At 41.0% G+C, this 57,785-nt stretch overlaps 1 protein-coding gene across 1 annotated transcript; it reads left to right on the top strand.

Moving 5' to 3' along the window:
* The first annotated feature begins 3,086 nt into the window (after positions 1-3,086).
* On the top strand, positions 3,087-14,883 carry H15 (T-box protein H15). The gene is made up of 7 exons (XM_017244442.3): positions 3,087-3,105; positions 3,359-3,737; positions 5,407-5,903; positions 6,002-6,135; positions 11,439-11,724; positions 12,354-12,598; positions 13,729-14,883. Exons 2-7 carry the CDS (start codon positions 3,449-3,451, stop codon positions 14,267-14,269), a joined length of 1,992 nt encoding a protein of 663 aa, XP_017099931.2. The 5' UTR covers positions 3,087-3,105; positions 3,359-3,448; the 3' UTR covers positions 14,270-14,883.
* The last annotated feature ends 42,902 nt before the right edge of the window (positions 14,884-57,785 follow it).

The following is a 57,785-nucleotide window of genomic DNA, read 5'->3' as shown; positions in this document are numbered from 1 at the left end:
AAACTCTTTTACCAACTTCATTAGTGTGAAAATTTCCAATGAAAATGGCCCAAAAACTATTAAAAGAAATGACAATTTGGAAAACACGCCCTCTTAATTTCATTAAATCAAATTCAAATGGCATGAACCAGAAGGAACCAAGCCACACCGAAAACAAAAACAAAGCGATTGCAATTTTTCACTCCCCTAAAAATATAAAACAGGAGCAGGGAGCGGGAAAAGCACCCGACACAGCCGAAAAAAAACCTGGAAAGTTGAAAAAATATGGTGGCATATGCAAATGAGATTTCAGGGCAGGAAACAAATCATTGAAAAATTGTCACCGAGCCGCGACAAAGCAAACAAAGGAAGGAAAAGGGCCCACCCTGTCTGAGTCCCTCCCCTGCCCGCCATGCCTCTGTAGTCCTTCGTTTTTCCAGCGACTCCCTCCACCTCACCGATCAACATCACCATTAGTGGCTCAATTGTGCGCCACATCGGCTGGCAACCACGAATCGCATGCAAATGAAACCGCAGCCACAAGGACCAAGGCAACACCTTAAAAAAAATATTTAAAAAATTGAAAATAGATAATGAAATATAGAAAATATATAAGCAAGGCTAGAAACTATTACTTTATTATAATTTATAGAAGAATAAAATAAATGTATCTTCTCTTTCACTTTTAAAGTTCTTGTTTCCATAATTTTCTCGAGTGTACAAGAAAAAGGACATCATCCTAGAAGGACGAAGGGCGCAGCTGACGAATTGTGAAAAAAGTCTGATGGAGGGAAACAAGATGGTGGCACCACCCCACCCCACATTTTTCTTTGGTTCCCTCTTTTTTTACCCCTCTGGTCTATAATTTTCTGGTGCGTTCACACGCCATCGTCGCATTTTTTTTCGTCCATCTTTTGTTGTTTCTTTTAAGCAAACATTTAAATTAAAAACATTTACATACGCTGGTGGAGGGCGGTGGGAGTGACAGGAAGCCAGATATTCAATTATGATTTAACAATTGGGGGAACGCCCAGGAGACATTTTCTCAGATAAGTTTGGGCGACAGCCATTGTCCTTGGGTTCGTGGAACGGCTTTCTTGATGAAAAAAAAAGTACCAAAGTTAAATATAGTGTTTAAATTATTATAAAGAATTCAAAAAAAATTATGCTATACTGATATACTAATTTTAATATTACTTTCAATTATTATTGAGATACCCTCAAGGATACCCTCATTTGGCTCAAGAAGAAACATTTTAGACTCTTCCACTTGAAAAAATAAGTTAGATGGTCCTTAGATGAACAGACCTTAAGATACAATTTCATTAGGCCAATTCTTTATAAATAAATAAAATGTTTTCCATTTATTTAACAAATTTTAAATTATTAAGCAGCTAAAACCAAAAATTAAGAATATGCAACCAGAAACACTCATTTCCTATACATTTCACTCACTCATCTAACAACACTCCATTCGGTTTGGTGAATATGGGAACAAAGTGGAACTGGAACATCACTCATTCACACACATACATACACTCGCCATGGCAACAACAACAACGAATGCGGGAACTGTCAACAGCCGAAAACAAAATGACGAATTTATGAACTTGTCGGCCGCTGTCTCTCTCGCTCCCACTCTTCTTCTTCTATCACTCAAACGGTGTACAGCTGTTGTCTCGCTCGCGCACATACATCTCTTATGGACTGGCAAGTTTTGAGTGCATGGGAATGTGTTCGAATTGGAAAATGGGAATGGGAAATGCTAATGGAAATGACGCCGACGTAGATGCTGACGTCGCTGCTTGCAGCATGGGAATGCGCTGGTATGTGCATCCTGCTTGCACACCCATCGCTAAACATCATAATTGAAAACCGTTCCTTTTCGCTTGGCGGTTAAGCTTGCGGTGGCTTACGTGACGTATGCGTAATTTCGTTACACATTTTTTTGTTGCTCCTTAAGGGGAGGGTAAGGTCAAATCATGCGAAAAAAGCCATGTTTTTGTGATTTTTTTCCTGACGACACAGTTAAAATTTATTTATTCAACCAACGGTATATTAAAGTATGACATTAGAAGAATGTTTAATAAAATTTTTACAAAAAAATATTTAAAAATATGGCAATGGTAGCAGTTGTCCGGACGTGTCGCCAAAAAAAGTTGAATTGCGGTGCCCCTCATAACTCGGTGCTGGATCGTTTGTAATCAAAAAATGAAAATTCATTCGTTAGATAATAGTTCGCCCCAGGTAACGCTGTAAAGGTTTTTTGAAAATTGCAATTTTTTAATTTTTTCGAAGACTTTGAAGTGAAAAACTCAATTTTTTGGGAAAAAATCGGTTAATTTGTCATTGCAAAATCAAAACTATGAAAAAAAAAAAAAAAAAACTCGACAGCGTTACCTCGTAAAATATGAACAGAAATAGTGTTTAAAATTTCAAAAGGATCGGTGCAGTAGTTTTGAAGTTATGAGGGGCACCGACTTTGAAAACGTGAGTTGTGGGAATAACGCTTTAAAGTTTTAAACAAAACAAAATCCAGTGTAAAACGTTTGCAAGCAACTTCGTCAATAACTAATAACTTCGTCAATTTTGCTTTAATTGACTTGAAATTTTGACACAATATTCTTCAGATATTATGCATTCAATTTAAAAAATAAAAAAAAAATGGAAAAAAAAAAAATTTAATACCTTACCCTCCCCTTAACAAATTGGTCGTACGAGGCGGCTACGTAATGCCTGGCGTTACGTTACGTACTGGGTGTTGAAAACCTTTTGCCGTAAGATACATCAGCTGTTGTTGTTATCCGTTTTGGGGGTCAGCCGCTGCCTCAGCCGGCGTATCTGCCGGCAACGCTGCCGCCGCCACCGCAATAGTTGTTGCTCTTGCTTTTGTTGATTTTTGCGTTGCGTTTTCGGTTTTGGCTTTGGCTTTGGCGCTTTTGGCGTTTACATGGCGAAAAGCGAATTGGGATTCATTCAATGGTCAGCTGCGTGACTGTGAAGCAGCGACGGCGCTTCGGAATTCCTATCCTTTCCGTCTCTTTTCATTCCGGCACGGCCGCACAAAAACACGGGCGTAAACTCGCAAAGTCGTAGTGTTTTGAAAAGCGTAGCAGTCGAAATGCGGTATAATTTCCACCTAACTAAAAACTTGAAAATTTCTTAGATAAAATATAAAGATTTATTTCATTAAAAATATTATATGAAAGTTCTTACAAGCTTTTGTTAAATGAATCATATTGTGTTTTGAATTTTGACTAAAATACTCTGTGAATTATGTTAAAATTTTGGAAATACATAAAAACTACTATAAGCTAAGAATGAAATGAATGAGATCTTTACATTCTAAAAGCTGAATTGAAATTTAATTTGTAATCAGCCTGTCAACAGTATAAGGATAATAAGGAATCAGTATTGAAGAGTGACAAAAATACATTGGACCACAATTCGGACAAAATCAGGCCCTAAAATGCTTTTAAGCAATCAGCCGGCCAACACGAAGCCCCAACAAACGCAGCCGCCGTCGCCACCACAGACGCAGAATTTTAAGTCAAAGCTGCAACAGCAAATCGCCACAGCAGCAGCAAATATCGCCAACGGCGGCAACAGCCATCATCATCCGCTGAACAATCATCATCATCATCATCATCAGCAGCATCAGCACAACATTTCCTTCGCCACGGATTTCTCAATTGCGGCGATTATGGCGCGCGGCGGAAACGCCCCGAGCAGCCGCGAACCTTCCGAGCGGAGTCTGAGTGAGTAAAGTAATTCCCAAGTTCCCCCAACTCCAGAAATAGGAGATGTACTAAATATGAATAGATGGTTGTACCCATTTGATTTTATCGTAGGGAGTTAAAAGGAGTTTCATTGCGATATTGGCATTTTATTTGATAGTTTTGATAGAAACCCTATAGAGACTGATATTCCCCTACCAAAGGTATTTTATTTTTTAAACAAAATAGATTATTAGAAGGAGTTTCACGAGAAGACTTTAACTTTTATTTTTCTTTCTGATAGTATATCTTCTACACTTCTACTAGAATGATTTGATTCTTTGAACAAACTAGCTAATATTAAGTGATTTTGTTCAATAATTTGAATTGGTAAAAAGATGACATGATGATGTTAAAACCTAACAAATTATGTATTCTTTAGTTCAAGACTTACTTTTTTTTACTATCTTATTAAATATTCTTTTCATTGGATATTGTTGTAGACTTGCGTCTGAATCAATAAAACTATCTTTTTCTATCGAAACATGTTGAAATTCATCCAAAGTTATGGGTTTGTCTGAATATCACAGCCTTAGTTATATATTTATATTATTTTGCGAGATGCGAAAAGCTCCATAAAAATTCTATAAATTGTATTTCAATGAAAAAATGTATTTAAGAATGTGAATACCTCAGATTATAATCTTTTTCTGGAACAATTTTATATCCATCCCAGAAACACATCTGCTGCCATAAAAACACAATTAATCGATTGCTTAGTAATACCCTCTTCTGCCGTATTCCTCCTCCAATCTATAATTTTGCTGAACAAAAAAAATCTATTATAAAAAAAGTATCTCAGGTGTATTTTATTTCTATATTTTTCACATTTTTTGCACTCGTTTTTCTGCCATATAAATTATATATTGATGACAATGCAACGTTGATGACTTGATAATTGCGGCAAATGCGCGGCAATAAAATAATCAAAGCCTATTTGAATTCAAGGGGGCATTCGGGGGAATGTGCCTGCCACGAGTACATGACAAGTAAAGCTGAGATATATAATCGCGTATATAACTACATACATATATCTACGTGTTTTCGCCCATTTCGCTCTGTTCCGTACACAACTATTTAGACGCCATAATTGGGTAGAGACAGAAGCGCAAACAGATGCATTCATTAGCCTGCCACCCATCTCTGCCATCCCTGCCACATGCCCCACAGCAACCCCCTTGTGTGTTCACTTTCCAATCGGCAATTGCAATGCCAAAGTGCACACAGTCTCGTATCATATACACGCGAAATTAACATATGAAATAGCATTTTGTGCAAATAATTGAATTTTTGGCGTAATCTGTAAAATGCATCTGGTCGCGAACTGGATTCTCGATGCTGTAGCGCCTCGTCATCGAGCACATGCAACATGTTGCAGCCCAAGCAGCAACTCCCACATTAACGAGCCACTTTGATGTCTCTGTTTTCAATGCACGGAAAATAAATTTTTATATTAAGTGGGATTTGTATGAGAAATAGTGATTAGAAGTTATAATCCTATCCTAACTCTTCTATAGTTTTTTCCTTATGCTTTGATATATGGTATGATAGTTGTACGATAATAATGATCTTAAACACCATACCTTTTTGTACGTAGTTCATACATTTCTTATAAACTCTTTGTAAAAAATGTGAATTTTTCAACGTGTAGGTCCCGCATCTGTGGAACGATATTCGGGCCAGGATGTGGACGATGATGTTGACGTTGATGTTGACGTTGATGTGGTCGACTGCAGTGACTCGGAAACGCCGGCGGCAACTGGAGCAGCAGCAGCCACTGCAGCAACAGCGAACGCAGCAGCGGCGGCGGCAGCAGCAGCATTGCAGGCGCAACAGCAAGCGTGTCAGGCATTGCGTGTTGCACAGCAACATCAGCAGCAGCAGCAGCAACAGCAACAACAACAGCAACAACAGCAAAGGCAACAGACACATCACCACGCAACGGCAAACAAGCAACAACGCCAACATCACAATCATCACAACAGCAACAATAGCAACAGCAATCACAGCAAATCAAGCAGCCATCGAGGGCGTTCTGCTGCTGCATCTGGAGCTGGAGCTGGCGCAGCTGCCACGCCCTCGCCGCCCCCGCCCTCGCAGAGTCCCGAGGAAATCGAGCGCCTGTCGCCGGAGGAGTCACCAGCCCAGGTAAACGCAAAGGAAAACTCTGACTTTACAAGCGCCTTACTCAAGTCCCCTCTTTATTGTCTTCCCCTCTCTGTCTTGGCTTCATGCCACGCCCACAGCTGCCCACGCCCAAGATTCTGGGCTCGTGCAATTGCGACGATCTCACGCCCGTCCAGTGCCACCTGGAGACGAAGGAGCTGTGGGATAAGTTCCATGAATTGGGCACTGAGATGATCATTACCAAGTCGGGCAGGTGAGTGCAATGGCGGCATAATTAAGGGGGTCTTAGCTCCTAAGTGAGCGGGTTGGAAAGGGTAAAGGGGGGGTTCATACATAAATAAATCCCATTTTAGCTTTACCCAATCCTTGTATTACTATTGCGTTACAAATAAAACCTTTTAAAGAGAAAACCCCGAAATTAAATCTTAAATTAGTTTCCTAATTCATTTCATCGGCAGCGGCAAGCCAATTTAGTTAAACACTTTGAAATAATCACTTATCGAGTATATTGAAAGAAACGTACCGATAATCGATCACATTTTGTTTGCAAAAATCCCCATGGGTCCACTTGCATCACCAACATGCATTTTATTTCATTAAACTTTCGTTGGAATTCAATTTGCCAGGGGCCTTATGGGCCGCAAGGAAGAAAACCTGGTGTTTGAGAGGAGGGGGCCTATACAGGGGCACTCTGGGTCATAACCATAATCCCACTCCCAGCAATTGGCCACTCAAAGCTGCCCACGAAAAGTCCTCCAACGAATAATCAATAAAACTTTAATGCGCCTTTCACCCAAAACGAACGAAAAGGCCCAACTTCCAACTCACATCGGGGTATCGGCTATCAGCCACACCCCTGCCACCGCCCCCAGTACCGCCCCTCCATCTAAACTGGAAAATATCAACAACCTTTTGGTTAGTTCCTCATTTACAGCCATGAGCCGACTTGGCCAGCAAATTTGATTGACAAGGCATCGAAATAATTTGCCGTCGATTTTCGATTAGCTACCAAAAACACAAAAAACCAACTCTTTTCGTTAGCTGTTTTTCGTTTCTGGTAGTGGAAATAGTCTGGTAAGACAGACCCACACATGGGTACATAAATATAAACACCGGGCTAAACGACTTTTCATTGGCAACTCAACAAAAGTTGAAGAAATTATTGCTTGGCGATATTTTTGCAGTGGAGTCGGAGTGGGGGCTTCAGAACGGGGTCTCTGAAATGCGAATAAAAACGAAACGTATAAGGAAACATGAAACATAACAGTTTTGGGCCAAAGAACTTTTTGTTTTCCTTTGTTTTTGGCCTTCTTCTCACTCTTGGCCAGATAACATGCGAAATGCGCATTAGTCGCTAGGTGGTAGTTAGGAGCTCCCTTCTGCGTTTGTTGACTTTTTCTGTTTCGGTTATGTTTGCCTCTAAATGGGGTATATAGGGCTTTACGGATAAAATATACATACATAGGTCTGTTTGGTAAAAATGGCTTTAATAGAAATCAAAATATTTATTTTCTTCATTACTATAATATATATTGGAGATTTGTATAGTTTCTTTATAAAAATGTTAAGATATACCAAATAGTTTCTACATAGCACTACACTTTATAATAAAGCTAAAGATTAAATCTGATTGAAATATAGTATATAAATATCTTAAAAATGTATGTTACTATCAGAATTTTAAAGAACAATCTTCCAGTATTTAAATAAAGTCCAGTAACATTTAAATACTAATAGGTATCTAAGTACGACTATTTCATACCCCTAGTTTTTATATTCCGACTTCTATTTTTTTTGGTGCTTGGCAACTTTTGTTTATTTGGCCATAGTATAGCTTAACCCTTTGTTGGCCAGGCCGTCAACAGGCTGCCCCCGAAGATCTCCCTCATGCCCTTTGAATATTAAGTGTCCTCTTCCACCCGTAGCTCGCATTTACGACACATTAACAAATTTACTCCTTTGGCTCCTGGCTTCTGGTCCTAACTTCGGGGCCTTTGCCCCATACCTCAAATCCGCACAAAGTATAAATTGCAATGTAATAGCTGCCGATTGTCGCGCTAACAACACATTTGCATGTCCTTGGCCGTTTGGGCCCAGTTCGTTTCGTGTTTTTGCGTTGACTCCTGGCTCACTTTGGTTCTTTTTCTGTTTGAGTTTCCTTTTTCGGGCCCTGTAATTAGTCAAAGGATACCGATGAACGGCCGACACTTGCTGCGGCTTATTTACATTTGTGCGGGTTTGACGGACGCATGCAACTCGAATGCAAAAAAAATTGGTAAGCGGTGGCAAAAAACAGAGACAGAAGCAGAATAATTCCCATTCCCGATATCCATCTATGTCAGCACGTCGTTTGCTAGCTAAACATGTCCACGAAAGGGGCGGGCCAGCCGGCCAAGTGGGTGTGGCAATGCGGGACTTTTTATGTTAGTGATACATTCTGAATGGCAAAAAAAAAACCTCCACTGGGGGCTTTGAAGTCAGTTTGGTGGCATGTCTTACTGCAGTCTGTCATGGGGTTTCATATTTTTTTGTTGGACAGAAAACGCAATAAAGCAGGAAATTCGTAGTGAGAAAATTACAATAATGTGCAAACATTTGAGGTAAAAAATGTAATTTTATTTTAGGTATGAAATGAAAAAAAAGTTGACTAGAAATTATAAAGTACTAGCGGGCAAAGGAATTTATTAGCACTTCAAGGGGTAACGTAGACTTCAAGGGAAGACTTCAAAGTAAGTCTATATCAATTTCCATAAAAATGAAGGTTTTTATTGAAAACAAAGAAAATAATTTTTATACAAGAGTGGAATGGATAAAATAGAATGCTATTTTATAATATCTTGAAGACCTTTCTAAAATTTTATCAAGATTGGTTGTACTGCGGTTTTTGGCTATATTTCCGGAATTATTGTACGAATCCGGCATACAATTTTGGGAAAATAGTCTAGAAATCTTGTATAGTCAATCTTTTATTTTTTTGCTGTAAGAATTATTTTTATTTTAATGACATGAAACCCCTGTTCCCATTTAAAGTGCATGGAAAATGTGGTCTTCACATGCAAATGCGCATGCGTGGCTCTCATCAAAACGAAACCGTGAAAAGCGCACAGGAACTGCCTCAAATGGTCAACACCTTTTGGCCTGTAAACAGAAAGTGGCTTTAAGGATGATTTACAACCAAAGCCAAAACAAAACAAGAGTTGATTTTTTACCTGTCCTGTGGTCGCTAGGCTAGAATTCCTTTCTTAGAGCATATTTTGCCTCTGCGGTTGTTGAAATAAAATATCACGTGGTTTGCGATTTTGTCACGCTGTCAGCGGTTTTGAGGTTGGCATTCTGGGCATTTTTCTGGAGGCCCAAAACAATGGCCGGAAAGTCAGCAGTTGGATGGGCGGGCTAATTGTTTGTTGACCCCTCGCCCAGCGGGTTAAAATGCACAGAGTTTGTCAATATTTTGCGACAAACGCTTCACGCATATTAGTCGAGGTGCTATTCAATTGCAGGACAGTAGTCCTGCTGCCAAGGATGCGTGGCAATTGGAATTTTCATGGTGCAACTGCAACAGCAACTGCAACCCCTTGCAGGCAGAAATATTTTCCTTTAAAATTCCACAACTTCATTAATATTTCTGAGCAGCTGAGGTGGATCATTTATCAGCCGAAATGGCCAAGACCGGACAGATATCGGAACAAGTTAATCCCCTACTTGGCCGAAAGGTGCAGGCCCCGAATTATGAATTAATCAACTAATAAAAGATAGGGAACTGGGGGAGTGTTGTCAGCTGGCGATAAGATCAAAGTTATAGTTTCTTACGAATGTGGGGAGTGTATTTTTGGGGTTGGTTATGTATCGCTTTGTTCTCCTCATCGCTGGCTAATTTGCATTTTATTAATTTAGACCTTGCGGCTTAATTTGCTGTAACAAAGGTGTTGATAATGAATTGGCCGCTCATTCCGAGCTGTATATCCGAGCATACCACTCTCTGTATGTGGTTCGGCACGGCTAATTGAAAACCAAGCCACCCCAAGAGGGTTTCTGGCCATGGCAAATGGTGTGTAAACTTCATAATTGTAACCTTTGGCACCTAAGCTCTCGCCGCGCTCCAAAAAACTGAGTAAGAGCCATTTCCCTAATTTTCCCATAAACAAATACATAAAATCCACACTTAGAAGCTCGACCAGCGGCAAACTAAACCCGAAGTCGCCAAGAAAAAATAAAACCGAACGGCCAGTGGCTGTGGGGAGTGGCTCACACTGCCCGCGGGCTGTTCTTGGACTCGTAAAATTTGTATGTAAATGCTGGAATATGATTTACGACATTTCCGCCTCGCAGCAAAAGTAACAAATAAAAGCGGGGCGGTATTAGATATGGCCCATCAAAACAGGGCGTGGCTGTGTGGCAGTAGAGCTGCGTTCACACATTTATGCCGGATATTAGCAGGTCGGTCAAGAACGTCGGGAAAGTGTTAACGTTTCCTCAACTGAGAAAAAATTCGGAGAGTTCTGAAAGTAATTCTGTTTATTAATATTATAAGTTCTAAATTCCCTTTTTTCTCTGTACATTTTCTTAGTGATTCTTCTTCGAGTAAAACTCTTTATAACCCACTCTATTTGAGGGTAGAAACAAAATGGAAGCTTCCGGCTTGGCGGCTTCCGCTCTAGGTGGTTAGGTTTGGCGGTCAGGCTCGAGTGCTGCTTGTAAGTCAGTCACTCCGTGCAGATATCGAGATAAGCGGAACACGTTAAATGCCCGCTACAATGGTGCTAATTGTGGCATGCAACTGCAAACTGAAAATACAACTTACAACTGCTTACAGCACTAATCACAATTAAAAGTGTGATTCCAGGGACTCGTTTTGGTCTGTGACTGCGCTAAATACTCGGCCATAACAGTTAGTCACCTGATGTTGGCAATTCTGGCCAAAACCATCATGGTGACACTGAACACGCCCCCTTACAATAATGGCTTGTAAACATACAATAAACAAACAAGACTCGAATTAAGCCAGGATGAAGGAGAACACTCTTAATGAGACTACAAATTGTGTTTGCATGTTGGCCCGAAAGAGTCCTTTTAGGAGCTTGAGTTTAAAGATTAGTAAAACAAATCAATAGCTATTAGTTACTAGAACCTTAGTCTAATTAATTCAAATTAACAAAGCCACACTTTCCTACAAAGTACCTCAGGTTTTTCTGGTCTGAAAGACAAATGACAAAAAACTAGGCTGGGTCATTAGCGTCATTTACACTTGGCCGGGACTGCCAGGACAATTGGTAGTTGGGTGGAAGGTGGCAATAGAGAGGGCGGTACACACCCCTTCCTACCACCTGCTGGGCGATCGTCCTGCACTGAGGACGACGACATCGCTTGCGGAAATGTGTCGAAAACGTGCTAAAAGTCATAAAATTAAATATGCGTCTTATTTACATGCCATGTTGGCCGGCTAACCACCTTTTCTTTGTTTTGGCCGCCGCAACACAATGGCCGGCAATAAAAAAATAGTTCACGATTCTAGCTTTCGAGAGCATTCACTGAAAATGGTATTCCTTGCCTTTGCAGACGCATGTTTCCCACCGTCCGAGTGAGCTTCTCGGGTCCTTTGAGGCAAATTCAACCGCCGGACCGGTATGCGGTGCTCCTGGACATTGTGCCGCTGGATTCGCGAAGATACCGCTACGCCTATCACCGCAGCTCCTGGCTGGTGGCCGGAAAAGCCGACCCGCCGCCCCCCGCCCGCATCTACGCTCATCCGGACAGCCCCATCAGTCCAGAGGCTTTGCGCAAGCAGGTCGTGTCCTTCGAGAAGGTGAAGTTGACAAACAACGAAATGGACAAGAGTGGACAGGTGAGTTGGAGCGTCTGCAAATGGGGGAAAGAAACTAAAGTTGGTAAGACAAATGTCCTGAAAAGAAAAATTAATAAGACGGAGATTCGATAGAAGATTTCGTGTAGAAATCTATGAGGACTAGAAGACAATGCAACTTCCACTCCATATCCTGGCAAGCATCGCCACACTCGCTCATGAATAATTTGGGCCTCGAGAAAAACACATAAACTGGAGACCGTCTTGTCTTGCCCTTCTGGCATTGTCTTCCGCCGCGGGGTCACAAGGGGTCAGCCAGACAGGGCTGCCGCCGCATGCACATATGCAAATGGGATTGCGCGCGCACAAAAATGAATGAAAATTGTTGGCAATTTGGTGGCAAATACAAAGGACGCAGAGCCCTTGAAGCCCCTGGATTTTCGGGCCGAAAGGCGACGCTCTGTTTACGAGGCTGCTACCGTTTTTATCACGGTCATAAAGGATGTGGATGGGAAAGGATGGGGTGCTGGGAGTCGGGAGCCAGAAGGATGGGAAGAACCTGCGAGGACAGTCAAAACAAACGCGACTACTCTTTTATGGGCCTACATTTTTTATAAGGCCGGGCACAACAAACATTCGCATTCCCTGAATTCTTTCGTTTTTTTTTACAGGTCGTGTTGAACTCAATGCACCGATACCAGCCCAGGATCCATTTGGTCCGTCTGAGCCATGGTCAGAGCATACCCGGCAATCCCAAGGAGCTGCAGGATATGGACCATAAAACCTTCGTTTTCCCGGAGACCGTGTTCACGGCCGTGACGGCCTATCAGAATCAATTGATTACGAAACTGAAAATCGATTCGAATCCGTTTGCGAAAGGATTTCGCGATTCGTCTCGTCTCACCGACTTTGATAGGTGAGTGTTCCCCCCATTCAGCAGCTTCCATCAACGTCTGTAGTTGGCCTCGTTTTTTCTGCTTTTTTATGGTATCATGTCTGATTTATGGCCTAATTTACGATGGCCTGTTGAGCCGTAAAGGCGATACAGTAGCCCGACTTGCTGCTGATTAGCGAAAATGTGTGAAAGTGCCGGTCTGGGCAGCGATTCCTGCCGGTTCTTCAATTAGCATGCAACGTGCCACATATGTGGTCAATTGGATCAAACTGATACTTTAATGATTGCAGGTTATAAGAGGAGTGCCTGATTTACAAAGAAAAGTCCCTCTTTTTATGGCACTCGGTAGGAGATTGAAGTTTGTTCTGATTCTTTAGAAAGTTTGAAGACTTAAGAGGTGTTTCCTCATAAAATACTTCAGCAGTTCTTCCAACCAAACTATTAAACGAACACTTCTTTTAACCTAGTTGTCTACCAGCAACATTTTTCCAATAGGCAGCAACATGTTGGCTCTGCTCCCCAAAGGATCAGGCCTGGGGCAACATTTTTTCCACTTTCCGTTGAGCGAAGGGCTGCTGCCCTTTTTTCGACAGCGACTTCAAAGTCTTGCGACTATTAAGACAGCAAAGCAACGCAGCACCAGCAGCAAATGCTCTGCCGCCAGCAACATCAGCAACAGAAACAGCAACAACTACTTGCAGCAGCGGCAGCAACATTGCTTTTGTAGCCGGCACGGCGGCGGCTTAAGTGGCGTAAATTACAGATCGGCGCTTTTAACTTTGAAGCCGATTCGTACATGAAATGAAAACACGAAAATAATGAGTGAATGTGCCTCATGTTGCTGGTGTTGCTTGTGTTGCTGGTGTTGTTGTTCCTGTTGTTTAGTGTCGGCAATTGGCAGTTACTTTCAACGTAATTATGTTATTGCTCTGGCTGAAGTGGCAGCACCAACAAGTTGCTCATCGAGTTCTGATCTTCTGCCTTTGTTGCAACTTCTTTCGAGTCGAAGTGTCTGCAGCTCCGACTAATTTGAGAGCCGATAGCGTTTAGCCACTAATTCCCAACGATTGTCACTTAATTATCCGTCTTTGGCTATCTTTTTGTTTGGCTTTTAATAGATGTTTAAGCCAATAAATGTTTTTACATTCCAGAGATCCCATGGATGCGTTCTTCTTCGACCAGCACATGAGGGCAGCTCCTTTGAGATTCTTTCCGGATCCTCTGATGTCCCAGTTGACGCCGCAGGAGGCGGATGCCGCCTCGCTGGCGCTGCTCGAGAAAGCCCGGCAACACTTACAGATGTTCGGACGATCGCCGTACACGGAGATGCTGCTGCCCCACCTCTACCAGAGATCGGCGGCCCCACCGCCACCTCCACCGGCCCCGCCACTGAGCGCCTTTCAACTGGGCATGTGGCAACAGCAGTGGCCTCAGCTCACGGCCGGATTCTTGGCCAGCGCTAACCAGCAGGCGGCCTTAGCCTTGGCAGCAGCGGGCGCCAACCGGACACCACCGCCGCCGGCAGCCGTGGCCCCACCCGCCCCCGCCACGCCGACCTCATCGTGTGGCTCGGCGTCGCCGGATCTGAGGGCACGCCCGCAACTGAGTCACTATCCGCAGCGGTTTAGTCCTTACCAGGTGCCTCAGCATCAGGCCTCGCCACCAGCCTCGAATCGGGCCGAAAGTCCTTAGGACTGGAATAGCAAAAATACTATTAATAAATCACCCAAAACTCCAACTACTCACCTTGCAACCCCACCCAATAAATAAGTTCTGATGTGATCTTTAAAATGTAGGAACTGAAGTGAAATAAAGGCTTACTCATTCTTCTTTTGAATTATAAGTGCTTTACTAAGATTCAAAATATATTAAAAACTTAAAGCTTGCATCTTAAAAACCACATCAGAATATCAGCGAAATGTATGTGCAATGTTGTTGAACGAAATAGAATGTCCTTTGTAAATAACCCCGATCATGTTGCTGCAACATCCAAAAATGCATTCGATGTTGCATGTGATGCTAAGCTAGAGAACCGTTTTTATCGGTTTCAATGTATTGTAATTTTTGTAGCATTATAACAGTATTAGTTAATTTAATTAGGCCTAGAGACATGCGTCTACCCCTTTAGACCCTCTACTGCTGTGTTTTTTGTTGTCGTCCCATGTGTTCCTAAAACCCGCAAATTATTGTGAAAGTTTCACGCCGAACTAAGCCTCCTAGACACTCTGAAGCCCCCTAAACAAATGCAAAATCAATTACTCTAAACACTTATTTAAATTATGTGCAAAAAGAGAAAAGAAGCGAAACTGAATAAACAATTTATAACACAAAACGAAAGGCATTTATTTATTGTACATTTTTTATTATTTTTCGAACGCTTTTCGAGGTCTATTTGGATGCAAACATGCGATTGCCATTGTCGGACAATAAATGTTTTTCGAAATATGGCCGACGATTAATAACTCGCTATATGATATGATACCGCTGATGGGTGGAGTTGCCCGAAGCCCGTTGCAGGTTGCTGCTTGCTGGTTGCAAGTTGGGGCTACCTGCAGCACGTGATGCGCAGTCGCGCATGGCGGGCAGCGACATTTATGCCAAGCAATGAAATATAATTTATAGAATTTTGTGCTCTTTATGAACGTCTAATTAATTACTAGTCCGTGTTTTAGTCCGTTTCCAATGGCAGGGGAGCAGTCGTCTGCAGTTGCCGCTAAACTAAAGGGTTGCATGCCATCAACAATGGATGCAGTTGCACGCGACATGCGTCATCAATTTCTAATGATGTATGTCTATTCTATGGACGTTTGTTATTAATTCCCAGTTCTGGCCGCTCTTACATGGCCATTAACATTTTAAAGTGTTGTTTCTTAAAAAGGGTTCCGCACTGACTAGGTAGGGGGTTAGCGAACATTGATTATCATATTGCAATGTGAAAGTTTCTTCTACAAATTCTACGTAAGTTCTTATTGATTGATTTTCTCACATTTGACATTTTGGTCTTGAGCCAAAACCACTTACCAAGCCCGCGTTGAGCCCAAACGAACCATCAAAGTTAATAACTTAATTTTCTTAGCCATAGGCCATATGGCAAAGGGGCCTGAAAAGAGGGTCAAAAAGGGGCTGGGCTAGCATTTAAATATGGCTTATATAAGCTCTCAGTAGAGGCTCTTTGCCTAACCGATACCTAACCAATAATTATACCTATTGAAGCTTACAATTAAAAAATCGTTTTTGACCAACAAGCCAAACTTATTTCTTCTCTGCGGTTAGCCACTTTCTAAATGGCTTAATTAACAGAGTCAGAGACTACCATAGCTGGTTGGGATTGTGAGAAAGTGTCATATTGTTATGAAAAATAAATGCCTGTTACCTATAGTAATTACAAGTTCTAGAGGAAAGCTAATGAGTCTGACTTTAAACCACAAAAAACAAGAACCATTTTTAGGCTTTCTGATAGCTTGAATTTTCTCACTCACTGCGACAAAGTCGTACACAAATTATCTCGGCACTAAAAATTTGCCTAATTTCCAACATAAATATGAAGCAACTTATCTCCGGCGACCGATCTCGCAGGCGGCCCAACCTTATCACTCTTTCCTACTAATTTTTTAGGAAAAGGAACTGAAACCTGAAACAGGAGCCAAAATAAAAAACACACCCCCCAGAGGATGAGTTTCGGGATCTTGACCAGGCAGGCGCTAACAAATTTATGTCTTCTTCGGGTTTAGAGAACATGAAAGGTGCTACCAAGTGCGAGGGAGAACAAAAAAAAAGAAAAAAAGGTGAAAGGTTAGGGTAAGGGTGAGGCCAAAGGTAGACCCAAAGGTGGACTCTGTTTAGCTCATTACACACAATTTGCAGTTAGGTGCGAGCATATAAATTTCTGTGGCTTCCTTATCAAAATTATGTTAACCTTTATCTAAATTATTTTTTTGGGTATTTCTCATGCTCAAGGGGATGGTTTTTATTTTGAATAAATTTGAGGATCTCCGCTCCATCTCAGGGTGAGATTTATTTAAAAAACACATTATATTTTTCTTATGGGGAATAAATTTTAAAGAAGAATACAGTTTTGCGTCAGTTCTGTGATAATAATGCCGTGATCCACTTAACTGTTTCCCTGTGTTAACCATACATTTAATTACAGAGTGGGCTATCATTCACATTAGCCATGAACATGAGTTAATTATACCATCAAATATATTCAATTTATCAAAGAGCTAACATGGCCCGAACATGAAAAACAACAAACGTCAGCTTGTCAAAAGAAGATACTTTTAGCCAAAGGCAGCTCATTTCTCAACGAATCGGTCGACAACATGATTTGGCATCTTTTTATAAGGCTTTTTGTAACGAACTATATGTAAGAAAAATGTTCTATAAGATGATAAATGATGGCAATAGATCCTACATTTGTAATGATTTTAATAGAATATTAAATAAATACGCAAAAAAATATAACTTTTAGTTTAATTGTAATAATTTAATTACTGTTATTAAGCTTTGGTTAAGCATTTTTTAAGCCCCAAAAATGGGCTTTAGAACGACTTCAATGGCTGGGTAAAACATGCTAAAATTATGGCTCAGAGCCTGTTTAATTATGGTAATTTTATGGCCAAAACACACACACATCATACATTTTAAATGGCAGTCGGTTCCGAGTGGAGAGTGCAGTTTTTAACAAGAGCGGAGTGGAGAAATTAATTTCACGACACAGAAATGTGCCAAAGGCCTCTTGGCCTGGCCAACAAGCGAAGCCTACATCACACTTCAACACAATCGGGCAATTTCATCGAATGCCTGACCGGGCAGAGCGGCAGGGAGGTGGTTGGGACTGAGATGCCCCCAATTGCATTTCACGTTCCGCCAGTGAAAATATCCACCCATCCAGGCCCCCTGGCCACCGATTCTGGGCAGGCATGCATGTTGTGCTTGTGTCTGTTTCTGTTTTGTCTGCATATTGAAAATTTGCATGTTTAAGCATATCCTTGCCAACACTTTCCAGGCTGGACAGCCAAGTACATGGACAATATATGTATACATTGTATGCACACTCTCTATATGGGCTATACGTGTATATATTTTTATCCAAGGAGTCCGGGCAACGTGCCGGAAGTGCTAGCAGTTTAAAGCTTATCGCTGCAATTTAAGTTGGTTCTGCAAGGATATGCTTTCTGGTAACAGGGCATAAAATTGGACTACAGATGGAGGGAGTTTATAAAGGTGTAAAGTTTTTTTTTATCTAAGCATAACCATTCTTAAAACCTTACAGTTTCTAAAAACTTTATATAGTATAATCCCTTCATCATTTAAAATCTATTTAAAGGGTAACAAGGACTCTTCACTTTCTAGCCGCTATCCACTTAAATAAAACTAATACCATTGTAAATTAGTTTTGCAATTTCGTGCACGCTTCCCCAATCGTTCAATGAACTTGCCTCAAAAGGAGGTTGGGCTTTGAAAGGTTCATTAGCAGCTGTCAACCGGCTAATGAAGTGCCCAAGACGAGATCCTTCCGATAAACGGAAAGTGTTCAGTACAAGTCAGTACTGAGTATGTGGGCTAACTGTTGCCAGCAAATGAACTGCCTGCTGATTGATCTTCCGAAGTCTTCATCAATATCATCAGCGGCAGTGGCAGCATCCGCATGGAAAACTTGACTATTAATAATTGACAACTCGGTATTAACAAATGCAATAAGGCCATGAAAAATGTTCATTTCATTTAAGACCAGATGCGAAAATATACATACTTTCCAAGCACACACTCACTGGCTACGAAAGTATCTGTCAGTATAGAAGACTGAGAGTGTGTGTCTGACTGAGAGTTTGGTGTTGACATTTGAGAAATTTGTAGCTCATCTTTTGCTGGCATATCTGGATGGCAGAGGCACAGGCCAAGCCGAGAACGGAGACAAAAACTGCAGACGGCGACAGCAGCTTTGCCACTAATTACAACCACACAGACACACACATGCCACAGACGGAGGCTGGCGAAACTTGAGTGGCACTTTTGCACATGCGACCGCACAGAATGAAATGTATCTTATGGATACCAGGCATCTGCTACAGCTACTGCTGCTGCTTCTTTGCCAAAAGTGTGGATACTGTGGGGGCGTCAGCTGCAGTCGACTTAATTGCCTTGCTTATTTCAATATTGACTATAATCAGATGTCTATTTGTATACAGTTTATAAAATCTATGCCAAAGAGGTAATACATCATATGATTTAATTTTTGTATATGGTTTATGGGTTTAGGAAGGATATAAATCATATTATATATCTGTATTCGAAATTTTAGATGTTATGGCATTTTAAAAATGTATGTATGATAGTATATGTATGTATTTTTTAAAAACTTATAAAATAAGTAAACAAGTTTCATTATTATATAAAAATTTGACTTTTTAATAAGAATTTTATTTTTGTTCTATAACTTTTCCATATATTACCCCTGACTGAAATCTGTTTCAATAATTTTCCGCATTTATATTTTTCACATTTTCCACGAGCACACGCTTCAATGGGCCACGAACTGATTTTAATGACCAGGCCCAGAGCAGCGGGTTAAAAAACTACATTCGCCATCATAAATTTCCTAGATTTTTTATAGTGGCCTCCATGTTTTTCATCGCCTTCACACTTTCTTTATGGCCTGTGAATTATGTGCGACGGAGCAGGGCGAAATAATAATCAAAATAATCAGCGAGTGAAAAATTCGAATAAAATTTAATTTTAATCAGGTGCGAAATTTTCGTCAGTCAGATCAAAGAGAATCTTTATAAAGAAATCACTATATAGAACACGGAATGGAGAGAAAGCAAGCGAATTTCCATGTGAACGGCAGCTGCGACGAAAGAGAAATGAAAGCGAAGGAGCAAAATGAGAACCGGAAAGGAGAAAAACCGGCGACGGGTTTTTGAGTGAGCGAAAAATTTTGCAGGCGGCCATTTTGGCGGGGGGGTTAAGCTCCAATTGGCGAGAGCGAGATGGCGGCGGCCGGGAGGACAGAGAGAGAGACCCAGCACTTCCAGTGAGGGGAAACTGAGCGCCAATTTGAGTGCTAAGCAGGCGGATGATTGAGGGCGTTGCTTGGCAAAAATGGCAGCAGGAATGTTGAAAGCTTTAACTACAGCGCACGCACTCAAAAAGGGAGCGACAGAGAGAGCGACATGCTTGTGGCCCAGCAAGGGAGAAAGGACGATGGAGGGGTCGAAGGAGAGGAGGACAAAACAAGATGGTAGTGCAGCAGACAAGTTGCAAGTTGTCCGTAGCTTGTTAACAATTGCAGCACTCAAATAAATGAGCCACAAGGAGCCAGGATTGAGTGTGTCGGTGTGTATTTGTGTCGGTGCTTATACACTTGAAAAAAAGACTTAATAATTAAATAACGGGATTTAGTAAGACAATTTATTGTTACATTTTTCAAAAGACCTCACTAACACTCGTAGTTTATAATTCTCTAAAATAGTTCATTTATCAACAATGGAAAGTATTACCAACAAACATGAAAACAGTCAAAATATAAATACATTTTTTGTAGCATACTTATTATTGATAATGCCTCTATTAAAGCATTTTATTACTTATTGTTTTTATAAAAATTCATATCAAAATCTGTTTTCTGTGTAAAAAGAAATTAGTTTTGGCCCAAGAAGAAGCAGCAGATGTTGCTTTTTCCCGGCTGCAGGCAATATACTTAATTAAAAGTCGCACGAGACAAAACCAAGCAAAAACCGATTAAAAAGAGCAAGATTTCTGCACAACCGACCCTGCATGCCACCTTCCCATGCTGGCCCCCTGCCTTTCACCCTTTTTGGTATTGGTATCACCCCTGGGGAACTCTCCGCCCCGCCTCTACCCGCCTTTCACTTGCAATTGTTTGTCACTCAACAACGTTGTTTCTCTTTTATTTTCCTATCACTTCCCTTGGCTTCTTTTTATTCCACTGCACATGTCAGGGACATTTTACTTTGCACATCAAAGTACACTCCCAATTGTTATTGTCGCCGCCAATTCTGATTATTCACATCGATTGGAATTTGTGAAATTTTCACGAATTGACACTCGCAGCCACTTGGGTGGTTCTTGTTCTAAATTTACGCACCTTGTGATTTCTCAGCAGATGCAAGCTGTAGTCTATTTGGCTTTGCCATCGACACGTTCCCCGATGCAGTGACAAACCAATTGATTCGCTCGAAATGCCAACAATTTATTTTACTTTCGCGAACTTTGTGTGGTCTAAACAGTGCCGGCAAAACAAAAATAAATAAAATATAAAAAATAAAATAAATAACTTAAAATTTGACTAAAAAAGTAAACAATGAAAAGCAATTAATTACTCCACACCCAATGCGTTATCCACTTTTCGGTTAATTTTTATTTAGACCGCTCGTGTTAGCCAGAGGCACCTGTCCCTGCAGTTCTTTGGGCCTCAGACCCCATGCGGTTCTTCCAGCTAAACCCACTACTAGAGATCGATTCGAGAGGCTAATAGAATTTTATGGGGCGCGTGTTCTTTTAAGCCGGACAACGGTAGGCATTAAATTATTATAGTTTACATTCAGGCTTAATTAATTACAAATATTCGTTACAGAAAGCGCGCTACTCCGCTGCACTTCGGCCAAAGACAAATTGATAAATGAACGCTGAAGGAAATTAATGTGCATTTTCAGTGCCAAACGGGGGGGAAAATTCACCTGTTCCTCCAAAAAGGGGCAAACACTGGAGGGAAGGAGGAAAAAACACATGTCAGCCCATGATGATGACGATGAGCTATAAATAGGGGCCACGACTCGTAAAAATCATGCTTGATTAATGTCGCCCAGTTAGTGCAAAATTAGATGAGAAATTGTCAAATGAAACATTTATGGCCACTAACCAAATAAATTATTATTTATGTCGCAGTCAATGTGAAAAGTGACAGCCAACACAGATCCAACGGGAGGATATTGAATTTCAAACAGGGCCATTAAATTATTATGAAAATGTTTCGTTTCTTGTGGTTTTCTGTTTTATTTTCAACGTCACATTTTGCGCACGAGTTTTGGAAAATAGTTGGATGGCCCACACAAGTGGCAGCTGCAACATGAATACATTTATGAAAAGGCCATGAAGCTCGAGCTTAAAATAATATTATTTCCCATTTCTGAATATTTTATCCAAAAATGACTTTATATAGCTACTATAGTGCTTGCCGCGAGTATAAATAACCGGCGAACCGCAAACGCTAATGAGCGCGTCGAAATTGATGACATTCCACCCAAAGATCCAGAGCCACTCGTTCATGTATGCAATGCATAATTCTCACACTTCGACAAGACACCCAAAAAACAAATAAAAAAAAAAAGAAAAGGAATTTCCCGAGACACCACAAACAAATTCAAATTGAATGCCTTGTCCCCAATCGTTCAGCCACCGCCCCGCCTGATTGCCAACACATTGGAAATGTCAAATTTAGTTGACAATTAATAAATTATGGCAACGGGGCGCTTAAATGGCGCCAGATCGGGGACCAGGACGTCACATTTTCATATTGTCATTAATTTAAAATAATTATGAGAGAGACAGCCGGAGGAGAGCCTTGTTGCCGTACAGCCGGAGCAATCAAAACATTCCCCATTGGGTGGGCCATGTGTACATACGACGAGTTCTCTTAATTAACTGAGTGCCACCGAGGAGATCCTGGCCACCAATTGTTCACACTTCAGCGTTTTCTTTTTTGTTCTACATTTGGGACTACAGTTCCTGTCAGAGTGCCTGTCTACCTTGCTCCCCCTGTTATTTAGCGGGAAAAAATCTCCCCCCACACCCGGTGGCAGCTCCAAGTTTTTGGGGCATCTAATTGACATGTTAGTGACACATGTTGCCGCAACATTTTCAGCCCGAAAATGCGACTCCTGGGCGAGGACCTCACACGAGCTGGCAGCAGAAAGTGTCAGCGTAATACGAGTCGATGATATATGCTTAGGGAGCCTCGGTTCGTTAGTTGGGAATTATTTATTCGGAAATCTTCTGACATTGACAGAGAGCCGGGAACACGGCGAAGAGCTTTGGGTTTCGCATATCAAGAGTTTCGGGTGGAGTGGCAATGAACTTGGAAAATAAATTCAAAGAAATTCCATGACAAGGTTTTAGACATATTAATATTTCTATTCTGAAAGCTCTATGAGGTACTTTTGATTTTTGAAACAAAAATAATTGAATAGAAAACAATATCACTCTATTAGATAATCCTATAAGTAGAGCTTAACAACCCCTAGCGGATATCATTTCAATTACCCAACTTTGTCATTCGATTCTAGGTACACTCACCCCTTATCCCTCAACCTGATCAACGTCCGCTCATCTGCGGTAATCCCAATAATCCCCGCTTTTCATAGACCATTAAAATTAACAATTATGTTGTTTCCGACTTGAGACACATTCTGCGCAATTTCGAATCCGTTTCTAATTTTTAAAATCAGCGGCAAAATCTGTGGGGCGGGGGTGGTATGGTGGCACATTGGGCGATAATCGCCAATGGACCGTCGGGCGGCTGTTGGCTAACTAAGCCACTGACACCCGCCCACTCACTTACACACTCACACACGTGTCATGTCTGTTGGGCTGTCTGTCCCTGTCTTTTTGGCCTTCTGTCCCACTGACAGCTACAAATTGTGCTACAAGCTGGAGTTGACACTGAGAGAAATAAGTTTAAAATACATAAATAAAATCAACAACAAATTATGGGTTTATCAAAATATAAATTATAGGTTTTAATTATGTTTTTTTTTTTGTTTGTATTTAAACTTTCTAATTAGTTTATTTTTTTATATTTTAAAAATATTATTTTCTTCACTGCAAACAATTTCATGGTGGGTGGGGCAGGGTTGGACACCTCCCCGGTTGTTGCGTAGAAATTGCTGCCTTGCCTCAAACCGGGCTCCGAAATGTAAAAACAAAAAAGCAAACGTCAACGCCGACGCCACGTTCGTGTAACTTTCAGCATAATGACCCAGACACGTGGCTGTCTAATGTGGCCAGGAGAGTGAGAATGTGGCCAAGAGATAAGCCCTGGCCCGGAAGGGGACTCTTCTTCCAGAGGGAGGTGTCTCCTCATAGCGACGCCATTGTTTTTCAACATTTTTATGGTAAAATGTTAAATGAGCTGGGCGGCGGCAAGGCGGTTAGGGGGTTTTTATTGTCTGGCCCAAGCCTCTCGTTTTTAATACATTTTATTGCAATTTGGGATTTTGTTGGTGCTGTCAAGGATTTGCTCGGGCTGCGCTGCAATTAAATGCGTGCCAAATTGTTGGACTAATTGAAATTGGCCCTGATATCCAATTAAACTAAGTGCAGCTCGTGATTTTTAGTGTTTGGTTTGGAGTTGGTGCGAAATGCTCAATCCAATAAGGACTAGTAATTGCTTTTAAGGGCATACATCTGCCTTAATGATTAGTTTTATTTAATTTATGGGTGAAACAAACCATGTCTTACACGAATCTAAAAGAGGTTATTTGAAACTTATACCTAAAATTACTAAAGTAGAAGGCTAGGGTGAAAATGTGACACATAATCCCTTACTATACTGAAGCAAGATCCTTTGACTTCCCTTGTTTAATAAAAACAAATGGTTTGCCCTGGCTTGGCTATGACTTCATTAGCTTACTGCCTCCTGCCCCGCCAGCCAGATGAGTTGTCATTGATATGGCCAATCCATCAATCATACATCGAGCTCGGGTGGTACCCTAGATTCTAATCTTCATACTTGGGCCAAAAAGTTAATTTACTTATAATTGCCGAGTCCGAGTCGGAGTTCGAGTCCGAGACCGAGTTGCTTGGTCAGTTCGTCGGGTAATGACTTGTAATTCTGCTAATGAGACCCGGGGACTGAGTGCCAGAGAACCGGCCCCGGTATCCGTCCGTGTAACATGTGTATGGTAAGTGTGACGCCGCCGATAAGAGATAGATTCTTTGAAGCGTACCTCAAGTCGGGCATTTCAATTAGAGTGGACTCTAATCGGACAAGAGAACCGGTGTGGGGTTCGGGGGGTCTGGGGCTGTTCTGGATCTCTTCCTGTCGATATTAACGCGCAATAAATTAGCAAAAGCATCGCGGCGGCGAGGTGAGAGAATGTATCATCTCCAGAGTCTTCGCCCTTTCTCCCCAACGATTCTTCGGGCCCTTCAATTCGCAAAACGCGTCTAGCATGCGATACGCTGCCCCTTTCTGCATATATGATGCACTGCAAAAAAATTTTACTGACAATTGAGAGTTACATAAAAATGCAGAAAATATTCATTAATGCTTGATAATCATATTTGAACATTCGAAATGGTTATAAAAAACTATTTAGGAAGTTAAAAATATTAAGTTGTAATATTACGATAATTTACAAAAAGAATAATTTACTTAATAATGAATGTAAAAAGAATTCCATTTTCCAGTCAGTAAACACACACTTTTTAAATTTGATACAGGATTTTATCAATTTAATATTAGAAACTAATATTAAAATAGTCGGAAACTAAAACATTCCCTTAATATACTTTTAATTAGTTTTTATCAATTATAGTTGGTATTTTTATTGGGGTAGAAACAGCGTGGTATCAATCAGTCATTCCCAGTTCACCAAAACTTCCATATGTTTTCAAAGTTAATTTTCTGCATTTTTTGTATTATTACAATGAATTTGGTAACACAGGTAATACACACATTTTTGGCACTAAATAATATTTTTTTTTCAAAAATAATATTTAAAAAATTACAGATTCAATCAAAGTGGGAGTTCACAAACTTTGTTTGCGAATCCCTGGATAAAGACTTTGGTGAATTCGAATATTGTTTCATAAAGTCGGTTAACCGCAGCTACAAATACATCTCTGGAAAGTTCAAGTTATATCAACGACCTTTAACGAAGCTTAAGATCAACATGGCTCTTCTAAAACGTTTTAATGGCTATAAACCATTTCTATACAACATTTCCTTTGATCTTTGTAAATTTTACAAAAATCCAAAGTCAAATATGGTTGTTAAATTTTTTTATGAATCGTATTCTTCGTTTGCCAAACACAATCGCTCATGTCCGCTGAATGTAAGGTTTATTTATATTTAACTTAAAACGAAAATAATTTCTTTGCTATTTATTATTTCAGAATGATATTATTCTCGATAAGTTTCCAGCCAGCGCAATGAACCACCGATTTACAAATGTTCTACCTTTCCCTGAGGGGGATTACTTATTCGAAATAAAATGGGTGCTTGATGGAACTTTGAGAGTTACTATAAAGGCTTATGGAACTCTGTCCTAATAAAATTAAAAATATTTAATACAATAACTTTTGAATTTTGTATGCACATGTCATACACGACTGAGAAAAATGGTTTTTTGGGTTGCACAATCATTGGGCAATCAGAAATAAATTATTAAGTTCGGAGTATTTGATTGATTTTGTTGTTTAAATGCAATGTTATTCTAAGCTGTTTTAAATTGATATAAAGTAAATCTATAAAATGTTGGCTGTCAATGGCAAAGCTTGGCAATAGAATTAATATCGACTTGTACACCGGAGGCTCAAAATGTTTTCAAAATCGGTTTCGGCTGTATTTCTTGTACTATTTATGGATTTGGGTTCACAGGTAACTTTTATATAATATTATTTGAATACATGTTATTCACTTCTTGGAATATCATTTCCTTTCTCCAGATTCATTCTAGCTGGGAATACACAAATGTTATTAGTGAATCACTGGACAGGAAGTTTGGCGAATTCGATTATTTTTTCATTAAATCGGTTAATCGCAGCTATAAATACATATCCGGAAAGTTTAATTTATACCAACAGCCATTAACAAGACTTAAGGTAGGACCAAGATTTGAAAAATGCTACTCTTTATACTATATAATAATAGATTAATTTGGCTCTTTTCAAACGATTAAATGGTTACAAGCCATTTCTCTACAACGTCACAGTGGATCTCTGTGCGTTTTTCAAGAAACCAAATTCGAATCAAGTTATGAAATTCTTTTATGATTCATTGGATGCATACCTGATAATGAATCGAACATGCCCTATCAGAGTAAGTTTTTCACAATTTTGTGTCCTTTGGGATGTAGTACATGAGCAATTCTTACTTCAGGGTGACATTATTCTCGAAAAGCTTCCTTCCCATTTTATCAATCATCGTGCAACCGCCATTCTTCCCTTTCCTGAGGGAAATTACCTGATTGAATTGCATTGGCTGCTTGATGGGACTCAAAAGGCACTCATAAAGTTGTTCGGGACTCTATCCTAAATTTGGGAACATATTTTTTTTGGTTCTGGATAAGCTTACATCCAGAATTAAAAATCTCCAATTTATAGATATTTTAATTTTTCCTAAAGGGGATATACTTGTGACAATTTACAATCTTATGGGACCCTAAAATAATCTAAAATATTGAAAACAATGCTTTGATTTTAATACTTTTTTGATTTAAATCAAAATTACAGAAAAATTGTTGGTGTGTGTTGTCAGTGGGTAATGAAAAAATAATGTTGATTACCTCTCCATTCGATTGATTTTAAGCTTTAATATTGGAACCTAATTGTTAAAATACAATAAATACAATACAATGAACTTTTAACCTATTTTAAATTGTTTTATTAATCAATTTACGTAATTTTGATAGTAATATCATGCCAAAAATATTTTCTAGACAATGAAATTAGTATCCATTTGAACTCCGATGGTTCAATATGTTTTCAAATTCGGTTATAGCTGTATTCTTTATAATATTTTTAAATTTTTCTACACAGGTAACTTTAATATAAAGTTTCTTAAATTACTTATTGTAATCCAATCTAAAGATTTATTCCAGCTGGGAGTACACAAATATAATCTGCGAATCACTAGACAAAGAGTTTGGAGAATTTGAATATTGTTTCATTAAATCGATCAACCGCAGCTATAAATACATCTCTGGAAAGTTTAATTTTTACCGACAGCCATTAAAAAAACTGAATGTAGGACCGAAACAACAGATTTCTTAAAATTATAATCCGATATATCATTCATAACAGGTTAACTTAGCCCTTTTTAAAAGATTTAATGGATACAAGCCGTTTCTTTACAATGTCACTGTTGATCTCTGTACGTTCTTCAAAAAACCTAAATCGAATCACGTTATGAAGTTCTTTTTTGATTCATTCAATTCATACTTAAAAATGAATCGATCATGTCCCTTCGGAGTAAGTAATTTACTTTTTTTTACGGCAAAGATTTAATAAGTATTACTTGTTTCAGGGTGACATTATTCTCGATAAACTTCCCTCCGACTTTATCAACCATCGTGCAACAGCAGTTCTTCCCTTTCCTGAGGGAAATTACTTGATAGAAATTCATTGGCTGATTAATGGGACTCAAAAGGCTGTGATAAAGTTGTTTGGAACTTTGTCCTAAAGTTAAATATTATTTTATGTATTTTATTAAATTCATAATCTCATGGATTATATTTTTTTCGGTGCACTTGCCCAGCTCCCAATCTCGATGCGCTGCACATAATCTTCCCGACTCTTTCGACGGTTAATTTCAGTTTGAGATAATTATAGAGCGGCTGCCACCAAAGGCAGTTCCCCTTCCCAGGTCCCACCTTGGGCCCAAAGTGGTGGCAACGGCGGTGCGGTGGCAACCTCGCCGGTTGCAAGGTGCCGGTGGTTGAGGTTCTGCCACAAGGGGCCAAGGTGGCATGCGCTTGCACGCGCTCGAATTTATTATTAGCCCTCTCCGGCAATCTTGCCGCCGATTCAGATTCTGATTCTGATTCCGATGCGAAGGCCCCCTCGATCGGATCGGGGCGTTGAGCGCAGTAGGTGATAGTAGTGGGCAGCAGTTCCAGGGCGAAAACCCAAAGCATTTGTCCGGTGCATATTTATCCACGAAGATCGACAGAGTACATGCAAATGGATGTAACAACTAGAATATGGCGTGATTACAGGACATTCAGATGGGGCTGGCGTAGGAAATGGGAAGACAGGGGAGATATTCCATAAAGGTATTCTAAATCTTATTTTATGAAATTGTTAGCAAAACTAGAATGCTACTAAATATTTTGTTTAGGAATAAGGGTATTCATAAATTCGTATGTTTTTCACCTATATTATTTTCAGCATCTCTGAACGATGCGTTCCGTTCATGGCCAGTCCAAAGCGAAAATGCCGACAGAAATCAAAGTCATATACGACCACGCCCACCGCTGGCATGTTGATCTTCATCAAGATCGCCCGAAAACGGGACTGAATAAATGTCCAGGGGGGACAGAGGACGGAGGGGTGGCTGTAACTTCTGCCTCCATAGAAGCTAATCAACAATTTTCTCACCTCTTTCCCGGACGATGAAATAAGAAGAAATTCTCGAAAAAAAGGTGTACGAAAAAGACTCTGCGGTAGGCGTTTGCCCCGCTGAATGGTCTGCCTCTGGTGGAGTCCAGAGATTCCCGATTCGAGACTCCCGATTCTGGGCAGCGATCTCATCGCTATCCCAGGCAATTTGCAGCCTTTGTTTTTAGCCGCGCTTTTTCGATAATAAGACCCAAATTGAAGGCTGAACCTGTTGCATGTCGGCAAATCGGGTTAATCGATTTTAAATCGCTTTTATGTTTTCATTTTGATTCATCTCTGGACCAGTTGTCGGCAAGATTAATCTCTTGCTCCGACTATTAGAAGTTCGTTAGTTAAATTACCTTTTCTATATCAGAAGTAAATAAAAAACAAACAATTCCAATCCGATGAAATGAAAAGGGGCATTACGCGTCGCGTGAAATATGGAGCTCGGCTTGATTTCTATTGCAGCTATTTAAATCAATTGGACTCTTTAATGAAAATTTATTCTTGCAGTCACTGGACCACACATCGATGTCTCTCCACCCGGCTGTGCCAAATAAAACTTGCTGAATATTTGCACAGCAAGTTGCAAATTGATGGACAGCCGGCAGACTACGTAGCAGACTTCTGCCCCCATTTCCTTCTGCCAGCAGGTAGGCTTTGTATGGTCGAGTATTTATAGCTGTCCGGTACTGTGCTGATTTCTCAAATGCACAGGCATTCGTACGAGCACTGAGAAAAATAGGGCATTTGAAAATAAAAATCCAGAAAATCTTAGTCAGTTTTGTCGCAATTTATGGTAGATAATTAGCCCTAAATAAATATCGTTTTTCTCAGTGAAGAATGATACTAAAATCAGACTGTAAGTCATTGGCCAAATCTTTGCTGCCTTCATACATGTAAGGCTTAAAAAATTACATTTTCCCAATAAGTTTTGATAAAAATCAACATCATTTGTGGCAGCACAGTTGGGGGGAATTCCAATATGTGGTAGCTGCTTTGCTGTTTACCAAAAATGATCACGATTAAGTAAAGGTTCGAATGGTAAGTTTTGTGGAATGGGATATTTTTTAAAAATTGAAATCAATGTAACACTTTTTACAGACAGACACATGCAGGGAAATAATTATTTTATTATTATTTTAATTCTTAAATATTTCATCTAAATACCCCCAAAAACCCTGAAGGGTAACCCATATTTTGTACCAGAAACCACATACCTCATTAGCTTACGCATTCGAGTTGAGATGAAACCAGTTAAAAGAGCAAACAGCTCAAACAGATCCGCGGAGGCTTTCTCCCGCTCCTCGGGATGTTGTTGTCAGCTTAAGTCGGTAACTGCTGAGCCACCAAAACCACTGTGAGCCACACAGTAAACCACCGACTGACGACCAGACATGAGACCACATCTCGTGTCTTACGCTCGTCATTTGCGCGATTTTTAAGCTGATGATCAGCGACAAACGATCTTTCACTGGCAACATGATGGATTCGTACCACCAACAAATTTGCCACTGATGAATGGATTTCTGTTCGTCTCCGCCTCTGGCTGGCTGTGGGCTACTTGGGAGCTTGGGCCGAACGAAGCTCCCCAGGCCGAATCAATCCAATGTGATGTGATCCGATCCGGTCCGATCCGATCCGCAGGGGCTTACCCACATGGAGCAGGGGCAACATGGTGCAGATACCTTGTTCAGCTCCTGGAATGCGTAGCAAGTTGGAGCCAAACAGAATCAGACATCAGTCGGATGGAAGCATAGTCGGTGTAATGCGTTGTAACAAATTGGACTGGCGTTTGTAGCGACAGCCAGACAGGATACTACAGACAGAGGAGGTTCAGGAGGAGAATGAGTCTGGCAGTTGATGGCCAAAAGCTAACTATCCACTTTACGTTTCTTCCAGTGCTCCATGTGTTCGAGCTGTGTTACCAGTGCGAGGTGATTGATTTACTTAGGTCCTACTCTAAATGGTGACCCCGTTTACGGCAGTACGGCCACCCAACTAGCCCGGTTTTAATGACACTCTTGCCAAGACTGTTCTCCCTTTGATATGCTAATAAGGAAAATCCCCACAAAGGGCACCGACAATTGTCAATTGATATTCGAAGAACTGTGCGCTGGCTGTCACAATGAGTGATATGGAAATGGGAATTACCAGATCGAAGGCGCACACATAATCGCCACTTTTGTCAAACGTGTCAGTCAATATTTGTGGGCTGGAGCTGCCCCCACAAGCAGATGATGGGTTGTCCCCAAAAATTCCACTCGTAGAATTAGTAACGTTTCCAATTACAACCTGGAAGGGATTTCGAAACCGCCGCGCGTTGACGTGTCAGAATTTTCATATGCATGTCAAGTGTCCAAAAATGGAAATTGCCCTTTAGCCACTAGTCCCCTAGTCCCCTTCTCACAAAAACAAAAAAACACGCCCCTACAAAAGCGCTGATTATTGCCGCTGCTCGTTGATGTTCCTTTGATTCGTTCGCCTTGTCATGTCAGTTTTGACAGCTTTCGTGGCCAGAACAACAAAAAATGCTGGTTCTGCTTAACTTCAATTAGACGAATTGAGGGTTTCCTTCACACCAGCATCACCAACAGCATCAGCATCTGAATGTGAATCTGGGTCTGGACTCTGGATCGACCGTTATGGCATTATAATTGCCATTGGATTAGCTGTCAGCTTTTTTGTTCGCCAGAGATTTTTCCAGCCGGAGGCTCGTTTTTGGTTGGCTGCTGCTACAATTTGATGTGACATTGATGTGTCAGCCCGTTAAATGAGCAAATATGACAGGACATCGGGCTTGTTTGCGGTTGCCTTTTCAGAGGCCATAGCCGGAGGGTTGCTCCTTAGGGGATGATCGGATCACATCACCCTGCTGACGATGATGAGTTGCATTGTTTGGCGGGGCAACTTTCTCAGGATTTGTCACTGGCTCGTTTCAGATTTGATTGTTGTTACAGGAAAAAAATTAAACCAATTTCTTGACTAACCTTGACATCGACTTGCTGACTTTCTGAAGGCAAAAGTTAATTGGAGTTCAAGAAATAAGAATAACAACATTAGTTGATTTCGTTGAACCATAAGGATCTCTAGTTCCGACTACAATGCTTGGTAATTAAAGGTTGGATAATTCTTTGATACACAATTTCATTTTAGGCCCTACCTATAAGAAATATCTTGGAAGTATCTTGTTTTTCCCCAAAAGGTCAAACCTAACCAAAAATCAAACCTAAATCAATAATTCAGCTATTCGTTTAAGCCACTGCACCCGCACCCACACCCTCTTTCCTTTCCGTTTTTCCCATTTAAAAGCACATTAGATAACTTGTTCCGAGGCATGAAAAATAAAGCAGAAAATTTCGATTTCATGGCGATAATCATGAATCGTGATTTATTTAGCGGAACAATTTGTCAGTGCGGTGGCGTGGCCCGAGGGCCGAAAGTCCATTTCAGTTGAGCTGAAAACAGCGAAAAAGGGGTGGCACTGCCGCAGTGACTGCTGTTGTTGACTTGTGAGTGCTTTGCACCCGGAACCGGGTATACAGAACCCCAGAGCCCCGGACACGGCTACGGATATAAGCTGGGTTGGGAAAAGGAGGGAAAATTCGCGCAACTATTTGTGAAATTCGGGTAGAACATAAAATTGCGTTATCTATGGTCTCATTATCATCAACAGAGGACGCGGGCTACGACGAGGGTGAAGGCGAAATCCCTCGGCCGTACCCAATCCGAGTCCCAGTCTCAGTCCCAATCCAAATCCCGTCCGGATGCAGTCAAGTTGAAAATTAATTTTGTCACAGTTGCGCTTCGGCGGAAAGTGTCATTATGATACCGCGCCTCCCACTCCTCCGACTGTGATTCAGGTCCTGTTTCCGATTCCGATGATGATGAGCCTGTCGTTGTCTGTCTGGTTGTTGTTTTGCTTTGTGTGGCAACTGTGTGTGGGGTGAAGGTCGCTTGTGGTGTTACCAATTGCTAAGCACACGTCCTCCTCCCACCCCTCCGGTTTCTTCCCATCCGGCAAATTGAAATGATTCGTTTGGCATACGGCGGGGAGCGTGAATCCATTTTTATATCACTTGATTTTTAAGCGATTCGATTTGCCTGCAATTTGTTTGGTATTAGGAAGTTGAAAGTTTTTTACTTTGTTTGGGGTAGGACTGCTTAAGGTGGTTTTTTATTGGTAGCCAGGCCTACGTGGGAATTTGGAAATTAATTTAAATGAAAATTGCATTTTATTAGCTGTGACAATTGCTTCACGGCTCAAATTATAAGTTCCGATAGGCACATACGTGGGAAAAAATACTTTTTTGGTAAGAGTCTATTAGGCCACTGGACCCAAGACTTATTTTACCACCCACACCTTGTTGATTTCCAACATTTCAATCCGATTTTGACTTTGACTTTAAGAATCAAGAACCAAAGAGTTCTCCAACTATTTTGATGGCCATCAACAACTCGGCCAAATAGGAAAATCCGCTCACCAGCGACGGCCGTTGATGTCGGCTCGTGTGAGGCGAGGGCTCAGCGAACTGGCAACTACTTTTCACTTTGCACTAATCGCATCTAATTTGACAGATTTACATAAGGATTAGGCAGAGACGCAGACAAATGCCAAGACCCCGAGAGGTCGATGTCTGGGTCTCCGTAGCCTCGAGAGCTAAGAGGTAACAGAGTGATAGAATGGCCGGGCGTAAGTACATATTGATGACTTGACACTGACTGACTGTCAAATGTCACTCAAGGGGCCAAAAGGAGAAGGATTAGATAGCGACTGGGTGAAAAGGGGATGTGGGGATAAATCAGGGAATGAAAGTAGAATCTGGGCGACGACAGTGCGGGTCGCATGAAAAGAATCACAATTTCCGGCTGGGACTCAAGTGGAAATCTAGTGCTAGCCCGGCGTAATTCACACTTTTGTCACGGGCAGTTGACCAGAAAAACCTGCCCAGAACGGAGCCAATACGAACGGATATTGATGACACAATGCTGCACATTAAGTCATTCAATTCGGTACGTTGCGCAGCTGTGACGATTTTTAGCACCAGTCTCTGGAAGCAGTGGCAAATCAACGACACATCAAGCGCGAAAAAAGGGGTTGGGTCCGACTGGGTTGTGCTGAGTTCCGTAGAGTTTGGTTGGGTTTACACTGGGAGAAATAGAATCGAAACATCAATTTTGCTAAATAGACTCGTAACTACCTAAAATACCTATAAATAATATTCCAGCAACACCTTTATTGTGGTAGACCTTAAGAGGTTCGAAGGAAATGGTCTGCACACTCTTTATAGCTTCTTGTCTTTCACTTACTAACTTATAAGTTAATATCTATGTTATAATCTTATTTATAATTAAACATTTTTTTGCTCTGTATCTTCTTTTGAGGGGTAGGGGTTGACCAAGACAGAGTCTGCTTTTGGGGCGCGGCTGCGACTTCATTACTCTGCGTCATTAGGCACTCAAATTGTTGCCATACGGCTTAACTCTTTCACAGACTACAGGGTATGTGGATAGAACTATGTCATACTAAGTATGGTAAAAGTAGATTAAATAACACTTTCGAATTAGAAAGAAAAAATTCTGAAGATCATAGGTGAGAGAAAGGGTTTTCAAACGAATTAATATTAACAGAACTACAAAGTATTTCAACATTTTCTTCTATTATTATAAGATAACTTTAATGTAAAATCTTAAAAATTAATAAATAAATAAATAGGTAAAATTAGGTACTACCAAGTCCTACCCTAACTCAACTCTTTCGTACTTGTTTTGCTCTTCTGATGAAACTGAAACGGTTGCGCTTCAATGCCAAACGGAAGTCGGCGTCAGCGTCTAAGGTGCGTCCATCACCCCATCCTACTATCGTCCCCCTCGTCATAACCCCTTCCCCACCCTAGACTATGAAGTGACAAAAGGTCGCGCTTGGTCAGCGCCAGGTTCGGTGTCATTCAGTCAATCGATTGATCGACATTATCGACCCGCTGCGAACTGTGCTAATATTGTCGAGTTAACTGCTGTGCAGTTGTTCGTAATTTGCTTTTAATTTTTATGACCGTTGCACCCTTTCCGCCAGTTGTGGAAATGAAACTGGTATCAGATACACTGAGAAAAATGATAGTTGAGTTTGTATTTCGTAGTTGTTAAGCAAAAAGTAATAACCATTTGTATGTTCGGATATACTTTAGTGGAGCTCTGAAAAAGGTGCTTTAAGGGCCTTTCTTATTAGGCTTTTTGAAGTAGTATGTAAGATGTTATATAGCACCCATTTATGGATATTTTAATTCATGAAACAAGTAAATATATAATATTGAAAATATTTAATAATTTTTTTTGTCTGTTTCGAACCAGAAACTGTTGAAGCGTTGCCATCAACGCGCTATGCTCTTTGTCGCTACAAATTAAGAGCGCTAATGATCGATTTTATAGAGGCAATCGATAGAAGCAATATCAATAAAAGTGCCAAGTACACATGCACTATGTTGCGGAAGGGTTCGGACACAATTGCTTTGACTTTGGCGTTAATGAGCTGTCCATATGACATTTGTTTTGGAGTAGGAAGTATATAAAAATGCAGTTACATGTCCATCCAAAAAAAGGGTTAAAGTTCAGTTAATGTTTATTACTCACAAGGCCCGTAAACTATCTGAGAAGGGTTAAAACATCATCATATAGACACAAAAGATGGTATGGATAATCTAGAGTTTTAAGAACTGACCCAATTCCTGCAAACTGTGACCAATGGTATTAGTATTGATTTTTATATGCTCTACATCTAATGCCACCTGGATTTCCAATAGGTTAACTAACCTGAACCTGAACCCATACACCTGCCCCCCGGAAACCCGTTTCATCAGCTTTAAGTGCTTCCGTAGAGCTTCTGGTTTCTGAACACTCTAGGTGGACACACTGTGTGTGTGTGGCAACCGGTTGGCAAAGTTTTCGTGGATGCCACATCGATTAAACGGCATTGAAATTCTAGAAACTTTTCAGCAGGCCAGCCTGCATCCAAGAGGCACGATAGTCTAATTTGCAAGACACGTACCAAAAATTAACAGCACACTGTGCCTCTTTCCTATCCATGCTCTTGGCCAAGTAAGGAGAGAGGGGGCGACTGTCTGCCATCATTTGCATTTCGTGCAAAGGAGCAGCTGACAACTTTATTTTGCAGCCATGGTCCAAAATGGCCTCAAATTACAGCCACACAGAGATCTGGAGCCGGACTCGGGGAATAGAATGGTTACCAGATTTTGTTAGAGGAGGAGCTGCCTTTAGTCTGTGAGTTAGCGCCCAATTTATCATATTTTCCATAGTGTCCCAAGTCCGGTTGAATAAGTCTGTCATTCTAGGTACTATTTCAATGTTACTCTATCTAAGGATTCAAGAAATCGTAGAGCCAATACAAACCTTCTAGAGGTAACTTTTATTTTTATTTTCCAGGGAATAGGAAACTTTTCAATAGGAACTTCCTTAATGGTTTACATGGCTTGTAATCATTCAATGATTTTATTCTTTTTAAGGGTATAAGCCACTTCGTTAAGACCTTGCTTAGACAAAACTTTCTTCCCATTGTGCGCCCAAATCCAGTTTGCAGCAAAGTCTCCTCGTTGAAATAATGTGCACTCGCTTGTCTGAGCCTTCACAAAGAATTTGGTTTGCTAGCCTGGTCGAGACCAGATGCATGGAGAGTTACGGGAGAATCTGTGGCAGACTTGGAGCTGTCTGGAATCGAGCACACAATGGGTGGTGGAGCGCATTGTGAACGCCACTTAATTACACGGAAGTCTGCCCCAGCTGAACTGGCTAGCCTGCCAAGACGAGTCATTCGGCTCAACAGAGCCAGATTTAGGGCCTCGTACTTGGCCAGTTCAAGGCTGGCTAAAAGGTAAGGCGATACTCCAGCGATACGCGCTGGGTGGTGATGCAAAAACTAATTGCAACAAGGTTGCAATAGCACTGCGAAAAAGTACCCACAGTTACGAGCTTGTAGCCTTCATAAAGACAATTAATTCAGTTTTAATTTCTTATTTCTTTCAGTGACACCTCCTCTCTCTCTTTTTGGGAAAAGACGACACGCATATGGCGTGCCAAGTGCAACAAGCGAGTGGCTGCCAATAAATCAGAAAATATTTCAGCAATAATTCAGAGCGAGAGGTGCTAGCTTGTTGACGATGGTATTCACGCCTCGAGCACGCGTCTCTCGCTGCCCGAGATCTCAGCCTCCAGTTGGGACATCCACTCGATCCTCGAACTGGGCTTGGAACTGGCGTAATTAATAAGAGGCACCTAGGATCTGGCCTGGCCAACGGCGATTAATCAAGCGAATCATGGAGACCAACTTGCATCTCCAGCTGCGCCTTTGACACTGGCTTAATATGTAATGATTTAGAGTCATATTCATAATTAACTTGCGGCATGACTCACGGCTCACTCATTCGACTCATTGGACTCACTGGTCGTCACGATCGCACCTCGGGCCAAACTCAGTCGTCGTCGTCTCATTAACTTTCAACTCGACTTAGGCGGCCTTTTGTCTTTCGGTTTCCAAGTTGCCAAGTTTTTGCCTAATTGAAAGTCGGCATCATTTGAAATGGTCCAAAACGCATCTTATATGTCGGGTTTTTTTCTTACATTTTTTTCAGTTTTCTGGGTGGAGCCCGAAATGGCTTGGAAGTTTGCCGAACTTGGCCGGCAGTGCACGAGGAGTAATTCCGGTGTTAATTTGTACACAAGATGCTCATCAATCATGGGAGGGTCTCGCATATTTGTGGGCGTTGGCGGCTAAACTTTGAAGGAGCAGCCCCTGAAACCAAAATCGATACGTGAACGTGAGAAAAATGATTGACTTGAAAAATGTGCATAATAATTTGAGGACTAAAAGAACCCTACAAAAAAATGCGAAGTAAAAAGACTAAAATGAGTTAAGAACTGCCATTAAGGATAGTATTAGTAGTGTTATTTCCAGGAAACTTATTCTTAGCAAAGCTTTCGATTGCCCATGCCAAATGAGATGTTGTAACTTCAACTTACAGCAGCTGTGATCGTGTCAATGATGTGACACAGCCACCCAGCACACAACATCGAAAATTGGGCGCAACTAAACATGAATGAATCGGCCTCTATACGGCCTCTATGGGGACGGTGTCGGCAATCAAGCCAAAATAATTAAACGCTTGTCAGACAAACCAGAACAAGCTGGAGGAGATCTCCGAACTACATGTATCTGGGGGGCAGCTGAACTACTCTCTGGGTGTGATGTCAGGCCCACACACATGGCTGGCTGGGCTAACCGAAAACCAAAAACAGTTTGACACAATGCCGCGATAAATTTGCTCATCATTCACTCATTCAGACGGTAAGTCATTCACGATCGCACCTAAAAATAAAAGCGGGCCTCATCTGTCTTCAGCGAAGACGGCATGGCGAAGAACTCGCCATGCTACGAGGTGTCAATGAAAACTCCCGAAGGAAAATCTCCGAGGAAAGCTGCTGGCTGGGTGACAATTTTCTGACTTCCTCATGCCAATTTGTGGTGATCATTCATGTAACTGTAACGAGATCATTGCCTGGTGTCTGTGTGTGGTAAAGTGTCAACATTTACAATGTAAAAATGTCAAAGATGACAGCAGACAAAGCAGACAGAATGAAAAGGGAAACACGAAGCTTGCAGGGCAAATATCACAACTGTTGCAGTTTCTTTCTTTTGGCGCAGCTAAAAGGTAAGGTATCACTTGAAAAAATAATATTTATTATAATTCTTTTTCAAACGTAGAGATGCATGAAACCATGCATGAAACACCCAAATATAATCCAATTATCAGAACAATTTTTTCATAGGGAGTCCTCATCTTTATATTCTCTAAAAAATGAATTATTATTTTTAATCTCTCTATTTTATTTTTAATTAAACTTATCCTTGGACGTATTACCCAATAGGAACTCCCTATCAATACATTCTCCAAGTGTACTTTCAATGTAATAGTTACATCAAGTTAACCTTTTAATTATGGGCCATATGCTGCACCCACTTGCCTCCAGACGATTTGATCTTTTCCCCATTTGGCTTGTCTTATTTTTTTGCATTTCCATAAAAAATTACAACTTGTTTGTCTGGCGTCACTTAATTGTTTTCCCCTCGCCATTCCATTCCACACAGAAACTGACTGGGGCACGTCAAACAACTGTCAGTTAGTTCGTCATCATCATCATCCCAGCCACGATGATCACTTTGGAAAGAGATGGAGGAGTGGAATGAGAAAGAGAGGGGTGCAGAAACAGCAGCAGACTTCTCCGAGCTCCGATCGTGATCTTGACATATGATTAATTTGCATTCGCTTTATTCTCCTTTGTGTCTGGCTTTGTTTAAACAATATATTGACTCATAAGTTTGTTGATTAATTCAATTCAATCAATAAATCAAAAATCTGTTCGACACACAAAAAGAGAAAATCCAAGTGTCCAAAATATATGGATGTATGTTTAAAAAAAATCAACAAACCGGAGACAGAGAGCTTCAACACCGCTGGCAGTGTTGAAATATTGACACCACAGGTGATTTCGGAGGAAAGTCGAGAGGTCAGTTTGCTTAAAATCCCAAGTCTTTAACCTTTCTAGAGAGTTGAGGTGAAGATTCTGATAACCCAAGTCGGGATTTGATTCTGGGAAATAAAAATTAATGAATGAGTTTTGGGATGCGGGTCTAGGCTTTCAATTAAGGTTCTCAAAACATATCGGAAGTTAACTAATGACGGTAGGGGTAGTTAAGGAACTTTTGAATAATTTTCAATTAGCTATTAACTGATTTCCCTTAAAATTTTTATTTAAATTGCAAATAATTATACGATTTAATTCTTAAAATATATGTACATATCAATCAAGTCCAGATGTTCGAAACATTTAGAATCTCAGCTTTTTAAACTGTCACCGATTTTCCCGGAAACGATAATGAATTTTTAAAGCACTTGTCAAAGTCAATTGGCTTCTTGTGATGCCGAAGTAGGGCTAATTTTCTCGCCATTTTCCATTGAAATTTTGAATAATTCAGGTGGCGCAAATTGTTCGCTGTCCACCTGGTGGCCTTTCCCCATCTCCCTCTCTCGCTCTGCCCCACTCTACCCCTCTCCCTTTCGCCTATATAACGCACATGACAGTGTGACAAATTTCACATAAAACAATTGCCGCTGAGGCAGCCGGTGGTGGTACAGCAACTGTCGCTAAATAACAAACGACAGGCAGTCAACGAAAAAATATTTAATTGAATTAAATTGTTTGGCATGTCGGCCGTGCGGCTGTTACCAATCGCAATTGGCCAATTTAGCAAACAGATACAAAAAACGCAAAGTACAAATTGTTAGCCAAATGAAAGGCTGGCTATAAGTCAAGTACTCCTCTCCCCATCTCACCGACTCTTACCAGCCCGAAAATGCAAAAGAAATTCGCTTCTGGCTTGGATGTTTGGATGGAGGTGGAAGTGGAAGTGGAAAGTGACGGGCTAGTGTCGCTTTTATTGTTTACTTTCAATCACTTTTCGTCACGAATTCGTCGAATAGAAAAAGTAGCAGCATAAATAAACAATGCTATTGAATCTAAGAGCAGGGGTCACAAAAAATGGGAGGGAATTCATTGAGGCATGGGTGGTCATTTGCATATAGCCAGGGGTGTCCCAAAAAGGGGGACTTAGAGAGTAATCTCAAGGTAAGTAATCAATACAAAAATAGGTAATAAAATAAAAGAGTTTTTACTATTGAACAACTTAGGACTTATCAGAGATTCCCTAGGCCAACACCCCTGCCTATTGGACAAATCACAGACACATGGCTGACTGACTGCTTTGTGGACTTTGTTGACAAATTGCACATAATGACAGTAAATTGAAAATGATTGTGTGCAATTGTTTTTTCCCATCTCCCATCTCTTTTTTTAGCCTATACCTGTCTCTTTTATTCCCCGATTTGCTGTCTCACTTTCGCTTACCGTCCAGCGGCTAAACCAACAAGAGTCGAAGGCGTTTTGCGTTTACGTTTGACGCACAAATTAAAATTAATGGCGGGCAGTGGTGCGTAAAGCACGGCACAAAAAAAAAATTCCAAGCCCAGCACGATACATCAAAAAGTCCCCAACAACAGCAACACACCCACTTTATAAAAAAAAAGATACCTTTAAAAAAATAAACAACGCACGTGCGTCCTACAAACAGAAGCTGCACTTGAGATCTCTCCGGCCACCGGAGTCTGGACTGCTGGCTTGCTGGATTTCCACTTACGGGGGCAATCGTTTCACTTTGCCTAATGTGCAATTAGAAAACGCATTTTCATTAGTTTTATCGCAAGCATTTAGTTTCAGCTGCTCTTCCGATAAGCTTTCAATGGCCAGAAGTACGAGTATCTCGGAAACGGGCTTAATTTCGGAAATAGGGATATCGGTTTTTGGTAAGAGATGAAGTGGAAAGCCAGATGACTAAAAGACTAAAAGCATTTGGCGTCTGTAATGATGATGATTATTAGATGATGGGCCTGAAGAAATAAGAGTGGGTGTATCAAGAGGGTGAGTATTCAGCCATATGTTGTTAAGGCTAAAAAATAAAGTTCCCCTCTTAGCTATATTGATATATATATGATATAAGATCATAAAAATTTATATCATCCTGTTAGCCTTTACAACTGTTATTTATCTGCCTTAAATGTCTAGTCTATCTAAGCCATTTCATAATTCTTACTTGGCTTACTTAACTAAATCCGTTAGCCAATCTCCGGTACTATTTCTTGGCACTCACCCAAGCGAAATCATGTCATAGATCAATCGTTCAACCAGCCGTGTTTATTCGCGTTTTAGCATATAATTTCCACATTTACTTAATTACAGACATCTGCTCCAGACACTGGCAGTATGCCATTTTCATTTCAATTTCCAGCCGAGTTCATTGTCTTAGCCAAGCTACTCTCACTTTGAATGTGAGTCTGAATCCGAGTTAAAGTCGAAGTCGAACAGCTTTCGCCACAGCACACACTCAAACAAAATATCAATTGAATGAACCCAAAGTAGTTGGCAAATTAGCAACAGCCTCAATCACAATCAACAGAAAGTTTTATTTATACCTATGTAGCTCTATGAGTCTCTACGCTCGTTTGATCATATGATCGTGTGAAATGATTTCGATTATTGGCCATCTATCACTGCTTCAGTGTTTCGATTCGTTTCATGCCATTTATAATGAAAGCCAGCGGCAATGGTCGGCCAACGTTTAATTAAGTTGATAAATCGTTTGTAAATTTCTTAATTATTACGTAGCCGCCGTGTGGTCAGTCAGCCCCTAAGTACGTTAATAATTTACCTTGCCATTCACCTTATCCATTCGCATCATTCTTATTCATATTTATTTATTTATTAATTTTTGCACATGCAAACTGTGATTAATTTATTATGCGACGACAAACGAAATTGTTGCTGTTTTTCAAAGCATTTCGAATTAGTCGCCAATGTCGCTAATTGTTTATGAGGTGCACAACAACAGGGCAATTATATGCATATATTTTTAGATTTGCCGGGGCTATTGAGAAACTGTTAACAAGTTAATTAGATAATTGAGCAAAAACAAAAGCACACGGAGCTGATTTGCGATGCTCGGGAACTGCTCACGTAATTGGCAATTGCAGTAATTAGTGTGATTAGCCTAGTCGAGCTGTAGACTGGTTCTAAGTGCCTTAGTTTAAGTTTCCCGTTAGGGTGCTGCATTCGAACGGAGTAAAAATCGATTTGGAACCCTTTTCAAAACTTGGCAACACTTCAAGTGGCAGCTACTTTAAGTTGGCCGTAAGTGCAGCTGGCACAAAGTTGGCAGACTTCGGGCCAAGGAGACAAAAAGCCAGTTACAGTAATTAATTAAAAGCAAGCTTCGGCAAAGAAGAAGCTCTCTAGCTGGAGCTCCCCAGCTTCCGAGCTCCAAAGCCAAACTGCCTTACTAAGCGCCTTGTGATCCTTTCTTAATTGAAAAATGTCGTCACACAAAACGGAGAACCAACGGCAATGGAAAGCAGATCCTGAGCAGAGCATTCAGCATGGAAAATCCCTGTTAATCCGGCACTGAAATTGGAAAAACCTCGGCCAAGACTCTCTCGGATGGCAGATAGCTAGCATAGATAGGAAAAGGAAAAGCGGTCGGAGACAATGCCTGGCAGCGCCTCAAAACGTGCCTCGTAAAACTCTTGAGCCTCGACATAAAATTGGACAAATTATGTAATAAATGCAACATAAATTTTGGCTTTGCTCCGCTAATTGGAAAGCAATGCAACAACAATTGGCCAGCACCAGACTCGAATAGAACCATTTCGGTCGCTAAGCAGAGCTCAGTGCTGTATTACCATTTTCATTCTAATGAAAATTTTGGGGACAATGAAAAGTGTCACAATATTACACTTTCACAGACAAACGCCCAGCAGGCAAACAAATCGTTAGACGCTTGTGACTCATCGAACAAAACCTGGGCCAGACTCTATGTCTATAAAGTATATCCACGCCCGGGCTCCGGGTCTGGATTTCATTCATAAATCGCCCCCCAGCTCTATCGCTCCGAAATCGTATGGAGACAAAAGAGGTCGTCACACCTTTGGAAATCAATATCCGGGGACAATGCGACGCTGTTGATATTTCCCGGCTTCATAAAATTTCTTTTCAGCAGTTGGCCGCTTTGTCCGCCGTCTGACAGACTTTATGGCCGAAAAGTTTTCATGAAAAGCTGGAAACTGGCCACGACAAATGAGCCCGCCCGAGTCGGACCGCCGTCGTCGCTTTGTCTAAGCTAGATGCTGGTCATCTGTTTGTGTGTTTCAGTCATGATAGGGGACTTGAGATGCCAAGTTTATCAAAAATATATTGAATCAAAATATAAAATGTTTGGTTTTATAGCTAGATTTTAGGAAACCACAGCTAAATCCGTATCTCTGTAGGGAACCAGAAAGCGGTTTAGCATTTAAAGCATCCATGTCATTTGCATGAAAATTTGTTGAAAACACATTTAAACGAATCGAATAACAAATGCCTATCCGTGGCACTGTGGAAACGGTAATTTGTTGACCAGTTTAAATGTGTTATTAGCACCGTTTATATGCAAGTTACGCCCAAAAAATAGGGCCAAGCACTGATGGATATCTTGGCGGGGATGTATCGGTTCTGGCCATAGTTGGAGTGCCCTAATTTATGCATCTAAATGTGGGCATTCAACGGCAGTGTTATGTCTATATCGGTCGCTGTTTAAACTGCAATAAGCCCGGCTAAGACTGATCTATGAGCGGGTCTTAGACGAAAATTTGGTTCAATATTGATGGGATTTGGGTTTCGGATTTTGTCATCCGATGCTCCAGATAAGCGGGGGCTTTCTTTTTGTTGGCCATCATACTTGGGTTTTATGCTCATCAAGAATGTACAAATATTAAGCCATCATGATGGATTTAAAAACGGGTTTATAAGATGACCAACCATGGATGCAATAGTGGCCAAAAAAGTACTTCAAACACAATGTAGAATTCTAGATAGATTCAATTGTAGAAAATGTTTCTTTCTCCTTCCTAGACCCAACCCATAAAACCCCATGATATACAAGGCAACCCACCGAGCCTGTCACGCATTTCAAATGGCTCAACCGCCAACGAAGAAAGAACTACAAAAAGGGGGCTCTCCACCCAATTGTCAGCCAAACAAATGCGACACTGCAGCCGGGGCATCTTTCACATGCAAATGGATACGACCCCAGGCTAGATGAAACTGCATCCAGCCCAACCAAAACCAAACCCACCAACCACATAGTGGAATCGAATCCAAAACCAAACCCAGAAACGGTCTCGGCCAAGCCTCGTAAATTTGCAGCTTATTGGCAATAACTGCAAGTGGCTTGTTAACAATTTAACACGTCTTAATCGTTAAATTTGTGGATGCGCAAAAAATACTACGAGACTCCGAGAGGTGATTTTTTTTAGCCAACTCGGACCAACTCGCACGCTAAATGCCAAACGCATGACACTTTTGTAGGTGTGAATGCCAAACGGGCTGTGGGGACACCTTGAGGCCCCTGATGCTGGGCCTGATGATTTTAATGGCAAACCGGTTAGGATCGTTGCGACTTCGATCAGTTTAATAATGATATTTTCTGGCCCAGGCTCTCGCATTCAGAAATCAGACTCAGAGGCTCAGAAACTCAAAGCCTCCCTCCATCGAACTCGGGTTCCGTCCCAGTCAGAGCCAAACAAAAGACTTAAGTCATAAACTTTATGACATTTTGCAAAAAATCTTGCCAAGAATGTCATCAATGAAACAAATCGATTTGTTTACATGCCAGCCTTTCCAACCCTGCACTGAAAAAAAATATATAACAAATAAATTATAATAAATTAAAAAATACTCATTAAGTAAATAAAGTATAAAGGGGTGTGTGCTTAAATATTTTTTAAAAAGTCAAGAATGAATCTAAAACTGATATAATAATTAAAATTTCAGTGTCTTGTTGTAGCCAGTGTCGTTGGTTGTCTGGTGTCTGTCTCTCATTGCCAATATCGATTTGACTCCTTTGGCTTGGCCCTGTCTGCCACCAAGTTGCAGCAGCAGCCACAACACCCCCATGCCCCGCTCCTTGGTCATTTATGTGGCTTTGCCTCTTGGCTTTGTCCACACAATTCTGAGAAGATTTTAATCTTACTCACTGCAGTCTGCTCCCCTGCTCCACCGTCTTAGCTGGATTTGTGTTGTGGTGGCTAATAAAGGGAGAAAGGAGCGGGAAGGCAGGGGCATTCGGTGTGGGGTTTATGGGTTTTCGTGTCTGATAATTTTCAGATTTTAATGTGCGAAATTAAACATCACATTTTTCAACACGAACGTTTAAGGCATGTGTGTGTATAACTCAGCGAGAAACAGGTCTTGGATTGCAAGGATAGAAAATCAAACAAAGTCATTTCGAAAGGATACATTCTTTCGATCCACCCCTATTAGCAATGTTAACATATGTAAAAAAGAACTTCATCTCTGTCACAATATGCTCGAAATTAATTCCAAGCGGCTAAAATAAATAAACAGTCACAAATTATGCCCAAATTAGCAAACAACCAGCCGGGGCTATCCACCAACCACTGCGGGGTTATGGTGCACCAGACCCCGGGTGGCTGAGAGTATCCATCAGATACACGTTACATGTGTAGCATAATGCCATCACAAATACAACCAAAATTACAATTACGGGGGACAAGTGACGGCAAAACGGGCAATAAATACAAACCGCATAAAGCGGTGGCTTAAACCTCCGACTCGGTGGGTGGTGGGTAGTCGGATAAGGGTTTCCGTTTGGATGGGGTTAGAGTCAACCCTCGGTTTATTTATACACCCCCGAAAATTCAGCAACAGCAGCAGCACCAATTACTCAACATGATTTCAATGAAATTACCACAAACAAAACAAAGCAAAGCTGGTTCGCAGGAAGGAAACTCTGAAGGTTGTTAGATAGAGTTGCCAAAAAGGACACTTAAAAAAAACATAAGGATATATTAATATTTTTGATTGAGGAAAAGGCTACTCCTAAAAAAACTAAGCTTTTAAAGGTCTTATATTCGAAATTCTTAAATAAAATTTTATTAGAATAAAAATAATTTTAAGCCTTATTTTTCTAAGTGCATCAAACAAGAGCAAAACCCATGGCACCCCAGCAACAACAACATCAATCTCAATAACAATTCATAATTCATGTTTAACATGCGCCCCCGTTGTTGAGCAATTTAGCAGGGCGAGCCACCCCAGCACCACCCATCCCAACAGCATACGGCACCACCCTCTCAAGTGGCACACTCATCCTCGCCAGGCAGTCGCATAAATTGTTGATTGTTTGTCTATGCTGTGGGATGTATTTATGACACCCGGGGAGTAGAGTCAACTTTTTTTTGTTGGTTCTCAGCTCAATAACAAATGACACTCCGACGGGGTGGACCGACGGCAACTCAACTCCGCCATCCATCCACCTGCCACCCTCCTGTTTGCGTTTGCGTTTCCCGGCTTCCGATTATCATCCCTAATTGGTGTTGAATGGAGTTTGCCTTGTGGGCGCCTTTTGGGGTGAAAGGTGGTAGCCATAAAGGATGCTGTCTATCTTTTTTTTCTCTGGCTTAAGGGTTGTGCTTTTGGCTCAACCGTTTGCCAAATCTAGTGGAAGGGCGTGAAACTTATTAACATAATTGAGATCTTTGTTTACTTTTTTTTCGGATAAGCTAAGTATTTTGAATTTTTCAGGGTATATAAAATATATTTATTTTTTTCTTCTTATCCTTAGACTGACTTAGTCTTAAGAGAAATCATTTCAAAAACACACCCAAAAACCAGTGATTGTCTGATAATTTTATCATTTCCTTAAATTGTATTTTTGCCAATTTAATTTTTTGTCATTTAATATGTCAGTTTTATGGGCACGAGTTTAATTTTATGAAATTTTTATGCATTTACATTGCGAATAAAGGGCCTCTTTAAAAACTGCGAGAATGCGACGACAAACCCAGCAGGGAAGCTGTCCAGTTTTTTTTGAGTCCACAAAGCGGAGAAATTAGCATGCGCTTAAGTTATAATTTAATTATAATTTATTGATTTTAAACGGACATTTTATTTATACACCCGATCGAATGTTTTGCGGTCGCGTTGAAGTCCGATCTCTGTGCTGTTTTACGATCTGTAAAAATGTGGACTTTATGGGCCACTTAATTTGGCCAAATAAGGTTGAAAAAATTAAACGAAAAATTTATCGCTGATGGGTGAGTAGGCTGGCTCGCTTCCCTGCCACGAAATTAGATGGGGGACTGGCTGTCGTCGAAAAATGCTCCACTCCTTATTTGGGAGGAAGTCATTCGTCTGACCATGGCCCCGGCCAGTGTGACCATGTGTGACCGAAACGGAAATGAAGGCGCTGCCAACTGGCGGCGAAATATATAAAGTGCCAACCGCTGCCACCCAATTACCAAATGACATGACAAAACCGCTTTAAGGCGTCGTCGTCCATGTCTCCAAACAAAATTGCAAATTAGGAGACCCACTGCCAAGTGGAAAAAATTCCGAAAAATAACAAAGCAAACAGCCATAAAACTTAAATGCCAAAGACAGAAGGAGGATTACGAGCACTGGTCTGGGTGGCTTGGGGCGGCGGAAGCGGAAACTGGAAAGGCAACGTCAACGGCAGCCGAGTGGGGGAAATGGAGAAATAACTGCCAACATGGCGGTCGCAGAAAATCGAAAGAGGGAAGCCAAAAAATAGAAACAAATAACATAAAATGCAGGCAATAAAAAGCAGCCAAGCAGCGAGCGGCGCGGAAAAGCATGAAAATCTAACAGGCACAACGGTAAAAAGAGAGATAGAAGGTCGTAAAAAAAATTATTCTAAATATCGAGTTCGAAACTGAGATGCCCTAAATTAATTTTTTTTTTTTTTTAATTAATTTTAATTAAAATATTTAATTTTATTCAGGGGGATTAAATTTTAAGTTTTAAAAGGGTTTAAATTCTATAGTCTTTTTATAATTTATGTTTTTAATTCAGCCAGAAACGACCTATTTCCAGTTGCTGTTTTTTCATGTTTATAACTCATATACCCTTCTGAGCATGCAGAGAGAGAAATATAAAAAAAACCTGCGTCCTGCTTGGGTTTTTTCGCTTATCTTTAACTGCCATCAACAAGATGGCAACTTCCGTTCGCGCGCCATAATGTTTTCTCTACTCAGCAAGGAGCCTTTCCATATACACACACACATACACACACACACACTGGCAAGTCACGCACACTGGGGCAGTGAAAGGGAGTGCAAGAGGGGGCAGGGGAATCGAGCAGAGGGGAAATGGTCACCAGGGCGTGTAATTGAGTGCTACAGGACCCTTTTAACATTTTTATTTGCACATTAGCGAGGGTGGAAATGGCGAAATTTGCGCCCAAAGTGACAGAGCGTTGAGTGTGGGCGGCAAGGATATCCGATATGGCGAGCTGGGCGGGGAAGAGCAGAAGCAGTGGGAAGGAAGGCAGTTAAGATTGTGGGGTTAGCTAACCATTTCCGTATTGACTTCCCGTTAGGACGACTGTCAATATGCTTTTGGGCTGCGGCTGATGGTGCGTTCATCTCAGAAGTCGTAGACAAATTTGTTTGTGGTTCGAAATGCGACAGTTGGAGAAAAGCGATAGGGGGTGGCCAGAAAGGGGAGTGGCAGATTGGCCAAACATATGCCAAGATGCCGCTGATATAAACCCGAAACAATTGTTATTGAGGAGAACATTAAAATGGAGTGGGTGAATTGGAAAAGTTTATAAAGTACCTTTAGAGAAATAAAAAAAATATAATTAGGTCACTTATTCTTATATGTACATATATATATCTTTAAAGCTATTAAACCTTAACTTACAAATCAGAAAAAACCTCTTCACACAACATTTCTAACTACTTTTAGTATCTTTGGCGAAAAGCAAGGCCATCCTTTTCAAGATAAAACCGCAATACGCAAAAACGAAATGGGGCAGACAGAGCGGACCCTTTTGGCCCATAATTCAAACGCAATAGGCCAAATGGCAGCCATTTTGAAACCCTTTTCATACGCGGCGTATGAGTAACAGTGCGAGTGGCATGAATAATTCCAGTACCGCAGTCGGAGTCGCAGTCGCAACAGCAGCCGCAGCTGATGATAAAACACGAAAATGGGCAAACATAAATCTAGCACGCACACAAGATATGCCACAAACAGCAGCCAACAGCCTTAAATATTTTGCTCTCTATTAAAGTGGCCCAAACCCCCGCTCTTACCCTTTTATATGTACAACTGTACATACAAATATTTTCCGCCCACACTTTCCCATACCAGACCAAGGCAGGAGACAACATTTACATCAACATCAGCTTCCACTCAGCTCGTTTCGCTTCCCGTGGTCGTTTGGGCAAAGTCAACTTTCGTTTAGCTTGTAAATAGCTCGTTTTCGCAGACTTCGTAACTCGACGCCATGTTAATATATAACAATTAATCTTAACTAAAAGTATCTGGCGCCCACCACTGCTCCTTCGAATCTTGAGGTTTATGCGGAGAGGCATTTCAAGATGACAGATGTCGATCAAAAAAAAAATTTGTTTGTCTGAGAAGGAGAGCTATTTTCATTGTTTTCGTTTAATAATAAATGTATCTTACTATATTAAATTATAATACCATTTGTTACAAAAACTTTCCAATATATTTTCCTAGATTTTAAGTTCATTCTATGTGTCACCATCCTATCAGTTTTGGTTTTATGGCCAAAAAAGAAATACAGGCACAGATTTCTTATTTATATTTAATAACATAACATAACATAAATAATACTTATACTATTGTACCAGGTTTTTTTTTTTTTAATTTTCATGATCTAATTATATAGTACCTTGAAAAACTGTTTTCCGGATCACCCATGAACCCAGTATGCATGACAATGAGCTCCTCTCGGACCACAACTACAACTACACAAGCACTGAGACTACAACGACGCCATGTTCTTTTTCCCCCCAGCACTCACCACCCACTCCCCCCATACCCTTACACACACAGACTGTGGAACACTTTTTGCACATTACAGTGTTAATGTGCCTCACTGCCGCATGTAAAAACCCAAGTAATTTAAGCAAGTCTCGCACAGGCTGCAAACCAAAGAGGCGACCCACCCACACACGCTGCCCCCCAAAAGGAGAGACAAGGATGGTGAGCTAAGGCCACCCACTGCCGCCCACTTTCTGCCCGTTAATGGGGTTTTCTGTGTGCGAGTGTGTGTCTGTGTGCGTGTTAATGATTTTTTGCACACAGCTTCACAACTTGACGCTTCGGGCTTCTCTGCCTCTGCCCTGCCCCTCTGGTCTCTGTCCTCGAGGTTCCCTGGCTGTATATGTGTGGGGTTTACTATATATATAGGGATATAAATTTATATGGGTTCCATGGGTTGCCATGTGCATTCAACGCTTTTGCTTTTTGGCAGAAATCCTCGGGATGTTTGGACGTTGGTTAGGAAGCCTGACAAAAGTCAAAGGGAAATTTTTCGGTATTTCTTAGAAGGAAAACAATCGGGGAGAGACAATTAAATAACTAAACTATTAACTCTACTACTTAGAATACACTATTAGAATATATTCTAAAAATAATTTGGAAAACAATTAATAATTTTGGAAAATTAGAAAAAAAAAATAAAAGAAACAATCAGATTTTTTAATTTCTCTGATACGTTTAATAATTATATTTTTAATATTTATTACTAACTTATAAAGCCTTAATAAATATAACAATACCTTTGGATATAAAAACCATTAAAAAACGAAAAAATGCTTAAAAAATCTTTAACTATTCCTAAATATGTTTATACATTGGGATTATGTTAACATCCGATACTTACCCCAAATATTAGCCAATGCTTTTAAATCGGACCGCAATAATGGCCCAATCCATATTTTTTGTATGGGTGACTATGAAAAAACAAACTACTTACTATCCTATGTATGTATGTACGTACATACTTAGCCTCCTAAACATGTACATATATTAAAGAAAATTGTTCTCTAAAACCCTAAAACTAAACCCTAAAACTTTCTAAACAATTAGTCATCTTAGCTCCCAAAAGCCGCATAATTCTGTTAGCGGTATTTCTTGGCAACCTTTGGCGCCCATGTGATCAGATTGTACGGGACAACCTAGTTAGCCAGCAAGCCTGAAAACCTTCAAAAGCACTATCAACACATTTTCATCTGGCGAACGCAAAAATGGAAAGAAAACGCTAGCCCAGTCACGATGTCAAGACAACGGCAACTATGTTCTGCTAACTGTACAAGCCATAATGTCAAGTGCCAATCAAAAGCTCAGCGGGGGATCTGCATTAACCTTTGCCCCCCTTCACCCCACTGACATCCTTCACTGAGGGGTTTTCTTTACAGCTTGCACAAGAAAAACTGTTTATCATTTTTGGCCTAATAGAGGCGTTACCTGCCCCCTCCCTGACTCACCGTCATAGCATTATTAATTACTCTATTTTCCAACCCCCACTCTCGCAGGGGAAAAGGGACGGAAAGAAACGGTGCGGTCAAGTGCCGCCCAGTGACTTTGAGAGCTGACCCCTCCGCTTATTACATTTTAATTGTTTTACAATTTTTTTGGGTGGCGCCTATTAGCATTTGGTCGGAACCACGTGGTGCAATTCCCAAAAGCAACAAAACGCCACAAACTGTGGCGTCCGATTTTAACCATAAATTATGCAGATAAGCATAAGTGTCGGTTTCTATGCATGTCTGTTTATACCTGTCTGTCTCAATTTTTTGGCTTTAATTGTTTTTGTTGGTCATGGTGGTTGGGTGGCCCAGGCGAGGGTGGTGGCAGTGCCCACCATTTTGTAAAGTGTAATAAACAGTTGTGCTGCGAGGCTTGGGAAAGGCCAAGTAATTGCTATTTGTAAGGGTGAACCTTTATTAAAAATGAGGTAACTTTTTGTGTTATTAAATAACCCAATTATTTTAAACATTATTGCTGAAACTTTATTCATTTTCAATATAGTTTTTTAATTGTATATTTCATCTACTCATCAAAGTGCTTCGTTAAATAAAACACTAGAATTTTCGAAAGCCGAAAAAACTTCATCCTGATTATGTAAGCAACTCAGCGCAGGCTACAGAAACCAATTTAAAATGCACAGCACATTTTCCGCTGCTCTGGAACAATATTGACAAAAAAAGCCAAAAGACCAAGAAGAAATCCGCCCATCCGCCAGTCTCTCCGGCAGACTCGAGGAGGAGAAAGACAAGCTGGGGAAGCGACTGCTTAAAATTCCGTGAGCATCGTTTCACAACTTTCCAACTTGCCAAAAAATCGAAGCCGGGCCAGGAAAAAAGAGGAGAAAAATGCAGGAGCATAAATTCTCCAAGGACCTATCGAGTGGGTGTGGCTGGAGACGAGACGGAAACAGGACGAGGGAGTAGGAGTGGGACAGAGAGCAAAGCGAAGCTGGAAAAATGTGAGGAAAATAAATGAAAATGCTCAGAGCTCGTTCACAAGAGTGCTTACGGCATCCGCAAGGAGCTGTTGAAGTGGCAAATTTGCGCAGAGCGACGCAGGACATCCTCACTGCCGCCCACTGCCCCACTTGCACCACCCTCCCTTGCCCAGCTCTCTGTGCCATCGTTACTTACAACAACTACATGCCAGTGTCAACACATACTTGGCCATTCAAGTGGGCAACCCCAAGGAAGCTGCCGACGCCATATTTGTTTCCGCATAGCCCCCTCTCACTTTTCCGCCGTTATCGTGCCGTCTCTTTCGTTGCCGAAAACATTTTTATGGCTCTGACATAAAAGCCAAAAAGTACGGAATGTCATTTGGGCTAGTCCCCCACCCCCCCTTTTGCGTTGTGTAATTAACCCGTTTCTGCTTCTGTTTTTCTTTTCATTTCGACTGGCTTGTACTGTGAGACAATAAACTTTTGTGACAAAAGGCTTTTAATGGCTTGGCGACAAAGTTTCGCAATTTTTTCGCAATTTGCCGCCACAACAATTTGCGTTTAATTAACCAAAAGTTTTCCCCCGAAAACGTTTAGACATGAACCTAATGAGTGCGCAGGTGGGGGTGCTGGTTTGGGCCAAATTGCTGTCGAAAGTTTTTCGACTGGCAATAAAATTAATTTTGATGAGCTTACGGTTCGAGGCTTGCTCACACACACAAGGGTTAATGATGGCCAGAGTTGTGGGAAGTAGGATTTCCAAATCTCTGACACAAATTAAATCCGCTGCATAGAGCCCTAAAATCAAATTAAACCGTAAAAGTTCTTAAAAAAATATACGCTTTGTCCATAAAACTAACAACCCTCTGAGCAGTTCAGAGATCAACTCTAATCGGAAAAGCGGCGTGTAAATGATGCCATCATAATATTTTGAGAAGCAACCCAAACATCAGTTAAGGGGTTAATAAACCGAAAAGGGGGCGGGCCAGGCCGGATATCTCCCCTAATCACATTCGACTTGGCGGTGCGGCATAAGGTGCACATTATTCATAATGCGAGTGTGTGAGATTGAGGGAATTTGTTTTATTATCCTGCCATATAGCCACCTCTAAAAAGTGGGAAGCGCCAACTGGCGCACAGAACTCATCCCCTAAACTCACTCCTCTAATGGAAGTGGAAGTATCTCTAAGTCCCGCACACTCAAAAAAATAATAAGAACTCTTCAGTCTCCACAACATTCAAAGCCGTCTCTATAATATCTGCTTTTTTCTCAGTGCACCAAACTCTGCCACCAATCAGCCTAATCGCTTTGGTTGCGCCGCAGAGCTTAACTTTTGTTGATGTTGCTGCTGTGGCAGTGCTGCCTGTTACTGCTGTTGTCGTGACTTGTTGTCGCCAAAGTTGAAATTGGCCTGGCCAACTCGCCCATACCCACACACTATATATGGGGCGTGTTCCTGGGCCCAGACAAATGATAAGCATGCCCCATCACCGTCATCATCATCGTCTTGGAGCGCCCCCCTCTTGCAACACGTGTGTTGCCGTTGCCATATTTGCTTTTATTGCTCTTGTTCCGTTTGTTTATTGTGTGATTTTCCCATATGGCCAAAAACGTGGCTATGTGCGTGCGTTTTCGAGTTAATCGCACACAAATTTTTATGTTAATTTTCATAAATTTTATTGTCGCCCCAGAAAAGGTATTTTTAATTAGTTTTCCTGTATGTGTGTGTGGGACACAGCATTGTGTGAGGGCGAATTATGTATTTTTTTGTCGTGAAGCTGCTGTGGTTTTTTAAGAGTTGTAAGTCATAAAGTCGAGAATAACAAAACATACACTCCACGTCCCCAAGTCGGGCAGTCAAGTGTCAAATTATCCGAAGGCGCTTGGGGAGTTGTAAACGTTTAGTCAACGAATAGGCCAGTCGACAATAAAAAAGCGAAACAACTAAAAAGGGGGAGTGCCCAGGAAAGGGTCTAAGTTATTACATTTAGCGGGCTGTAAAATGTTGTATGCCATCTCCAACTCGAGAAGGTGGTCCAACAAATGGGGAAAGCTTTAAAAATTAGGAGTGTTGTGTTGATCAGGCTCGTAAAGATTACAAGATATTATAGAGATATATAGAGAGAAAACGATCAAGTAAACTAATACTTTATTAAACTATACTGAAACCTCACTGGAACAAAATCAAATGCAGAAACTGTCACAGTTACATAGGCGAATGTGTGATCAATCATTTGTAGTTCTGCGTGTGGCATGTGCGGCAAGATCATCCCTCCGCTGAACCAGATCGATCACTCTGTGATTGACAAACCAACAAACAAGCCAGCCAACAAGGACTCACAATATTTGAATGAAGCCCAATTGAAAAACAGTTCCGCATTGTTTGAAAAAGTGTCACAATTGAAGTACCGCAGCTGTGGCAGACTGATCGAATTTTTGGTGGTCCTCGCACCCATCAGTCCTTAGGCTCCATTATCCCTATGATAGATGGTCGGGGCAATTTGAGTGAGTGCGTAGCGGTTAATTTATCGAAAGCCAGCGACTAATGTAATTACCAAGGAAAGTTAGAGCGGCGCATCAGCTTAATCATTTCAGCTAATTGCCCCCGGGCCAGAGGAGACTTTCCCGATGAAATAAAAAAGCGCTTAAAAAAACGTCCGAAGTGGGCCCCGGGGAAACAGGACAAGCCAATTATGTTGATGGTAAACAAATTGCGCACGTTCCACGTTCCATGGCATCAAAATTAGTGGCACAAAAAAAAAACAGAAAGGAAAGGAAAGCCAGGAGTTGCAGACATTACAGGAGGACACGCCAAGGCTCAAAGTTGAGCTGAAAGATCTAATTACGCTAATGACAATGGACAGAGGTCCCGTGTCCTGGTTGATGCAATTAAACGTTTCAATTGAGCTGCGTGCAATGACGACATAAGGTCAAAGTCATCCTCATCCCAGTGCTCTTATTCACCAAACCAGAGAGTCAGCTGGCAAATGAATCGAACGACTTCGAATTCATTAAATATCGAAAACGAAGCTAAATGCAGTGAAGCCATTTAGACTCTGGCTTCTGTCGATAGTTGCACGCAAGCTTAAAAAAATAATACGAGACACTGAACCAAAAAAATTGAGCATGAAGACTAATACACGGTGGGTTAGAGTCCAATAAAGCCTTCGATACTTACCATTCTGCAGTTATTTTTGCTTTTATTTTAATTTATTAAATTATTTCTTTTTTAAACATTTAATTATTAACTTCTCAGTGTTCATTTGAAATAAAAGAGGCTTCTTCCGTCAAAATATAAGCGGATTTAGCGCCCTGTTGACGCCTCTCGAGTTTCACAAGACCACACAAAACGCTTCATTAGTAACACCCACCGAAAAGGAGGCCTACCTATATGTATATGTATATCCTTTTTGCCATTGCCTCATCAAAGGGTACTGTTGGAGGAGTGGAAGAAACAGAAACCCTAGACGTGCACACACCAAAAACATTTCTGGGCGTTGCAACTTGCAACAGACCTCACATGCGGCCAGGAGATTAAGGAATTGACTCATTTAAATGGACTTGAACCTGCAACCGGTGTGCCGAGTGTGAAGAATGAGTGTTAAAATGGGAAAGGGTCCCAGACAAGATGTTGTATCCCAAAAAGGATTGCTGTTTATAACATAAAAATTTTAGAATTTAGCTTCAAAATTGAATAAATAATCTACACAATACATAAATAATTAAAAGACCATGTAACTTTTATTATTTTGAAAAAGGTGATTGTCAGAATTATGAAAATTCCTGGCAGCCATCCCTTTAAATCGATCTTAAATCTGTCACAATTTAAAGAATAGAAACCATCTTGGGCACAACCCAAAAACATTATCAAAAAAACCAAACACAAGCCATCTAATTATGATTGATGTGCCAGTCCCTGTATAGGGTATGAGCCAAATCTATAGAGTACCCATTAAAACCGCATCAAAAGTCGAACAATGGAAGGATAACTGAAAGGATAGTGTCTACCTCTCCGCTCAAATGCAAATCAAATATGAAATATTTTAATATTTTGTTGGCACAACACAACAAATTTCAATATAATGAAAAGGGACGCACACGCAGAGCGTGGAAAATGATCTATTGCCGTGGCAAGATGCAGGAACAGCAAGGAACCAGGAACAAGGACGAAGGACGAGCCTGATCTTTCGCTGGGCAGATGCTACAGCATCTTCGAGTCTTCCCCTTTTTGCCTGCTTCAATTTGAATTCGATTTAGAGCAAGCGGAGCGGTTCAGCTTGACTTGACTTGTGCCTTTGGACGGCCAGAAGAACAAGGACTCGAGGGGCGACATTTGGTTTGTTTGTTTTTTTCTGCCTTCCTCCTCGGGAAAATTTATGACAAAAGGACATGTGCAACATTTGCAGGCAGGGCCGTTTCGTGTTCTTTTTTACGATCCAATAGACCACCATTTTCGTATGGGATATGGGATATGGGACCTCCTCCCCTCCTGGCACTATTTTCATTAATCAACTGCTGCACGTGTTCCAGGCGCTAAGAAGTCAATCTATATAAATGCCAGTATTCACGCCCAGCCCAACTCGGAAAAGCCAAACCTGCAATTAGACGCCCTCAATTATGTTGTGCAATGAATGAAAGTGAGATTGCGGCAAGTGCAAAGGAAATGGCTACGAATATATTTCCTCCTTTCGCACTTTTTCCTCAGGATTATAGCCCGGTGCAGGCACCTGGGTCGCAGTTGGTGGCCTCTGGCCAAAGCATAATTGCAGCCCCTGGGCGTGGCACACCCCTCGCTGAGTGGGTGTTGCGCCTTTAGCGGCTTAAGTCTCCTTCGGCAAACAACTTGAACGCACCTCGGCGGCCGAGTTCAAATGCGAAAA

This window comes from Drosophila bipectinata, chromosome 2L (assembly GCF_030179905.1).
Source record: "Drosophila bipectinata strain 14024-0381.07 chromosome 2L, DbipHiC1v2, whole genome shotgun sequence".
NCBI lineage: Eukaryota > Metazoa > Arthropoda > Insecta > Diptera > Drosophilidae > Drosophila > Drosophila bipectinata.
Note: the sequence above shows the minus strand (reverse complement) of the source record. Positions and strands in the feature narration are given on the sequence as shown.

Excerpts from the sequence above, each read along its gene's own strand:
- H15 (XM_017244442.3), top strand. The coding sequence starts at position 3,449 with ATGCTTTTAAGCAATCAGCCGGCCAACACGAAGCCCCAACAAACGCAG. Across the intron at positions 3,738-5,406 it reads ACCTTCCGAGCGGAGTCTGA|GTCCCGCATCTGTGGAACGA; the intron begins GTGAGTAAAGTA and ends TTCAACGTGTAG. Across the intron at positions 5,904-6,001 it reads CGGAGGAGTCACCAGCCCAG|CTGCCCACGCCCAAGATTCT; the intron begins GTAAACGCAAAG and ends CCACGCCCACAG.